This window comes from Mixophyes fleayi, chromosome 3 (assembly GCF_038048845.1).
Source record: "Mixophyes fleayi isolate aMixFle1 chromosome 3, aMixFle1.hap1, whole genome shotgun sequence".
Classification (NCBI taxonomy): Eukaryota; Metazoa; Chordata; class Amphibia; order Anura; family Limnodynastidae; genus Mixophyes; species Mixophyes fleayi.
Genome location: NC_134404.1, coordinates 105,880 through 177,968, shown reverse-complemented (window position 1 = coordinate 177,968; position 72,089 = coordinate 105,880). Strand labels below are relative to the sequence as shown.

Genomic DNA, 72,089 nt, shown 5'->3' with positions numbered 1-72,089 from the left:
ATTGGAAATGGTCACTGTTCGGTTCTTCGTTATTCACTCAGCTCTTAGCAAGTGGTAAATATGTGACTATTCTGGGGGTGTCTATGTCCACTCATCCCATCTCCTTGTGAGCTGACTCGGTGGGTTAAACGTGGAAAAGCTCTAAGCTGGGTGCCAGTATTGTGACAGCCGAAGTGTTGATATAGCGGCCTTGTTCTCCACTGCCATAGACAAAACCTGTGTTGAGAGAGTCTGATTGTAGGAGCCGTCATGCTAGTCTGGTGTCTTTGCCATTTATTTTGGCACATATCTGCAGTTGGGTGTGTTGGGATCAGCCTACTCTGCCACCCTATTTTACCAAACTTAATTGGGTTTCTGCGCCTTGGCAACTTGGCCCTGGTTGGTTGGCCAAACCAGCCGCTCAGATTGTGTACTAATTGGTGCCTCCAGGTATAGAAGGGTAATTGCTGCCAGCACTTGGAGCCATCTAGTGTGTGTAATTCTGGGTTCAAGTAGGTTATTATATGGAAGTGAGGGGCAGTTCTGTCACCTCCATGCGGCCAGGTGGTGTAAGCTGGGACATAGCTGAGTGATATTCCTGAGCGCCTCCATCCCTGTCCCTCATTACCGCCTGGCTACTATGACACATGACCGGTTTACTCTGACATTACTGCTTCAAAGACTGTAATTGTGCAGAGTATAATATTTTCCTCAAAGTAATATGTATTGTTTGTAAAAATCCACTTGTACAGTATGTGGACTTCATCTGAAAAATTCTTATTTCTCTAAGCTTATTAATATGTGCTGGTGTAGAATGATCCTGGAACATTGTCATGTTCTCTCCAGGTGATCACTTCTATAAGAGGAACCGTAATCTACCTCCAGAGGAACAAATGATCTCTGCGCTCCCCGACATCAAAGTGTTGACTCTGAATGAGGAACATGAGTTTATGGTCATCGCCTGTGATGGAATCTGGTAATTGTCCATGTTCAATGTTTCTGAATTTCGTTCTAGAACCATCAGCACATGTGTTTCTAATGTGTTTCTTGTTGTAGGAATGTGATGAGCAGCCAGGAAGTGGTGGACTTTATCCAAGAGAAGATAAAACAGGAGCCGTCTGGGGAGCCCGTGTCCCTGTCTTCTATAGTGGAGGAGGTGAGTGCTGTAGAGCCATGGGCTTGTATTGTATGTTCTTGTTGGTTCATCTGTGCACTCACTGTCCTGTTGTCCCATCAGCTCCTGGACCAGTGCCTGGCTCCTGACACTTCTGGGGATGGTACGGGTTGTGACAACATGACCTGCATCATTGTCCGCTTCCAGCCCTTCTCACACAGTGGCCTTGAGGCCAGCAAGCGGAAACTGGATGATGTGGACACAGCCAGTGAAAACGGCAGCAAGAAAGCCAAGAGGGATTAGCGGGTGGACACGTTGCCCTTATTGAACTTTGACCTACGGTCTGCAGACTTTTATGAGTATTGTTGTCTTTTGTTTTCATTTGGTTTTGAAAACCGCTGTACAAACATGTTTTTCAGTTCTATGGGTAGCTGGCAGACGGTGCTCGTGTCAGGAGGTCGCTGGGAGGGGAACTGGGTCGCTATCGATTTGTGTATAATTTTGTAATCATTCCATGAACCCAGTTATCTTTGCCCCTGCAACCTGTGGAAGAATTTTAACAAGCCTTTTTTTTTTTTTTATAAATCCGTGTGTGGCCTGGCTCACTGTACAACCTAGGGGGGCGGGGGGGTGCTGGGTGGTCACTGGACTCTGTTTATCACATCTACGGTCCTCACCAAGCTATGAATGTGTCCTTCAGAGGTGACCAGTGCTGTAGGAGTGGGACATGTGTAATAAGGCACCTGTGTGATTACAAGCTACTGCTGTTCAGGGTGTAGGGGGCTGGGACAGGTTATAGCAGAAGGTTTCGGGTGCAAGTTGGTGGTGTAGTTTATTGAGGGTGTTACACCAAGGGATTGTTGGAGGAGCTGTGGGCAGGGAAGAGAGGGTTGGAGCTGCCTTGTAGGTGTTAAACATAATTATCTCTGGAATGGTTTATATATCATTATGGAACAAAGTGGTTCCTTTTAGTTTTCTAGTTCAATGTAACCTGATCGTTTTTACGTGTCATTAGGGTTAGACAAAATCTTCACTCTGGGGTCTGTATATTACCCGTTCATCACAACGCCTATTCCTGCACCTTCCATGTGTACATGCTTTGATGTCGGCCAAGAACTGAATGAAGAAAGCTGTCGGAGGCTCCGCTCTGCTGCGTGCATGGAGCCTGCATTGTGCTCATACTATGTACTAAATTAATAGGTTCTCTGTACGGGTGTTTCAGCCTTCAGGTCCTCTGTGTATTGGTTTGTTCTTGGAGCCTGGGTATCTGGGATTAGAGGTGATGCTGTTATTCTGCCCTCTACGTCCTGCAGCTATTGATGGGAACTTGGCTGCTTCCTGTGCAGAGGTGACAGAATGGGATCATGGTTTGATGGATCTCTCTGTGGAGTAAGTGGAGAGACCGTACAGGAAACGGCTGAAACCTCCACTGGTCCAGACGATGGGTGAGGTAAGATTCAGCCTCCAGTTGCTGAGGACATCTCTGTTGCTGATCTGGCTTCCTGGAGTGGAGCTGCTACTGTAGGAAGGGTTAGGCTGTTTGTCACCTACAACGATTGGGCAACGCAGTGATTTGTGGGCTGTTTGTCACCTACAACGATTGGGCAACGCAGTGATTTGTGGGCTGTTTTTTTTGTTGTTTGTTTTCTACCCATAGAGTTAGCAACAGTGCTTAATTGCCACATTTGTATGTATTTGAGAATGTCTTTAAAAGTTGGTGCAAGATAAAGGTTGTGTAACTTCGAGTGGTTTCAGAAGACCCCAGGAACATGAGAAGACCTTCTCTCATACACCTGTCTTTATACTTGTTCATTATCATGTTTGTATGTAGTTCCAGAAAACTTACCTGCCTAACGGTCCTCTGTATACAGTATGGCCTATAACTAGATCCACAGGTCCAAGCTCCGACCATCTTAGCCTTCCGTACGGGGAGGACATCGCCCAGCATTGAGTCACCAGATGGCCATACAACTCCGATCAGAGGGCTTTTATACCAGCTGTATGACCATAGAGCCGCTTCTTTTATCATCACTCAAACACCGTCTGCCTGGAATCAGGTGACCTTAGTCTCGGGCACGTAAAGTGGATGGCCGTTCCGGCTTGTTCTAATGAGTGGTCATAATGTAATGGCGCATGTCCAGCCCCATCCGGTAGTAGAGTATTACTGATGCCTAGGAAGGGTCATCTATCGCCCAAACTCTAGGGGTGTGGGATATTCTGTCTTGTGTAGGAGAGTTCTTTTTATTAGGTTATATATTAAATATATTTAATGAGCTTTTAAGTTGTGATGATTTTGAGGGTGTTTGAGACCTTCGTTCCTGGCTGTAACTCGATGGAGGAATAATAGTTTGCACTATGGTGATGGAAGATGTTCCCCCTCACCGTGTCAGGGTATGGAATCTCTTGTGTTTGTACCACTCTACGTATGGCAGGGGCATTTCTTTCTCGGATTTAGTGGCCTTTTAAGAATAAGGCTGAAGGGGGTGACCGTATGATATCGTGACCAAGGACCATACTGCAATAATGCCTCTCAAAACACATAAATAATTGTTGGAGATAAATTGTAGTTTGTCAGTGAATGTTTGTTCTATAGGTTTGTGACTAAATTGTTACCATCGCTGTAATGAGATTTTGACATCAGGTTTTGGGTTAAGTTGTTTGACTGAAATCCTTCACAGGGAACAGAAGAACCTCCATCTGCACCATTCTCCTAGCCCTATGATTGACATAGAGGAGACTCTGCCATCCCTCACTCCTGTGGATAAAGATGCCCAGCCCCTTCCTTGCAGCCAGGGTGAGGTCCACATGTCCTCGCTGTAAGCTTGTGTGGTTTGGAGGCTGGATGGACCTCTCACCCATCTCCAATCTACCACTGGAGCATGTGATGTTTGGCTTCGGTTTAGACATCCAATGTCCCCAGCCTATTGTCAATGAAGTCTACTGCCGTTATCTCCACTACTGAACTTCAGCCTTTTATGGGTGTGGGTCCTGGCTATAAAGCTGCACATATCTATATATTTATTACAGGGCTAATAGTGATCCAAGAAGGACTTTAATCTCCTCTTAAATCAGGCCTGTCCAACCTGCGGCCCTCCATCTGTTGTAAAACTACAAGCCCCTGCATGCTTTGCTAGTAGACAACCTGTTGATAGCTGGAAGGGCATGCTGGGACTTGTAGTTTCACAACACCTGGAGGGCTGCAGGTTGGACAGGCCTGCTCTACACCAAAGGGCTCAGCTAGGACGTCTTTTACCAGACGTACACACCACCTGAACTGGCTTCATAACATTGCCATAGGCCCGCTTCCTCGGATAAAGAGAAATTGCTTCTGTTTCCATTCTCTGATTACACAAGGAGTAAAAAGCGAATGTAAGAAGAGCTACAATAAAAGAATAGTAATTACTAAACTAAGCACCAGCGAAATACTGTCACAAAGGCCTAACTTCATCGTTTCTAACTACATTGTCTAATTTAACAAGGTCCATCCTTCTAAAGCATAATGTGCTGTTGTCCCTGATCCATCCTTATCCTATAGAAAAGGACATTAATAGCTTCCATCAGCCATGACTGCCACCGTGACAAACACATAGCACTAAAGAAATAGTCAAGATAAAAAAAATACATGAAAGTGTTAGGAACCCCTCCAGCCGGCACAACACAACCCGGAGTCTACTCTGCCAGTCAGGTGTTCACTGGAGCCCCTGATGGTGGGGACAGACTGGGCCGCAGACTGACAGAGGGTCGTGAGGTGTGTACCGACTGGGGAGAACCCAGGCAAGCGGAGTGGAGTCCAAGCAGAGGTCAAGGGCCGGCAGCAGATAGCAGATCCGATAAATAAGCCGGGGTCAGGGGTCACGAGCAGACAGGATGGTCGGTATACAAGCCAGAGGTCAAGGTCACGAGAAACACAGGCAGGGTCCAAATCCAGGCAAGGGGTCATACACGGGTAGTCAATAGGATTTCCAAGAGACCGGAACAAGACACAGAGCAGGTCAGCAGACTGGTACAGAAACTATAACCGGCAGTGAGGCTGCAGACCTCACTGCCTTAAATACTAGTGGCAACCAATCGGAGCCTGGCTCTGAATCACACACAGCCCCCTGCCTGATTAATGTATCAGGCATTAATCAGGCCACAGGCTTGTTAAAGCAAGCCACAGGAAGTTTTACCTTCTGCGCATGCGCGCCCGGCTTCCTCCGTTGCCAGGACGCAGCGCAGGGCACAGAGCTTCCGACCGCTGCGGCCAAGATCCGGAAGTGACGCCCCAGTCGTCATGGCGACGGCCGGGACGTCGGAAGAAGGTAATGAGTGTCGCGGCGGTGCCCGTGGCCGCCGCGACTGTCTAACTGTCTAACAGTACCCCCCCCCCCCAATGAACCCCGACACCCAGGTTTCTTAGGGAATTTTTTTAAAAATTCCTTTAAATGTTTAGCAGCATGAAGCCGTCTTTGTGGAATCCACGACCGCTCTTCCAACCCACGATTCCTCCATTAAACTAGAAAGTGCACCTGCCCCTGCACTCTCTTAGAATCGAAGATCTTATGAATGATGTATTTGTTCGTGTTCCGTACAGAAAAATTCGAAGACTGGAACTGATTCGGATATAACACAGGTTTAAGCAGAGAACAATGGAAGGTGTTGGGGATCCTCAAGGAACCAGGGATTTTCAATCTGAATGCTACAGCATTAATCTTCTTGATAATGAGGAAAGGGCCGATGAATTTAGGCCCTAGTTTTTTGCAAGGCTGTCTGAGCCTGATATTGCGTGTAGACAGCCACACTTTCTGCCCCACTTTGAGAGAGCAGGTGGTACGGTGGCGGTCCGAAAAATTTTTTGCAAAAAATGAGGCTTGTCCCAATGATGACTGTACTTTTCTCAGATAACTTTGAGATCCCTGGCTGTGGAACGAATTTCCAGAATACCAGCGGACTTGAGAGAGTATAAGGAATTAGATCTGGGGTGAAAACCAAAATTGCAGTAAAATGGAGAGGTTTTGGTAGATGAGTGACATGAATTATTATACGCAAATTCTGCCCAGGGTAACAGAGAAGACCAGTTATCATGAAATTCCGAGGTGTAACATCGTAGGAACTGTTCTAAGGACTGGTTAACCCTTTCGGTTTGCCCATTCGACTGAGGGTGGTAAGCAGACGAGAGGCTTATCTTGATCCCAAGAACTGTACAAAAAGATTTCCAGAATTGTGCCACGAATTGGGAACCGCGGTCGGAAACGATGTCAGTAGGAAGTCCATGAAGCCGGAATATATGCTGGATGAACAGAATGGCCAGATCTCGAGCACCAGGGAGCCTGGGTAGTGGTATGAAATGTGACATCTTGCTGAAGCGGTCAACTACCACCCAGATGGTGTTGTGACCTGCAGAGAGTGGCAGGTCAACTATAAAGTCCATAGACAAGTGTGTCCAAGGTTTTGCAGGGATAGACAATGGAAGCAACTGACCTACAGGATGACTCCTGGGAACCTTACTCCTGGCACAACCCTCACAAGAGAGGACATAACTCTTGACATCAGCGGGCAACGATGGCCACCAGACAGTACAGGAGAGGATCTCCAAAGTCTTCTGTATTCCAGGATGTCCAGCAGTCTTACTATCATGTGCCTCAGCCAGGACTGCTTTCCTTAAATGAACAGGAACGAATAAGCATCCTACCGGAGTGTTATCAGGAGCTAACCTTTGAAATCTTTGCAGGGTGCAGCTCAGGTCTTGGGTTAACCCAGCATGGATCATGGAAGTGGGAATGATGGGTTCAGGACTAGTAACCGGAACATGATGTGTCAGGAAGCTTTTAGACAGAGCATCTGCTCGGACATTCTTAGAACCTGGACGGTAGGTGATCAAAAAGTTAAAACGGGTGAAAAACAGTGACCAACGAGCCTGTCTGGAGTTCAGGCGTTTGGCCGACTGTATGTATTGTAGATTCTTGTGATCAGTTATAACAGAGATCTGATGTGTAGCGCCTTCTAGCCAATGTCGCCACTCCTCAAAGGCCCATTTGATTGCCAATAGCTCCCGGTTACCCACATCACAGTTGGCTTCTGCTGAGGAAAACTGACGGGAGAAGTAGGCACACGGATGTAGGCGGTGAGTATGGGAATCTTTTTGAGACAAGATGGCACCAGCACCGACGTTGGAGGCATCAACTTCAAGAACAAACGGTAATTCAGAATCTGGATGTCTAAGGACCTGAGCTGATACAAACGCTTTCTTTAAAGTCTCAAACGCGGTTATTGCCTGGGGTGGCCAGTTCGTTGGATCCATTCCTTTGCGAGTCAAGGTGACAATAGGAGCCACAATCTCAGCAAAATCGCAAATGAATCTTCTATAGTAATTGGCGAAGCCCAGGAACCTCTGCACCGCCTTGAGATTATTCGGTTGTACCCAATTCTCCATGGACCTTGGTTGGGTCCATGGAGAATCCCTCAGAGGAGATTACATAACCTAAGAAGGATACTTTCTGCACCTCGAATTCACATTTTTCTATTTTAGCGTAGAGGTGGTGTTCTCGCAATTTCTGTAGAACTTGTCTGACATGGCCCTGATGTACAGTTAAGGATTTGGAGTATATGAGGATGTCGTCCAAATAGACGACCACAAAATGACCCAGGAACTCCCGTAGCACCTCATTAATCAGATCTTGGAACACCGCAGGCGCGTTACTAAGACCAAACGGCATGACCAGATATTCATAGTGGCCCGAAAGTGTATTGAATGCCGTCTTCCACTCATCTCCTTCTCTGATCCGGATGAGGTTATATGCACCCCGAAGATCGATTTTGGTGAAAACAGTTGCACCTCTTAATTGGTCGAATAATACGGAGATGAGAGGAAGTGGGTAGGTGTTATGTGACTGTGATGAGGTTCAATCCTCTGTAGTCAATACAGGGTCTTAGTCCTCCGTCTTTTTTAGACACAAAAAAACGTCCAGCTCCTACCGGAGATTTGGATGGCCTGATGAAGCCTTTCTCCAAATTCTCCTCAATATAATCCTGCATGGACTTGGTCTCGGGGCCCGAGAGAGAATACAAGCGTCCCTTGGGTAACTTGGAGCCAGGTATGAGCTCGATGGCACAGTCGAAGTCATGGTGAGGTGGCAAAGTATCCACAGCTCTCTTGGAAAACACGTCCCAGAAGTCGTGGTATCGTGAGGGAAGTTGCTCCGGAATAGACTGGATGATTCGCAGAGGCAGGGTCAAGCAAGACTGTGAAATTTACGAGCTTCACTGAACGATTTCTCCTTTCTCCCAATCCACAACAGGGTTGTGACGAGAAAGCCAGGGATGGCCCAGGACCAACGGAATCGATGAGCAATCAATAAGGAGAAACGTTATGGACTCCGAATGAATTGTTCCAATGTTCAAGTATAAAAGGCGGAGTCTCCCATTCAACCTTACCTCCAGGCAATGGATTCCCATCTAAGCCACAGACTGTAATAGCGGATTTGAGTCTTACAGGCGGAATCCCAGCGGTGCGGGCGAACCCGATATCAAGGAAATTGCCTGCAGCTCCACTATCAATGAAGGCCGATAAGGCCACGGAACTGGCACCAAAAGTGACTTGGGCGGGAATTAGGACAGCATTCTTTTGGGGAAACAACTTGCAGGCCTAAGTGTATCTTTCCCAGAGATGCTCCTTTCTCAGGTTTGTAAGGGCAAGAGCAGGAGAAGTGGCCTTTCTTCCCACAATAAAGGCATAGTCCTTGTGACCGTCTCCTGTTTCTTTCATCAGGAGATAGGTGAAGCGGCCCTGAGGGCATAGGCTTCTCAACATCCGTAAGAGCGGGAACAATTGCAGATGAGCACGAAGATGCCTCCTTCTCTGTTCTCCTCTCCTTGATTCTTCTGTCAATTTTAATAGCAAGTTGCATAAGGCTCTCCAACGAGGCAGGGGAAGGATACTGTACAAGTGAATCCTTAACCTCCTCTGATAGTCCTAGGCGAAACTGACTGCGTAATGCTGGGTCGTTCCACTCACAGTCAGGCGACCATCTGCGGAATTCAGCGCAGTATTCTTCTGCAGAACGTTGAGCTTGCTTTAAGATCCATGGATGAGCCTCAGCAGAGGCAACTCGATCTGGGTCATTATAAAGGAGGCCTAGTGCATTAAAGAAGGCTTCCAACGATTGCATGATAGGGCTCGACTGTGGTAGGGTGAAGGCCCAGGACTGGGGGTCACCCTGCAGGAGGGAGATGACAATTCCCACTCTCTGCTGTTCTGAACCATAAGACCGAGGTTTCAGCTGAAAGTAGAGTTTGCAGCTTTCTTTAAAATTCCGGAACAGTGCTCTATTTCCGGAGAACCGGTCCGGCAAATTTAACTTGGGTTCATCAACTGAACCAGAACTGAGCAGTGTAGTCTGGGGGACCCCGTCTGGGGAGGACAAACGCTGGGACAGTTCCCGGATCATCTGGTAGAGAGTCTCAATATGACCCGCCAGGGCTTGAAGAGGAGACGATTTGGTTCCACTTTCTTCCATACCAACTTTGTCTCCGAAACGTTAGGCCGGTTATAATGTTGGGAACCCCTCCAGCCGGCACAACACAACCCGGAATCTACTCTGCCAATCAGGTGTTCACTGGAGCCCCTGATGGTGGGGACAGACTGGGCCGCAGACTGACAGAGGGTCGTGAGGTGTGTACCTGCTGGGGAGAACCCAGGCAAGCGGAGTGGAGTCCAAGCAGAGGTCAAGGGCCGGCAGCAGATAGCAGATCCGATAAATAAGCCGGGGTCAGGGGTCACGAGCAGACAGGATGGTCGGTATACAAGCCAGAGGTCAAGGTCACGAGAAACACAGGCAGGGTCCAAATCCAGGCAAGGGGTCATACACGGGTAGTCAATAGGATTTCCAAGAGACCGGAACAAGACACAGAGCAGGTCAGCAGACTGGTACAGAAACTATAACCGGCAGTGAGGCTGCAGACCTCACTGCCTTAAATACTAGTGGCAACCAATCGGAGCCTGGCTCTGAATCACACACAGCCCCCTGCCTGATTAATGTATCAGGCATTAATCAGGCCACAGGCTTGTTAAAGCAAGCCACAGGAAGTTTTACCTTCTGCGCATGCGCGCCCGGCTTCCTCCGTTGCCAGGACGCAGCGCAGGGCACAGAGCTTCCGACCGCTGCGGCCAAGATCCGGAAGTGACGCCCCAGTCGTCATGGCGACGGCCGGGACGTCGGAAGAAGGTAATGAGTGTCGCGGCGGTGCCCGTGGCCGCCGCGACTGTCTAACTGTCTAACAGTACCCCCCCCCCCCCAATGAACCCCGACACCCAGGTTTCTTAGGGAATTTTTTTAAAAATTCCTTTAAATGTTTAGCAGCATGAAGCCGTCTTTGTGGAATCCACGACCGCTCTTCCAACCCACGATTCCTCCATTAAACTAGAAAGTGCACCTGCCCCTGCACTCTCTTAGAATCGAAGATCTTATGAATGATGTATTTGTTCGTGTTCCGTACAGAAAAATTCGAAGACTGGAACTGATTCGGATATAACACAGGTTTAAGCAGAGAACAATGGAAGGTGTTGGGGATCCTCAAGGAACCAGGGATTTTCAATCTGAATGCTACAGCATTAATCTTCTTGATAATGAGGAAAGGGCCGATGAATTTAGGCCCTAGTTTTTTGCAAGGCTGTCTGAGCCTGATATTGCGTGTAGACAGCCACACTTTCTGCCCCACTTTGAGAGAGCAGGTGGTACGGTGGCGGTCCGAAAAATTTTTTGCAAAAAATGAGGCTTGTCCCAATGATGACTGTACTTTTCTCAGATAACTTTGAGATCCCTGGCTGTGGAACGAATTTCCAGAATACCAGCGGACTTGAGAGAGTATAAGGAATTAGATCTGGGGTGAAAACCAAAATTGCAGTAAAATGGAGAGGTTTTGGTAGATGAGTGACATGAATTATTATACGCAAATTCTGCCCAGGGTAACAGAGAAGACCAGTTATCATGAAATTCCGAGGTGTAACATCGTAGGAACTGTTCTAAGGACTGGTTAACCCTTTCGGTTTGCCCATTCGACTGAGGGTGGTAAGCAGACGAGAGGCTTATCTTGATCCCAAGAACTGTACAAAAAGATTTCCAGAATTGTGCCACGAATTGGGAACCGCGGTCGGAAACGATGTCAGTAGGAAGTCCATGAAGCCGGAATATATGCTGGATGAACAGAATGGCCAGATCTCGAGCACCAGGGAGCCTGGGTAGTGGTATGAAATGTGACATCTTGCTGAAGCGGTCAACTACCACCCAGATGGTGTTGTGACCTGCAGAGAGTGGCAGGTCAACTATAAAGTCCATAGACAAGTGTGTCCAAGGTTTTGCAGGGATAGACAATGGAAGCAACTGACCTACAGGATGACTCCTGGGAACCTTACTCCTGGCACAACCCTCACAAGAGAGGACATAACTCTTGACATCAGCGGGCAACGATGGCCACCAGACAGTACAGGAGAGGATCTCCAAAGTCTTCTGTATTCCAGGATGTCCAGCAGTCTTACTATCATGTGCCTCAGCCAGGACTGCTTTCCTTAAATGAACAGGAACGAATAAGCATCCTACCGGAGTGTTATCAGGAGCTAACCTTTGAAATCTTTGCAGGGTGCAGCTCAGGTCTTGGGTTAACCCAGCATGGATCATGGAAGTGGGAATGATGGGTTCAGGACTAGTAACCGGAACATGATGTGTCAGGAAGCTTTTAGACAGAGCATCTGCTCGGACATTCTTAGAACCTGGACGGTAGGTGATCAAAAAGTTAAAACGGGTGAAAAACAGTGACCAACGAGCCTGTCTGGAGTTCAGGCGTTTGGCCGACTGTATGTATTGTAGATTCTTGTGATCAGTTATAACAGAGATCTGATGTGTAGCGCCTTCTAGCCAATGTCGCCACTCCTCAAAGGCCCATTTGATTGCCAATAGCTCCCGGTTACCCACATCACAGTTGGCTTCTGCTGAGGAAAACTGACGGGAGAAGTAGGCACACGGATGTAGGCGGTGAGTATGGGAATCTTTTTGAGACAAGATGGCACCAGCACCGACGTTGGAGGCATCAACTTCAAGAACAAACGGTAATTCAGAATCTGGATGTCTAAGGACCTGAGCTGATACAAACGCTTTCTTTAAAGTCTCAAACGCGGTTATTGCCTGGGGTGGCCAGTTCGTTGGATCCATTCCTTTGCGAGTCAAGGTGACAATAGGAGCCACAATCTCAGCAAAATCGCAAATGAATCTTCTATAGTAATTGGCGAAGCCCAGGAACCTCTGCACCGCCTTGAGATTATTCGGTTGTACCCAATTCTCCATGGACCTTGGTTGGGTCCATGGAGAATCCCTCAGAGGAGATTACATAACCTAAGAAGGATACTTTCTGCACCTCGAATTCACATTTTTCTATTTTAGCGTAGAGGTGGTGTTCTCGCAATTTCTGTAGAACTTGTCTGACATGGCCCTGATGTACAGTTAAGGATTTGGAGTATATGAGGATGTCGTCCAAATAGACGACCACAAAATGACCCAGGAACTCCCGTAGCACCTCATTAATCAGATCTTGGAACACCGCAGGCGCGTTACTAAGACCAAACGGCATGACCAGATATTCATAGTGGCCCGAAAGTGTATTGAATGCCGTCTTCCACTCATCTCCTTCTCTGATCCGGATGAGGTTATATGCACCCCGAAGATCGATTTTGGTGAAAACAGTTGCACCTCTTAATTGGTCGAATAATACGGAGATGAGAGGAAGTGGGTAGGTGTTATGTGACTGTGATGAGGTTCAATCCTCTGTAGTCAATACAGGGTCTTAGTCCTCCGTCTTTTTTAGACACAAAAAAACGTCCAGCTCCTACCGGAGATTTGGATGGCCTGATGAAGCCTTTCTCCAAATTCTCCTCAATATAATCCTGCATGGACTTGGTCTCGGGGCCCGAGAGAGAATACAAGCGTCCCTTGGGTAACTTGGAGCCAGGTATGAGCTCGATGGCACAGTCGAAGTCATGGTGAGCTGGCAAAGTATCCACAGCTCTCTTGGAAAACACGTCCCAGAAGTCGTGGTATCGTGAGGGAAGTTGCTCCGGAATAGACTGGATGATTCGCAGAGGCAGGGTCAAGCAAGACTGTGAAATTTACGAGCTTCACTGAACGATTTCTCCTTTCTCCCAATCCACAACAGGGTTGTGACGAGAAAGCCAGGGATGGCCCAGGACCAACGGAATCGATGAGCAATCAATAAGGAGAAACGTTATGGACTCCGAATGAATTGTTCCAATGTTCAAGTATAAAAGGCGGAGTCTCCCATTCAACCTTACCTCCAGGCAATGGATTCCCATCTAAGCCACAGACTGTAATAGCGGATTTGAGTCTTACAGGCGGAATCCCAGCGGTGCGGGCGAACCCGATATCAAGGAAATTGCCTGCAGCTCCACTATCAATGAAGGCCGATAAGGCCACGGAACTGGCACCAAAAGTGACTTGGGCGGGAATTAGGACAGCATTCTTTTGGGGAAACAACTTGCAGGCCTAAGTGTATCTTTCCCAGAGATGCTCCTTTCTCAGGTTTGTAAGGGCAAGAGCAGGAGAAGTGGCCTTTCTTCCCACAATAAAGGCATAGTCCTTGTGACCGTCTCCTGTTTCTTTCATCAGGAGATAGGTGAAGCGGCCCTGAGGGCATAGGCTTCTCAACATCCGTAAGAGCGGGAACAATTGCAGATGAGCACGAAGATGCCTCCTTCTCTGTTCTCCTCTCCTTGATTCTTCTGTCAATTTTAATAGCAAGTTGCATAAGGCTCTCCAACGAGGCAGGGGAAGGATACTGTACAAGTGAATCCTTAACCTCCTCTGATAGTCCTAGGCGAAACTGACTGCGTAATGCTGGGTCGTTCCACTCACAGTCAGGCGACCATCTGCGGAATTCAGCGCAGTATTCTTCTGCAGAACGTTGAGCTTGCTTTAAGACCCATGGATGAGCCTCAGCAGAGGCAACTCGATCTGGGTCATTATAAAGGAGGCCTAGTGCATTAAAGAAGGCTTCCAACGATTGCATGATAGGGCTCGACTGTGGTAGGGTGAAGGCCCAGGACTGGGGGTCACCCTGCAGGAGGGAGATGACAATTCCCACTCTCTGCTGTTCTGAACCATAAGACCGAGGTTTCAGCTGAAAGTAGAGTTTGCAGCTTTCTTTAAAATTCCGGAACAGTGCTCTATTTCCGGAGAACCGGTCCGGCAAATTTAACTTGGGTTCATCAACTGAACCAGAACTGAGCAGTGTAGTCTGGGGGACCCCGTCTGGGGAGGACAAACGCTGGGACAGTTCCCGGATCATCTGGTAGAGAGTCTCAATATGACCCGCCAGGGCTTGAAGAGGAGACGATTTGGTTCCACTTTCTTCCATACCAACTTTGTCTCCGAAACGTTAGGCCGGTTATAATGTTGGGAACCCCTCCAGCCGGCACAACACAACCCGGAATCTACTCTGCCAATCAGGTGTTCACTGGAGCCCCTGATGGTGGGGACAGACTGGGCCGCAGACTGACAGAGGGTCGTGAGGTGTGTACCTGCTGGGGAGAACCCAGTCAAGCGGAGTGGAGTCCAAGCAGAGGTCAAGGGCCGGCAGCAGATAGCAGATCCGATAAACAAGCCGGAGTCAGGGGTCACAAGCAGACAGGATGGTCTGTATACAAGCCAGAGGTCAAGGTCACGAGAAACACAGGCAGGGTCCAAATCCAGGCAAAGGGTCATACACGGGTAGTCAATAGGATTTCCAAGAGACAGGAACAAGACACAGAGCAGGTCAGCAGACTGGAACAGAAACTATAACCGGCAGTGAGGCTGCAGACCTCACTGCCTTAAATACTAGTGGCCACCAATCAGAGCCTAGCTCTGAATCACACACAGTCCCCTGCCTGATTAATGTATCAGGCATTAATCAGCCCACAGGCTTGTTAAATCAAGCCACAGGAAGTTTTACCTTCTGCACATGTGCGCCCGGTTTCCTCCGTTGCCGGGACGCAGCGCAGGGCACAGAGCTTCCGACCGTTGCGGCCAGGATCCGGAAGTGACGCCCCGGTCGTCATGGCGACGGCCGGGACGTCGGAAGAAGGTAATGAGTGTCGCGGCGGTGCATAAGCTAAAAAGACAAATCCTGGGAGATATTAAGAAATGGTATTTCTAGGCATACAATTGGGATCCTTGGCACCGAGTGGACTTAACGTAGACTTAGATCTTCGCTTATTGCTAGGTGAACAGTCATTACAATTTACAAGACATTGTGAGGTTTTTTGTTTGGACCATGATTGATTAAACCCTGTCTATCTTCAGCTAAGTTATTGCCCCACCTGTGTATTAGGATACAATAAGCCCATGTTCTCCGTAGTATAAGCCAGGTTACAGTCTGACACTCGTACACTTTTAACATTCTTTTTTATCCTCTCCTTTAGGTGTAGCCCAACTTCATGGGAGGGGGGTTATATATAAATATGTTATGATCTTTGTACACTAATTCAATCCACTTCATTTTCAACATTTACCACAAATTTATAATATGCAGTTGAAATGTATCATATGCTGTCAGGACAGCATCCATATCACCCATATTCCTTTCATGATCCCTATAAATCCCGAGGGGTACCTAGAAACCCCCATTGTTGTCCATCAGAAGCCCTGTGCTACCCACAGCCTTCTGTAGGCTGATACGAGTGGAAGAGGATAGTGACCATGGGTCCTCTCCATTCTCTGCCCTTCTCCACAGTCTAGGCAGCAGCTCTAGCTCAATACATCACATCTATATTCTGAGACTTATACAGCTGATATGAGTGGAAGAGGATAGTGATCATGGGTCCTCTCCATTCTCTGCCCTTGTTCTCCACAGCATGGGCAGCAGCTCTAGCCAGGGCCATCTTTTCCATTGGGCACGATGGGCAGGTGCCCGGGGGGCCCCACTGACAAGGGCGCCCCATAGGCAGGGCTCTTAATTAGAATAAATAATCCTGCAAAACAACCTTCAAGGATCACTGAGCAAGTACACCTATCTATCGTGTGTGTGTGTGTGTGTGTGGCCCCGGTGTACTGCTCTGCCCAGGGGCCCATCATATTGTTAAGATGGCCCTGGCTCAATACATCACATCTATATTCTGAGACTTATACAGCTGATATTGGATTCTTAAGAAACTCATTTCACCAGCGAGGGACTGATATGAGTTCTCTGTCCAGCGCTACGGAATAAGTGGTGCTATATAAATAAATGATATCACTCCCTTTACTTGGATTGCTGGGACCAGAAGTGAGTAAGCCACCATTGAACGTTGTCATCCTAAAAATGTCCTGACAAATATTACTATCTTTACGATTTCCATTATGTTAATACCTTTATTTCCATTATCATTCATGTTTATTCACATTGCATATTTAATCTTAAATTAATCTATGATTTAAGCAATCAGATGTGTTCCATTGTGTGACATAACCCTATTCACTCATCTTGTATTTTACCATTTAAACAGTCATTTTACTCTGCTGTGAGATTCCATGGCTGGACACCTGGGTTAGTATCGCTGGCTGCTGGTCTATATTTACATCTATCGTCCACACAAATGCTGATATTGTTATCTTTCTTGGGGCACATGGACTCCAGGAACAGTGAATGCCTCCTAACCAATTGTTCTCTAGTTGTTCCTGCATTCTAAACCAAAAAGCCTTAGGCACCTGCTCATAAGTTTTTTCAATTGAGTTTAGGTTGATAGTCTCTATGTGCTAGGTGGCCAGGTGGGTTCTACTGGGGTTTAGGTTGCTAGTCTCCTCATGTTAGGTGGCCAGGTAGGTTTAGGTGGCTAATCTTCACCTGCTGGATAGCCAGGAAGGTTTTATGGGGGTTAAGGTTGCTAGTCTTCTCATGCTAGGTAGCCCTTTGGGTTCTATTGGGGTTTAGGTTGCTAGTCACCACATGGTAGGTAGTGTCACACCGGCCCGGTGGACGAGTACTGGCGTTGTTACCGCTGTCTCATAAACGGTGACCACGCTGTATTGGATCCAGTGTTTTAGTCTCAGTCTCCATCTGGTTCTATTCTACACATGTGTCAATCATTATTCTCTTATTACCTCCCACGCGCTCCTATTGGCCTTGATGCTTTTGGAGCACTATTTAAACCTCCCAGTTCCTGCTCTCTGGATCCTGTTCTTCAAGTTACTTACTCCTGTCAGGATTGGGCTCTCCTCGTGTGACTTACCCGTGGTTGCTGTGCATCATTGCTTTAAGATCTGCTGTGTTTAATCTCTGGTGCCTTCGTTGGAACTCTCGCCTTATCAGGTCTCCAATGCTGCATTCAGTGTCTCATCTACAGCTTCATTCATTGGACTTCTCCATTTTACTATTGCTAACTTCACTAGGAACCTCCTTCACCTGCTGCACTGAACTACCAGCTAAACGGATCAGCTAAGTCTTCATTATTGCTGTTTCTACTGAACTGTGTTGAATCAGTATATCAACTACTGTTACCTGATTTACTCTTTAAACGGATTAGCTAAGTCTTCATTATTGCTGTTTCACTGAACTGTGGCTGTATCAGTACCTGTGTTACCACTTAAATGGATCAACCAAGCCTTTCATTATTGCTGTTTCTACTGAACTATTGCTGCAATCCAACTGTGGTTGTTTGAGTTATCATTTATACAGATGATCTAACTAACTGTTATTATTTCCGTTTCTACTGAACCGTTGCCGTACCAGTTATTCTTCTACCGTAGTCCTGAGTTACCACTTAAAGGGATCAACTAGCTCTTCAACATATTTGTGTCTATTGAACTGCTGCTGTACCAGTAACTCACCTGTGGTTGCTCTGGGTTACCACCTAAACGAATCAGCTTGTTCTTCATCTCATTTGTTTCTATTGAATTGTCGTTGTATCAGTGGTTTCACTGTTGTTGCTCTGAGTTACCATCTGAACGGATCTACTGCTTCTTCATCTATACCGTTTCCATTGGACTGCTCTTCTCAACGTATCAACTAACTTCCTCATTGTTATTGTCTTCAGTGAATTTTACCAGTTATTGTCATATGCCGTCCATATCTGTCTCCACCTATATGCCTGCATCACTCGTTCTGGGAACCGCGACCTGCAGTAATAGGTGGGTCTAAGCACATGCCCTCTCCTAGGGTCATGGTGAAAAACACCTCCTGTTAGACTCCGCACCCCAGTTCGAGCATCTGTCATCTGCAGGTATACAGGACTCACTAAATTCTCCAGCTTTCGTGACAGGTAGCCATTTGCGTTCTATGGGGGTTTAGGTTGCTAGATACCACATGGTAGGTAGCAAGGTTGGGTCTACTGGGTTGCGAAACAACTGCTCCTTGTTTCCTGAAGTCCGCTTTCTGTTGGAGCCCTAGATGGATACCACATTGAGTCCACTCTAGAGTGCTCTTGCAGAGGTCTGCTCAGGTATTGTCTCATCCTCCTCTTGATTGTGGATGATGTGCTATCATGACACAGACTTGTTAACTGACTGTTTTCTGCTACCTACTGCTAATGCAATCAGGGGTAGGGACCTTCCCAGGCAGCCTCTTCCATTTGGGGGAAGTAACAATCATCAGAGCCTGTTAGACCTCTATGATTTCTTGGCCCCTTCCCTGCTTGTATCTTGTCTTATGGGCGTTTGGTCAGTGGAAATGGTCTTTGGCCATGGTGGTCAGGTAGATCACTCCTTTCCTGTACTACAGAATAAAGACAACAAAGTCCTTTCTGCAATGTCAGGATCCACATAACTTTCCTATGAGATGGAATCTCAAAAAGGAGAAAACTCAATTGTAGGAACCTTCTACAGAGTTAGGGTGGGTATCATTCCCACACTCTACTTTTAAGGATTCTCACAATCCATCATTTTTGGACTGATGTACCAACAACACCCACCTGGACCTATGAGTTTGAAGTGGTTTAATCAACACAAAACTACCTGGTCTGTCTAAAGCTGACAAGACCTCCAAAATATGATCACACTCACTGTTAGACACAAAATTACTACTAATTTTTAGCTCCAGAACGGACACTCTTAGGAAGTCCCCATTAATTTCTTGACTGATCCAAAAATGCAATCACAACCTAATTTAATCAGTTACTCTAAACCAACCAATTCTATGCATAAATCCAGCATTATAACAACTAAGCTTATTTAACATGTGCATTCTTTAAGAACACAAAGACAGAAGGTTATTAAATGGGACTAAATATGACAATGTCACAATGCTTATTGAACAAATATGGTGATAGCAAATTGGTATGCAGAATATCAATGCAAAACAAGTCCTGTGGACACCAAACGGCAACAAGAGACAGAACAGGTGGGAGTTTGGGGGGGGGGGGGGGGGACAACCGGCTTCCCCTTTGTAAGATATCCCAGAGAGGCTTTATGCACTGTTGTTGATCTGACCCGTGTCTGCTTGTGACAGGATGGACCGCCTATGCCACCCTGTCTGTTGTTGCTGGGAACCGGCTGGACTTACTGTGCCACCGTTCCCTTTATCTCAAATGTGCCCTCTAACCGCAGTAGGAGGGGCTTAAGCTGCTGCCACCACTAGACTCCTTATCGGCATCCAGAACAGAGTTTCTTCTGGCCAACTGTCGCTACTAGTTCACCCCCTTACTGGTGCACCTGGGCTGGTGCCCCTGACCTCTTCCTATAGAACAGGGTTGCTGTGGATGGATCCCTCCTGGCAGGAGCTGCTGGGTAGTGGGCAGAGCAGTGGTACCAAAAAGCTGGGTCCAAACCTTAGGAAAGCTGGGAATGGATTAGAGTTGGGTCTAATCTGTAGGTCACAGGAATTTCAGCGTGGAAGAAGTTGTCAAGCAGGTCTTTGAAGTAAGTGATGTTTATTAGCTCAAGTGCTCTGATAAGGACAGTTCACATCGGTTTAAGGTACCAGTAATCAAGAGATCAGAAGAAACAAGAATGATACATTTCAGTACAAACCAGTGCTGTTTTATACAGTTTTGGACATAGCCTCACAGGGAGTAAGCCAGCCCCCTGAAGTCTGATTAATTTTTTGTATCAGGATGCAATTTGTTTCCCCAAACATAGATTTAAATGCAATTTATACTTATCTGTGATATCCTAAAACTTGCTGTGATTTCCTGCATCCTGTTTTAGAGACAGAGGAAATCCAACAGCGAGTCTAATTAAACCTTCCTGTGCCTTCAGGTGTGTTGGTTTCACACATCAAAAGGTCTAATTAACATGAGTTTAACATGGGGTCCTTTCTTCAGAGAGTTGCAGAATACACATTTCCTCCCCTGGCATATGCCTCAGAAATAAATATATTTCATCCACTCAATTGCTAACTTGGGAATTCCCGAAGAAAAGTTACAACCCCAAACAAGACATTCCCATACAAAACACATCCCAATGTAACACGATAAGTTAATTTGCAATTATATACATTGGTGCCTGCACCACTAATTGAAATAGATTTCTACAATAAATTATCTCTACATGATCCAGCCACACTCCTGATCACTGTACATAGCCCTGCCCTCAGCACTAGAGCTTGCATCAAGGTCTACTAAGAATGCAAAATTCTTATTTAGATCATGGGCCATGGTCAGTCTCGGATTGCCTCTACCTTCGCTGGATCTGATCTAACCTTTCCTTTCCCCACACAATGCCCCAGGTACTGCACCTCTGACATACCAATCTGGCAGTTGTTGCCCTACTTCTCAGACCTACTCACTAAATCTGCTCTAGTCTAGATGATCTTCACATGTCCTACTGAAAATGGGAATGTCATCCAGGTAAGCCTGAGTAAAGCTTTCAACCCTTTCATTAGATCATAGACCATTTGTTGGAAGTCTGCTGGTGCGATTTTCATCCCAAATGACATTACCAAGAACTCGAACAGGCTGAATGGGTGATGAGCACCAAAAGTTCTTGACCTTCTATGGTCAGTGGTATCTGCTAAACCTCAAGTCAAGAGTGGAAACACGCTTTGCTTCATCCAACTCATCTAACATCAACACAGGGCAAAGGATAGCCATCAGACATGGATGTTTCATTCAAATGGTGGGTCTTTCAATGCACTGGGTGGACAAGGCTACCTCTACACCCTGGCACCACCAAGTCTGGGTTGGGAGATTTAATCTTAAAACACTCCCAGGAAACCTAGCTCCCCCCTCCAAGCCGAAATTGGCTTCAGAGGATGGGTGACCAGATCCTGAGCAGTAGTCTTCTTCCCTCTGGGCTTCTTTTACGACTCCCTGGAGGCACTACACCTTCTGGATTAATATGAATTTAGGAGGTGCCATTGAAAGCCCCTCCAGTGCCGTTGTAGTATGGTTGCTGGTGGTGCTACAGTTAATCGGCTATATCTCCTCAGGCCCCTCCGCTGGACAACAAGGGATTGGGGACCCTTCCCCCTGCCCTGGTTCCCATATAGGTAACCAGAGCGTTGGGCAAACACTGATAGAGGAGGCTCAATCTCCATCGGAGCAACAGGACAAGGTAAACTAAATTCCCCAATGATATACACATTATAAAACTATATTCTATATGGCACATTAACACACAGCGCCGGTACTTAAATGATTTCAGCTGAGCATTAGCTCTCCCTGTGCCTCAGTACAACACATTACATTTAGACTGAAGTGTGTACATTAGTTGTATAGCAACGGAAATTAACCCCTTCGGTGTCACAGTGCTGGATATTATCCACTCTGGCAGCACAGTGCCGACCATTTGACAAACATGCAGGCAGCACGTCGGGACTCGGCCACAATACCCGAAACAAAATGACCTTAGCACTCTGGGCTACAGATGGGTTGTAGATGGTGTGACAGGATGGACCGCCTATACCACCATGTCTGTTGGTGGGAACCAGCTGGTCTTACTTTGCCACCGTTCCCTTTTGTTATCCCAAATGCACCCTCTTGCCGCAGTAGGAGGTGCTTACAAATGCTGCCACCACTGGACTCCTTACCGGCATCCAGTACCGGGTTTCTTCTGGGTAACTGACGCTGCGAGTGTACCCCGTTACTGGTGCACCTGGGCTGGTACCCCTGACCTCTTCCTATAGATCAGGGTTGCTGTGGATGGGTCCCTCTGGCCTATCACACTGACCAGAGGTGCTGGGTAGCGGCAGAGCGTTGCTACTGGGTGCTGGGTCCAAACAACAGAACAGCTGGGAACGGATTAGAGTTGGGTCTAATCTTTTAGTCACAGGAGTCGGCATAGAGAACCGGAAGTATACTCCCCCCTGCCACTAGCAGCGATGTTAAAGGTGTTAAACTCTCTGGGCTGATTCATGTGCAGGCTGCATGAATGAGCCCAGATTGGTTAAAGGGACAGGAGGACGGATTAACTCCTAAGACAAGTCTCCAAATGTGTATAAAAAAGGCTCTGTTTTGTATTAAAAGTTGTTCTCCTTGTCTCATCTGACCTGCTCCCTGGTACCTTCAACCAGGGTGAGCAAATAAACATCACTTGCTTCAAGGAAGAAAGGGTAGTATGATGGAGGGGTGGTCAGAGGAGAGGTAGTGGGGAAGCCAGGCTGCAAAGTTGTCAAGAAAAAGGGAAGTGGAGCCAGGGGGCGGTAAATGATGGCGACACAGAGGTGGATTGGGAAGAAGAAGAAGAGAAGGATAGAGTGGAGTTCCAAGGAGGAGAAAGAGAGGGAAGGCACATGAGAATGACCCAAAAAGTACAGGCAGGCAATAGAATTAGGTGACGCTATAGCGAGTACAATACCAGGCAGATAGAAAAATACATGAAATACAATGCACAAAATTCAAATGGGGCGTGACCAGGTTCTGGCGGATCCGGAAAGAGAGTGACCACAGGAGCAGGTGTACACAGGCGGTAGTGGAGAGTGATGAGCAGGAGCAGATAAGTTGAGGTGAGTCCAGGAGTTAGGATAACAGGGAGTGAGCAGGCACCAGAGGAAGATGAGAGTGGCAGGGAGGGTAGTAACGTGTGAGGGCCTATAGGTGGACATTGAATGTAGTGGGTCAGACGATGGCCATAGTGGTGGGTGGTGGGCCAGAACAGGGACCCGGTGGACACGTGGACGCTGTGTGTGTGCCAGGGGTGATGATGTCTCGTCTTTACCCACTTTGTGTGATGACTTGAGTCGGCACACACAGTGGGATTCCTTGGTGTGACTGCGCAGTTGAACATTGTACATGTGCGCACACCGCGGCCTCCCCCCCTTCATAGAAAGTTCCAAACAAGTCATTTCCCTACATCACGACACACATAAAAGACTTCCTCCACAAAGGCTTATTGTATCAGATATATACCTCAGAAATCATGCATTTCCTCTAGCAAGGTTAAAACAAACAAATTCCCTCCCTTGGTCTCATAAATAAAGATATCTATCATAAGTTACTTTATAAGTGATCCAGTCACAAGGAGGTATAGGTGAGGCACAGAGGAGGTACAGCTGGGGTATAGATGAGGTACAGAGGAGGTACAGCTGGGGTATAGGTGAGGTATAGAGGAGGTACAGCTGGGGTATAGGTGAGGTATAGAGGAGGTACAGCTGGGGTAAAGAGGAGGTACAGCTGGGGTATAGGTGAGGTATAGAGGAGGTACAGCGGGGGTATAGGTGAGGCACAGAGGAGGTACAGCTGGGGTATAGATGAGGTACAGAGGAGGTACAGCTGGGGTATAGATGAGGCATAGAGGAGGTACAGCTGGGGTATAGGTGAGGTATAGATGAGGTACAGCTGGGTTATATGTGAGGCACAGAGGAGGTACAGCTGGGGTATAGATGAGGTATAGAGGAGGTACAGCTGGGGTATAGGTGAGGTATAGAGGAGGTACAGCTGGGGTATAGGTGAGGTATAGAGGAGGTACAGCTGGGTTATATGTGAGGCACAGAGGAGGTACAGCTGGGGTATAGATGAGGTATAGAGGAGGTACAGCTGGGGTATAGGTGAGGTATAGAGGAGGTACAGCTGGGGTATAGGTGAGGTATAGAGGAGGTACAGCTGGGGTATAGGTGAGGTACAGCTGGGGTATAGAGAAGGTACAGCTGGGGTATAGGTGAGGTATAGAGGAGGTACAGCTGGGGTATAGAGGAGGTACAGAGGAGGTACAGCTGGGGTATAGAGAAGGTACAGCTGGGGTGTAGGTGAGGTACAGCTGGGGTATAGAGAAGGTACAGCTGGGGTGTAGGTGAGGTATAGAGGAGGTACAGCTGGGGTATAGAGGAGGTACAGAGGAGGTACAGCTGGGGTATAGAGAAGGTACAGCTGGGGTATAGGTGAGGTATAGATGAGGTACAGCTGGGGTATAGGTGAGGTATAGAGGAGGTACAGCTGGGGTATAGGTGAGGTATAGAGGAGGTACAGCTGGGGTAGAGGTGAGGTACAGCTGGGGTATAGGTGAGGTATAGAGGAGGTACAGCTGGGGTATAGGTGAGGTATAGAGGAGGTACAGCTGGGGTATAGGTGAGGTACAGCTGGGGTATAGGTGAGGTATAGAGGAGGTACAGCTGGGGTATAGGTGAGGTATAGATGAGGTACAGAGGAGGTACAGCTGGGGTATAGGGGAGGTACAGCTGGGGTATAGGTGAGGTACAGCTGGGGTATAGGTGAGGCACAGAGGAGGTACAGCGGGGGTATAGGTGAGGTATAGGTGAGGTACAGCTAGGGTATAGATGAGGTACAGAGGAGGTACAGCTGGGGTATAGATGAGGTACAGAGGAGGTACAGCTGGGGTATAGGTGAGGTATAGATGAGGTACAGCTGGGGTATAGGTGAGGTATAGGTGAGGTACAGCTGGGGTATAGGTGAGGTACAGAGGAGGTACAGCTGGGGTATAGATGAGGTACAGAGGAGGTACAGCTGGGGTATAGATGAGGCACAGAGGAGGTACAGCTGGGGTATAGGTGAGGCACAGAGGAGGTACAGCTGGGGTAGAGGTGAGGCACAGAGAAGGTACAGCTGGGGTATAGGTGAGGCACAGAGGAGGTACAGCTGGGGTAGAGGTGAGGTACAGAACAGGTACAGCTGGGGTATAGGTGAGGTATAGAGGAGGTACAGCTGGGGTATAGGTGAGGTACAGAGGAGGTACAGCTGGGGTATAGATGAGGTACAGAGGAGGTACAGCTGGGGTATAGGTGAGGTATAGAGGAGGTACAGCTGGGGTATAGGTGAGGCACAGAGGAGGTACAGCTGGAGTATAGGTGAGGCACAGAGGAGGTACAGCTGGGGTAGAGGTGAAGCACAGAGGAGGTACAGCTGGGGTATAGGTGAGGTACAGAGGAGGTACAGCTGGGGTAGAGGTGAGGCACAGAGGAGGTACAGCTGGAGTATAGGTGAGGCACAGAGGAGGTACAGCTGGGGTAGAGGTGAGGTACAGAGGAGGTACAGCTGGGGTATAGGTGAGGTATAGAGGAGGTACAGCTGGGGTATAGGTGAGGTACAGAGGAGGTACAGCTGGGGTATAGGTGAGGTACAGCTGGGGTATAGGTGAGGCACAGAGGAGGTACAGCTGGGGTAGAGGTGAGGCACAGAGGAGGTACAGCTGGGGTATAGGTGAGGTACAGAGGAGGTACAGCTGGGGTAGAGGTGAGGCACAGAGGAGGTACAGCTGGAGTATAGGTGAGGCACAGAGGAGGTACAGCTGGGGTAGAGGTGAGGTACAGAACAGGTACAGCTGGGGTATAGGTGAGGTATAGAGGAGGTACAGCTGGGGTATAGGTGAGGCACAGAGGAGGTACAGCTGGAGTATAGGTGAGGCACAGAGGAGGTACAGCTGGGGTATAGGTGAGGCACAGAGGAGGTACAGCTGGGGTATAGGTGAGGCACAGAGGAGGTACAGCTGGGGTATAGGGGAGGTACAGCTGGGGTATAGGTGAGGTACAGCTGGGGTATAGGTGAGGCACAGAGGAGGTACAGCTGGGGTATAGGGAAGGTACAGCTGGGGTACAGTTGGGGTATAGGGAAGGTACAGCTGGGGTATAGGTGAGGCACAGAGGAGGTACAGCTGGGGTATAGATGAGGTACAGCTGGAGTATAGGTGAGGCACAGAGGAGGTACAGCTGGAGTATAGGTGAGGCACAGAGGAGGTACAGCTGGGGTATAGATGAGGTATAGAGGAGGTACAGCTGGGGTATAGGTGAGGCACAGAGGAGGTACAGCTGGGGTATAGATGAGGCATAGAGGAGGTACAGCTGGGGTATAGATGAGGCATAGAGGAGGTACAGCTGGGGTATAGGGGAGGCATAGAGGAGGTACAGCTGGGGTATAGAGGAGGTACAGCTGGGGTATAGAGGAGGTACAGCTGGGGAACATAAGGAGAACACGACACATCCCTGTCTGCCTGCAGTTCCTCACCTGACCAGCAGGGGGCTGTAGGGGGTAGAGGACAAAACACAGAGATCCGGAACTACAGTTCCCATCATGCATTCTGCGAGCCGGAAGTGTTGCTCCAATAATCGGAAGTGATGAGTGTTGTCTCTCCGGCCGGAAACACATGAACCGCCGTATCTGTTGGGGGCTCTGACACCGGAAATACCGAGGCCGGGACCGGAAGTACCGGGGACGGAACCGCCATGCCCAGGAGGAAACAGTCCAACCCCCAGCCGGTGAAATGTGAGCGACCCCCCCCCCGTCCCCAATATATCCCCAATATATACCCTGTGTACCCCTAATATATACCCCTTGCCTCCTGTGTACCCCAAATATATACCCCCTGCCTCCTGTGTACCCCCAATATATACCCCCTGCCCCCTGTGTACCCCCAATATATATCCCCTGCCTCCTGTGTACCCCCAACATATACCCCCTGCCTCCTGTGTACCCCCAATATATACCCCCTGCCCCCTGTGTACCCCCAACATATACCCCCTGCCTCCTGTGTACCCTCAATATATACCCCCTGCCTTCTGTGTACCCCCAACATATACCCCCTGCCCCCTGTGTACCCCTAATATATACCCCTTGCCTCCTGTGTACCCCAAATATATACCCCCTGCCCCCTGTGTACCCCCAATATATACCCCCTGCCCCTGTGTACCCCCAATATATACCCCCTGCCCCCTGTGTACCCCTAATATATACCCCCTGCCTCCTGTGTACCCCCAATATATACCCCCTGCCCCCTGTGTACCCCCAATATATACCCCCTGCCCCCTGTGTACCCCCAACATAAACCCCCTGCCTCCTGTGTACCCCCAATATATACCCCCTGCCTCCTGTGTACCCCCAACATATACCCCCTGCCTCCTGTGTACCCCCAACATATACCCTCTGTGTCCTGTGTACCCCAAATATATACCCCCTGCCTCCTGTGTACCCCCAACATATACCCCCTGCCTCCTGTGTACCCCCAATATATACCCCCTGCCTCCTGTGTACCCCAAATATATACCCCCTGCCTCCTGTGTACCCCCAATATATACCCCCTGCCCCCTGTGTACCCCCAACATATACCCCCTGCCTCCTGTGTACCCCCAACATATACCCCCTGCCTCCTGTGTACCCCCAACATATACCCCCTGCCTCCTGTGTACCCCCAATATATACCCCCTGCCTCCTGTGTACCCCCAACATATACCCCCTGCCTCCTGTGTACCCCCAACATATACCCCCTGCCTACTGTGTACCCCCAATATATACCCCCTGCATATTGTGTACCACTTATATATACCCCCTGCCTCCTGTGTACCACTTATATATACCCCCTGCCTCCTGTGTACCCCCAACATATACCCCCTGCCTCTTGTGTACCCCAATGTATACCCCCTGCCTCCTGTGTACCCCCAACGTATACCCCCTGCCTCCTGTGTACCCCCAACGTATACCCCCTGCCTCCTGTGTACCCCCAACGTATACTCCCTGCCGCCTGTGTATCCCTAATATATACCCCCTGCCTCCTGTGTACCCCTAATATATACCCCCTGCCTTCTGTGTACCCCAATATATACCCTCTGTGTCCTGTGTACCCCCAATATATACTCCCCCTGCTTCCAGTGTACCCCCAATATATACTCCCTGCCTCCTGTGTACCCCAATATATACCCCCTGTGTACCCCTAATATATACTCCCTGCCTCCTGTGTACCCCAATATATACCCCCTGCCTCCTGTGTACCCCCAACATATACCCCCTGCCTCCTGTGTACCCCCAATATATACCCCCTGCCTTCTGTGTACCCCAATATATACCCTCTGCGTCCTGTGTACCCCCAATATATACACCCCCTGCTTCCAGTGTACCCCCAATATATACCCCCTGCATTCTGTGTACCCTTAATGTGTCCTCTGCACGTGGGCCCTGGGCGTCCCCTGCACGCGGACCCTGTACATTCTCTGTTTCTGTGTTTCAGGGGGAAGCCAGGACCTGCTCGATTCTAATCCCAGCGGCCTAGTCCTGGAATCGGATCTTCTCCTGGGTCATGAGTTGGACCTGTCGGCCAGCAGTGACCGTCTCCTCTCCTTTTCCAAGGACTCTGAGGGTTAGTATACGAGACCCATAACTGCGCTTGTGTCCAGTATGAGGCGCCATCACATTCTATGTGTGAAAGTGATTGTTTAAAATGTATTTAATGAATGGGAATTGTGTTTACAACGCTCTGCCCGCTACCTGCAGCTCTGGCAATTGTGAGAGGCCAGCGGGAACCATCCTGATCTGAAGGAAGAGGTCAGGGCTACCAGCCCAAACACCCAGCAAAGGGGTACACTAGCAGCAAGTGTTATTCAGAAGGAAGCGGTCCAGATGCTGGTGAAGGAGCCTGATGGTGGCAGCAGAGCGCACCCTACAGCATTTGGGATAAGGAAAGGGGACACTGGCAAGGCGGGCCCAGCCAAACCCCAGCAACACGACACAGTGACATAGGAGGTTACAGATTTCTGGTGGCAGCGGTGGGATAACCCCGGACGGGTTTTAGTACACCAGTCAGGAGAACCAAGTTATTTAGGAGAAGAAGAACTGTAGCCAGGAGAGTGCACTGGGTATCTACATATACCAACATGTCCAAGGAGAACCTTGAGACACTGCAGTGCCAAGGGCATTGATATCAGGGATTCTCCAGCCAAGGGGGAGGTGAGTGGCGCTGTAGGACTGGCACCTACAGCATGGTCCTCTGAAAGAGGACATTGATGGCAGGAGTGGACAAGGCAGCCGCCCAGTTCAGTGTTCTCCCCAGAACATTTTGCCAGCTGGGTGGCATTAAGAAGTAGCCGGGTGGAGCCCCCAGGAAATAGGTGCTGGGGATAACTCTGCAGTTAGCAACCGGGAACAAAGTGCAAGAGACCTCCAGAGAGCAGCGTCCTTGTCTCAACAGACGTTACAGCGGAATCAGCCCCTCTGCCCTATGATGAGCGCAGGGCTGCCGGGCTAAGGATTCAGCTGGAGGCCTTATGGGACAATGCAATTAAAGCTGTGCGGGCACAGGTTCATCCAGGCATGGAGCCAAGCGAGAATGGCACCAGCTCTGCGGCCCTGGGAGGAGATGCCCCCTAGATGATTAGGATTATCATAGCTACCTTGCCCTAAATTTGAGGACAGTGTTGGAAATATTTTTGAGCATCTGCAGGTATTTGAAAGGACCTGCAGGATATACGCTGTAACCAGAGTGGAATGGGTAAAGTATTTGTTGCTCACACTGCAAGGATCTGCAGTGGAGGGTTACTGCGGAGTGCCCTCAGAGGACCGTGCGAACTATTATATAGTATAAAGAGCCCTCCTTAAATGTTACACCGTTACCCCAGAGACCTACAGACAAAAGTTCCTGGGACCTATGAGGAGTTTGCCAAGTTGCTGCAGAAGTCCAGAAATTGGTGTGTGGAGCTGGTGCCCACACTGTTGAGGAGGTAAAAGATTTAATGTGCAAAGAGTATTTTCATCACCAGTGCGCACCAGAGGTGAAATAATGGGTCACCTTAGAAGAAGCCCTAACACTATTCCGAGTCCTGTGACACTGCTGACTTGTTTAACTTTTTCCACCCTTGCCAGCACTGTGTCGGGATTGACGGTGACTTGGCGGGTTGAGTTACTTGTTTAGCCAGAAGACCCCTCAACAACACGTTGAAGAAGCTTGCAGTCTGTCCAGGTGGGACCCTTGCAGGGTGAAGGACTTGGAGACTCGGGGGCCTCAATCACTATAGTGAGTCCCCATCTTATTGATCCTGCCACATTAGTGCAGGGTTGCACTGTCAAAGTTACTGTGGCAAATGGACTGGAAAGGGAAGTGCCTGTAGCAATGGTCTATCTGGACTGGGGAGATGGCCAGGAGTTGTCAGATGTTGTTGTTATGGATGACGTCCCAACCAATGTAATCTTGAGCAACACTGGGGGTGAAATTGTGACCATGTTTCTCAACTTCATTAACTGGAGCCAAGCTCCCAGACTACAGTCTTCAGGATCCCCACCTACACATCCCAGCCCAGAGGATAAGACCAAAGCTGCTAGATCTTCAGGAACCAGCCAGCTCCTTGCTTCTGAAAAGATTACGTCCCCTAGCAGCGCAGAAGATGTTTTCTCTGGCCAATCTGGTATTGTGGGGCTGCCCGGCAATGCTCCTGTCCCTAGCAGTATGCCAGCTCAGGCGATGAGTCTAGCTGACCGCAGTGACCTCTCTTTGACTGACCCAACGTTGACTGACCGTAGTAACCCCGACATAGACTCCTCTGCAGAGTGTCATGGCTTAGACGTTAATGAAGGCCGCAGAAAAGAGTTCAGGGCAGCTCAGTTCTCTGATCCCTCGCTGGAAGGCATGAGGCGCCAGGCTGGGGGCAGCCTTCCAGCGATGGAGGTGGGGAGTGTGACTTGGTGTAAAGGGTTGTTGTACCATGTATCTAGGAAGGTAGATGAGGATAGACCAATCCGGGAACAATTTCAACTTGTGGTCTCATGGAGCACTCGACCGCAACTGATGTCAGTGGCCCACAAAATCCCTATGGCGGGACACCAGGGAAGAGACAGAACACTGAAGCATCTAAAACAGATCTTCTACTAGCCTGGAATGTCAGATGATGTCTGAGCCTTCTGTAAGTCCTGTGATGTGTGTCCGCGACTTGTGTGCCCTAGTGCTCGTCCTCCCCACATGGCCATGCCAGTGATCAGTGAACCTTTCCAGCATGTGGCTGTGGACATAGTAGGTCCACTACCTGTGCCCAGTAGATCGGGGAAGAGATACATCCTCACTGTGGTGGACTACGCTACCCGTTATCCAGAGGCTGTAGCTCTGTCCTCCATAACTGCAGAAAAGGTAGTGGACACGCTGCTAGGCGTATTTAGGAGAGTAGGGTTCCCTAGTGAGATCCTAACTGATCAAGGGACACAGTTCTTGAGTGACCTGGTCCAGTGACTCTGGGCAAAGTGCTGGGTAAGGCAGCTCCGTATCGCCCCTACCACCCCTGACTGGAGTCGGTAGCAGCTGTTTGTTGCTTTCCAACTGAGGAACCAGGGAGTGATCCACTACCTGACCTCCTTGTGGATGCCAGAGGTGAAGGTGGTGTTGAGGAAGTGGTCGTAAGTGGCAAGCAGCTTGAAACAGTGCTGAGACCCTTTGCGACTCAGTTTAGTAGAATGCCCGGCCGGCCGTGATGCACCATGTGGACACTGGTGAGCATAGGCCAATTAGGCAACCCGCTTATCGGGTCTCGCCAGAGGCCAAGGAGTGTATATACAGGGAGGTGCACGAGATGCTTAAGCTAGGTGTGATCCAGCCATCGCAAAGTTCTTCAGATTCCTCCTTTGTATTGGTTCCTAAGAAGGACAACATAATGCTGTTTTGCGTAGACTAACGCTGGTTGAACGAGGTGACCGTGTCTGATGCATATCCCCTACCCCGCATTGACGCTCTGTTAGGCTGAGTAAGCTGTAGCAAAGTATATTTCAACACTTGATTTGAGCAAGGGGTTTTGCAAGATAACTTTGACCTTAGACTCTCAGGAGTGGTCGGCCTTTTTCACCCCATTTGGCCTGTTCGAGTTTAAGTCCATGTCATTTAGGATGAAGAATGTGCCAGCCACCTTCCAGCATGTGGTTGACTACCTGCTGGAAGGGTGTAAGTGTTTTGCCCAGGCTTACTTGGATGACATTGCCATTTTCAGTAAATCCTGGGAGGACCATCTGAGACATGTAGGGCAAGTGTTGGAGAAAATTCAGTGGTCCGGTCTGACCATCAGAGCAGACAAGTGTCAAATTGGGATGTCAGAGGTGCGGTACCTGGGTCATTGTGTAGGGTGAGGTAGGGTTAAGCCAGAACCAGCTAAGGTAGAGGCAATCCGAGACTGGCCCCGGCCCACAACCCAAAGACAAGTACTGGCCTTCTTGGGGACTTCAGGGTGCTACAGACGTTTCGTCCCAGATTTCAGTACTGTAGAGAAGCCCCTGACAGATCTCACTCAAGAAGATGGGCAGGAGCACCCTATGGCAGAAAACTGCTAAACCGGGAGGTGGGGTATGCCACAATTGAGAAGGAATGTTTGGCCATTGTATGGGCATTGAAAAACTTCAGCCTTATTTGTATGGACGACATTTTAGCATTGTGACTGATCATAACCCATTAAAGTGGCTGCAACACTCCTCCGGGGAAAATGGGCGACTTTGTAGGTGGAGCCTTGCCCTTCAAATTTATGACTTTCACATAATTCACAAGCAAGGAAAGGCTCACAGCAATGCGGATGGACTGTCTGGGCAGGAAAAGCTGGACCCCCCGGCTCACCTCCGGTAACCACAAGAGACTGCAGGACCAGGAGCCAAATTGTGGAAACGTGGCCCGTGTAGATTGGGGGGGGGGGGGTCATTTTTGCTGCTGCAGCGTCGAATGGGTTAATAATGATACTGATGTGCTAAATGGGTTGAAGCCGAGGATTAGAGGATATAAAATGTATTAAAGGGAATGGTTAATTTAAATGTATATATTTAATGTATGGGCGCTGTTGCACTGGATTTTAACTGATGCTCGGTGTCGAAAGTATTAGGTCCTGGTGCTGGGAGTGTAAATGTATTTATTTTCATATTCGTGTATTGTAGTGTTGGCTAACCTGTGGCATTCCAGGTGTTGTGAAACTACAAGTCCCAGCATACCCTTCCAGCAATAAGCTGCTATATATTGGCAAAGCATGCTGGGACTTGTAGTTTTACAACACCTGGAATGTCACAGGTTAGCCAACACTGATGTATTGATTTATTATGAGATTTTGGAGGAAACATTTTTCTGTAACTTTTCTGAAGACAGGAAATCCCCGGCTAATTAGGCCTTTTCATCAGAAAGTGACCAATACCTCTTTTTAGTCTCAATACACAGCAGGAGGTCGTTACCTTTTTATCCTGTCCTGTCAAAGAAATGGGGGAACTATTTAAATAATTAAACAACAAGTAATTTAGAAATCACAGGTTGATGTAAATTTTGTTAAGTTTGATTGTCATTAGAGCCAAGTTTAGAGAATGTGTAGCATCCTGATGGTAAACATTGAATGTGCTATTGCTGAAGGTGTTGTCTACCCCCTGCCAACATATGTGTTAGAAATTGTATTTAAAGAGCTGTATGTTGTATTTCAACTGATATTTACCATCTGTACTTCTGGATGATCACTAGAACCTTATAAGGATCCTTGGGCAATAAACATCACTGCTTCAATATTCTGCCTGATGCTTATGGCCTGCTGTATCCTGTGACCAACAGATAAGAGCTTACACTCTAATCCACAGTCTCTGTATCAATGCTCTGCCCTCTACCCAGCAGTCCTGATGCATAGTAAGCAGTCAGAATGTACTATCCCCATCAAAGAGGCGCTGCAGCAGCTATACCAGCTACCCAGAAGTAAGCGGTCCTAGGTGCCGGTGAAAGAGCCTAATGATGGTAGTGAGATTCTCCTACAACTATGGTGCAGATGGCATTCACATGTCTGCGAGTGGCTGGTGGGAGGTGGCACCAGTAGAGGTGTCAGTAACAGTCAGTTACTGACAGTGAGAAAGAGACCCAGATATACTGTGTAAGATTCCCTCTGACCAGGTAGCAAAGTAACCCCATCCGGTCACACTGGCAAACAAGATACAAGACCATTTGGGGCAAGATATCCAGACAAACGTTTCACTCTAGAGGCAAAGAAGTGTTATGTGCGTATTGTCGCTAACCAATAACGATTGTCGAACCTCGATTTGTGTTTTCAACGCACAAAGATTTATTCGCAATAAGTAGAATAATATGCTCAAGCGAAGTAATAGTAAATACAGCCGTTACTTATCGCAGGCGCTCTGGATCCAGTGCAGTCATTCAATCCTGAAGTCTGGGGACAAGATGTCTGCACTCTGGATCACAAGCTGCTGCTTATATACACAATGAAATACAATAATACAATGAAGATGGTATAGCTTGCATCTATTAATCCAGGTCTCAGGAAGGTCCAAGGGGTTGTCAATCATTGGCTAGTTCATCCTAAGGAATCCAAAGGAGGAGGTCATCTCTCCAGGGGGTATGCTCTGCTCTTCCCGTCAAGATTCCTTAGTCTTAAGTAGTTCATAAATCCCTATCATTCATAACTTGTGTATGCACTCTGCGATTCCCTCGCAGTGTGAACCAAACAGTAGGATATGTAAAGAGGTTTATTATGATTCCTTCAACCTGTTCCGTGTATTTCACTAATATGCATGTAACTCTAATATAACATATAAATACTACTATATTTCGACATAACTGACAATGTGTTGCAGCTACCATTAATGTGTACTATTTTATAAGTATGCGTGTTTGTGCGAATATATGGTAAAAGACCAATTACTGTTGCTGCCACGTGTAGTGGATGCGTAAGCCCTTTTACGCCGTAGCGTGCCCTTGTACGCCGTAGCGTACCGTACGCATCTTTTCAGACAAAGACAACCAAGTTTGCTCGACTTTAATTGAAATGACTTTATCCAATTAGCTGACTTCGACAGAAGGGACTCTTGGATGTAAAAATACACAATGACTCAGATAAAGCACATCTTCCAGAAGTTACAGTAAGGGGCTGAATTTTATTGTATTTGGAAACCTGGACACTCACAATGCAAGATCGGTGGGTGTTGGATGTTCTGACGAGGTTACAGCAGAGATGCCCAAAACCAGTCCTCAAGATCTACCATCAGGTCCATGTGTTCAGGATTTCTGTCTGTAGAGACAGTTGGAATAATTACTGATCCAGCCAAATAGATGAACTTCTGTGCATGATTAAAGAATCCTGAAAACACGACCTGTTGGTAGCTCTTGAGGACTGGGTTTGGGCACCTCTGGGTTACAGAATAGATTTTCGAGAGGCTCCCAAGAGGGACATTTTTGTGGAATTCGAATACCCAAACTCCCCTTTGCACAACAGTCTACAGACAGTACTGAAGTACATGTAAAGTCACCTGTCCTTCCCAACCAACCCTGCAAGAAATTTTATTACAAACTTTTTCTGGTGGAAAAACAATCAGGAGATTTCATGAGAATCTAAAAAGACTCAACGGACATGTAGAAAGATGGCACTTTGGTATGGAGTCTGTAAATTCAGTCCTCAAGGCTATGGAGACATGAGATGACTTACCATCCGGTGGTTGTCATTTACTCGGCACTGAGAATGCCAACACACTTTACAACTATTTACTGACCGGCACCTGTAGAATACGACTTGTAGAAATAATGGACAGTTAGAAATGACGTCCATTTCCTCTTTAAATGCGCTGTTTTCAATCTGACCATTACAAGTAACGTCCTTTCTAACTGTCCATATTTCTACAAGTCACATTTTACAGGTGATGGAAATGGGGTCTGTCTGTTTTATGGTAAGTGGAGATTTTCACATTGTCACTCTTATACTCCTGATATTGTATCGTTGTTCTAAAGTGTGTTGGGATTCTCAGTGCCGAAAAATCATACCACCCCCCCTTAACATCAATAGATCTGCAGGACACTTACCTACATGTTCCTATACCAGAACTGCATCATCCGTTCATACGATTCTGCAGTCTAGGTTACCATTTCAGTTCCTTTACCTTCTGTGATGATACCAGGCTTAGTGTAGTGCTCTGTGCTGCACAGCAAACAACATGCAGGGTATAATGAAAACACATCACCTGCTTCCTACTCACTCTCAGGGGGTGCTGTCCATCCAAGCTTCTCCTGGGACGCAGACCCTCTCCCCTTTAAGGATACCAGCAAGGCAGCGGTCCTGAGTTACTGTCACTCCGCTTCTGAGAGACGGCTCCCCAAGACCTAGAGAGAGTAGATCAGGACAACGGCAGTACTCCAGGGACAGATTGTCCCTTCCCTGTCTCCTGGCAGAGACCTAGATCTCTACGCCAGCCTGACTTCAGCTATCACTGGGTAGTGAATGACAATTTGCTGTTCTCTGGAGATTGTTTTTAAAGCCACAAAGAGCGTTCTCAGGTGTTCCAGGACCTGCCTGATTAGTCCTTTTCTGTGTTTACCTTTTCACAGATAGCAGATGATTTGCTCTTTATACAATTAGGGACAGATATTGTTGTATAGCTACACAGCAGAGATTGTTTAAACAGGAGAGATCACAGCCCAGACACATTACTTTTAAATACACAATGCAGTCCTGTAATTAAACATAGAGCTCTATCTGTGGACCTTTTCCCTATCTTAACTGACGAGACCCCCTTGGTGTGATGTACATTCATACAGGACTGGTGGACATTAATCCTAGGCTGAAACAATGTCTGCATGTATATACAAGATAAGAAAACCAGGCTGCCAGACATTAACTACTTACAAATTGTCACGGGCACTAGGAGTTTTACCCAGAATTCACCAGGTGTAGCTTTACTCATCAGAGGCGCGGAGTCTAACACAGTGGCTGGTCTTCTCCAGGAACTCCCGCACTGTGCAGGTCGCGGCCCTCTGGGGAGTGTGGTGAATATACGGAACTATACAAATTGGATGGAAGAAGGAATGTCAATGACATATCTGCATAGTCTCTGAGCAGTGAAAACAGTGGTAGCACGGCAGAATGATGAGTAGTGATAAAAGGAGAAGAGAGTTCCAAAGTGCTTAGCACGCAGGTAGCATACAGCAGGCAAATACTTGACAACTGGAGAAAGTCTATGCAAACAGTCAATCAACAATGTAATAATGTAATAGGAGAGTCAGCGACTCGCAGCTATACTCTCGAGAATCTATAGACTTTAGTCCCGAAAATAGGTAACATGCAAAGTAGTAGAGTAAGCTGCTCCTGACAGGTGTTACCGCTGGCATGAAGTAAAGACTTGTCCAGAGATAGGTAGAGTACAAGGTAGCCTGAAGCGGTCTGCGGCTGGCAGGTATTACCACTGATGTGGAGAGAAGACTTGTCCAGGAGCAGGTAAGATACAATGTAGCATGGAGCGGTCTGCGGCTGGCAGGTATTACCACTGATGTGGAGAGAAGAATTGTCCAGGTGCAGGTAAGATACAATGTAGCATGGAGCGATCTGAGGCTGGCAGGTATTACCACTGATGTGGAGAGAAGACTTGTCCAGGAGCAGGTAAGATACAATGTAGCCTGAAGCGGTCTGAGGCTGGCAGGTATTACCACTGATAGGGAGAGAAGACTTGTCAAGGAGCAGGTAAGATACAATGTAGCATGGAGCGGTCTGCGGCTGGCAGGTATTACCACTGATGTGTAGAGAAGACTTGTCCAGGAGCAGGTAAGATACAATGTAGCATGGAGCGGTCTGCGGCTGGCAGGTATTACCACTGATGTGTAGAGAAGACTTGTCCAGGAGCAGGTAAGATACAATGTAGCATGGAGCGGTCTGTGGCTGGCAGGTATTACCACTGATGTGTAGAGAAGACTTGTCCAGGAGCAGGTAAGATACAATGTAGATAAACAAAACAGAGATCTCCCAGCGCATAGAGAAAGGGATAGAGTGTGCTACGAATAAAGGGGTCACAGAGCAGGGAATAGATGCAAAACGTTTATGTATTAGATGCATAAAAAATAAATAATGAACATATTAACAACATGGCATGCAGCTAACAAACAAACAATATTGCCTGCAAAAAGTAACTGTTGCTTACCTATGCTCTTGGGCAAGAGTTCATGGAGTACCATAAACAAGTTAAAAACAACAACGGGTAGAATCCACAGATCCGGAGAGTCCGTCCCAGATGGAACTGGGTAGATATCTGACCACTTATAGTGGGTTGTTTATTGTGCCAAAACGAGCCACTAAACTGAGCAACAATAGGCGGCAAAACTAGGACAAACAAAAAGTCCAAAACAAAGTCCGCTCACAAATCTGGGAAGGGTAGGTAGTGCACTTACCTTCCTCCCCAGGTCGGCTGGTCTGGATGCCTCAGTCTGAATGTCTAATCCGCAAATCCTGCTCCTCTGGACCTGTTGGGACAGTCTAGTCAGTCCGCATGTCCGCCTGGGATAGCATCGGCAGTCCTGTCTCCAAACAGGGCTGATGACCGCAGGAAAAATGTATGGTGTGAAAGTCCTGTGAGCTGCACGGCCGTGCAGGAATCACTCACAGACGGAGATGGTAAGCAGGACCCGCTGGAGCGATGACGTCGTGTCGCGCATGCGCCTATGGGCTGGTAAGCGCTGCAGTCTCCGATAGTATTGTATATGTGCAGGCAGTGTCCACTGCTGGAATGTGATGAACGGAATCAAACCTACGCGTTTCACCCCAATCGGGGCTTCCTCAGGGATGATGTATAACAATGAGTCCATATAGAACAAGTGGGTCCTAATATACTAGTCTCCTAGCATGGAAACAATCCTGATTGGTCAGTCATTCTGACAGACAGGCGACTTGTCCCTCCCATGGCCTCTTCCCGGGTAAATTGTTGATTAAAAAACCAACCAGGGATAAATAAAATGGAAAAATGTATGAAAGGGGGTGATCAAATCATCCCCATAAAACAAAACAGAATGATAAAGTCTTAGATGTTATATATATATAAAAAACACCTAAAGATGAGAGTGAGTTTGTAATGAATGAGACGTAAAGACCACTTGGTGGGGGGTATTAAAGAGAACTCTATATAGGGAATGTACAGATAACTGGGTTTGGTAGAGAAGGCTAAGCAGAGTGTTCTAAGAAATGGTTCAGATCGAAATCAATATTAAGACCCTGTGGTGTTAGGGTTTTAAGTGTATAAATAAACCGGGATTCCTGCTGGGAAATGGATCTGATGAAAGTCCCCTCCAGGATTTTTTTACCTTAAAAATCCCCATAAAGCTCAATAATGAGGGCTCATGTCTATGGCATAGTGAAAGTGCTCCGACACGCTATGTGTCTTGACCTCATTGAGAATATTGCGTTGGTGCTCTGCTATTCTGACGGAGAGTTTCCTGATCGTACCTCCAATGTATTGCTTTCCACATGGACAGGATAAAAGGTAGATGACACCCATTGTGTCGCATGTCCGTTTCTCTTTGATTGGGAAAACCTCTCCTGTTACCCGGGAGGCATAGGACATAACCGCTTTGGGGTTTTTAATCCCACATCTCTTACAGGCCACACAGCGATTACAATAGTAAAAGCCTGCAGAAGTTTCTTTTAGCCAAGTACCCCTTTACTGGTCTCTGGGGCATTGCTACTTTTTTAACCAATATTGATTTTAAATTGTCCGATTTTCTGTAGACAAAGGCTGGTTTGGATGGTAGAATATTTTAAAGATCTTTATCTCCTAGAAGTATGTGCCAATGTCTCTTGAAAATCTTTTCGACTTTTTTATAGTCCTTATTAAATTTCGTAATAAATGGAAGGACCGGTTTCTTTATCTGATCTTGGTCCATGGGTATCTCTTTTTCTCTGAAGCGGGACACTCCTGTCCATTGCCTTTAGTTGGTTGTGAGCAGCTCCTATATTTTCTGGATTATAACTCTTTTCCAGAAATCTCTCCTCCAGGATTAGAGCTTGCTCTTCATATGTTTCTAGATGCGTACAGTTGCGTCTGACCCTAGTAAATTGCCCCTTGGGGATGTTATTAAGCCAGTTCGGATGATGGCTGCTAGACGTGTGTATGAACGAATTACAATCCACCTTCTTAAAGAAATTCTTTGTGGAAAGCATTTCATTCTCCACATAAACTTCTAGATCCAGAAATTCTACTTTTTGCTCGCTGATGGTATGGGTAAACGACAGATTAAGCTGATTTTGATTGATGTGTGTCAGAAAGAGGTCCAATTGGGTACGTCCACCTTTCCATATACAGAACACATCGTCTATATATCTTCGCCAGACCACAATGTGGTCTAAGAAGGGGTTGTTTTTCCAAACGTGCTGCTCTTCCCAGTGGGCCACAAACAGGTTCGCGTAACTGGGCGCGAACTTCGTGCCCATAGCAGTCCCGCGAACCTGCCTGTAGTACTTCCCACTGGAACAGAAATAGTTGTGGTTCAAAACAAATGATATACCATCAACTATAAATTCAATCTGTTCAGAGGAGAGATCTGATGAACCATACAAAACATGTTTGATATGTTCGCAACCAGCCTGGTGGTCAATCACTGTGTATAGTGAGACTACGTCACATGTGAAGAGAAGATAGTTTGGTTCCCAGCTAACTTTTTCAAGTAGCTCTAGAAGCTGACCAGTATCTCTCAGGTAGCTCTTCTGGAGTACGACCAACGGCTGAAGGAAGTAATCTATATAGCTCGAGAGATTTGTCGTCAGGGATCCAATGCCTGAAACTATCGGTCAGCCCGGTGGATTATGTAGGGTCTTATGAATTTTGGGCATGTAGTAGATCACAGGGATCCTGGGGTGCTGTACGGAGAGGAAATGATACTCTTCCTTGTTGATGATACCCCGAATAGCAGCTCTACTCAAAAATGAATTCAGATCTTTAAGAAAACCAGCTGTAGGGTCTCCATTAAGGGGCTCATATGTGGTCTCATCCGATAGTTGCCTAGTAAGCTCTTTCTGGTAGTCAATGGTGTCAAGGATAGTCACTCCTCCCCCCTTATCCGCGGGTTTAATAGTAATATCTTGATTGCTTGCTAGTTGTTTTATGGCCATCCTTTCTATTGACGTGATATTAGAATATTTCCCAATCTTTTGGACTTTTAGGTCTCCAAGATCTTTCTCGACCAAATTTTTCGAATGTATTAATAAATGGTCCCTTCACGTATCTAGGATAGAATGTAGATTTGTTTTTTTGAAATCGGTATGCACAAATTTGTCAGTCCCTATATTCGTGGTGACACTAGCCATAGATCTAGAAGGATCTGCAAAAAACTTTTTTAGAGTGATCCTTGGAATATATTTATGCACATCGATATAGGCATCAAACTTATTCAATCCCTTATCGGGAGCATATTTGAGGCCTTTGCTTAAAATGCTAGACTGTGGTGCTGTAAATTGGGTGTTGCTCAGATTAAAAATGCCATTATGGGTTAGAACTGCTTCCTTGTCTTGGGTCTTGCCCCCATGTCTTTTCCCTCCCCTGGATCTTCTTGATCTCTGGACTTTCTCCTTTTCTTTAGGCATGATGGGGTGGTGGTGATTTGTGTGTTGGGTACGGTTAGGGGTGAGATCCTTTTGGCTAGGTCTAAAAAAATATCTAGATTCTGTTCCACCTCCAAGTCAGTAGAGTAGTAATTAAACATAGAGCTCTTAGTGTAGTAACCTACACTAAGATACAATGTAGCATGGAGCGGTCTGCGGCTGGCAGGTATTACCACTGATGTGGAGAGAAGACTTGTCCAGGCGCAGGTAAGATACAATGTAGCATGGAGCGGTCTGCGGCTGGCAGGTATTACCACTGATGTGGAGAGAAGACTTGTCCAGGTGCAGGTACGATACAATGTAGCATGGAGCGATCTGTGGTTGGTAGGTATTACCACTGATGTGGAGAGAAGAACTTGTCCAGGTGCAGGTAGCGTCCACAGCAAACAGATAGGACAAGCAGGAACAGGAAACTCCTCTGTGTCTCAATGGAATGAGAACCAAGAACAGGCAAAGGTAATAGGGCAACAGGTGCCTTAAATAGTGAGAGGTGATTAATTATCCAATGAGACTAGGAACAAGGTTTTAACCGTCCGTGGGTTTTGCACATGTGCAATCCTTTGGTCAAGATGGCGGACGGCCGCGGCGCAAGACAGGCGCCGGCAAGAGAGAGAGAGACCCATGTCTAAAACTAGAGGCACTCATAGTCCGTTGAGTGACATAAATACAATATATACAAGCCAGTCAAGTTCTTCCACACCAAACTCATCAAACCTTGTCTTTGTAGTCCTTGCTTTGTGCACTGGGGCACAGTCATGTTGGAATAGAAAAGGGCCTTCCCCAATCTGTTGCCACAAAGTTGGATGCATAGCATTGCCCAAAATGACATGGTATACTGTAGCATTAAGATTGCCCTTCACTGGAGATAAAGGAAGTTCATCATCATCATCAACATTTATTTATATAGCGCCAGCAAATTCCGTAGCGCTTTACAATTGGGAACAAACACTGATAAGACAATACTGGGTAATACATACAGACAGAGAGGTAAGAGAACCCTGCTCGCAAACTTACAATCTATAGGACAATGGGAGTTAGAAACACAAGGGCATGTGCTACATCGTATTGCACAATGGACCAGCTAGAACGCAAAGGTAAAAGTACTGAGTGGGCTGTGTGTGTTGCAATGTTGGTCAGAGGGTTGTTGTCTTGCGTTAGCTGTGTAGAGGATGGTAATAGGGTAATCTAGGGAAATTAAGATGGTGGTTGAGGAATATCATTACCTTGTCTGAAGAGGTGGGTTTTTCAGTGAACGTTTGAAGACTAGAGGAAAGTCTTATTGTGCGTGGAAATGAATTGGGTGCAGCCCGGAAAAAAGCCTGTAACCGAGAATGGGAGGATGTGACCAGAGTGGAGGAGAGATGTAGATCTTGTGCAGAACGGAGGTGTCGAGTAGGGAGATATTTTGAGATAAGTGAGGAGATGTATGTCGGTGCAATTTTGTTGATGGCCTTGTATGTTAGTAGAAGCATTTTATATTGGATTCGTTGATATACAGGCAGCCAATGTAGAGACTGACAGAGTGGCTCAGCAGAGGAAGTTCGGAATTCTTCAGCTATGGAATCAGTAGAGAGTTAGCGACTCTTACGGACCATGAGTCTTGGCAGTCCTTGATCCCACTCTGTGATGTTACGTGGTCTTCTGCTTCGTGGCTGAGTTGCTGTTATTCCTAAACTCTTTCATTTTCTGATAATATCACTTACAGTTGACTGTGAAATATCCAGCAGGGATGAAATTTCACAAACTTATTGTAAAGGTGGCATCCTATCACAGTACCACACATCCTATCACAGTACCGCACATCCTATCACAGTACCACGCATCCTATCACAGTGTCACACATCCTATCACAGTACCACGCATCCTATCACAGTGTCACACATCCTATCACAGTACCACGCATCCTATCACAGTACCACGCATCCTATCACAGTACCACGCATCCTATCACAGTACCACGCATCCTATCACAGTACCACGCTAGAAGTCACTGAGCTCTTCAGAATGACACATTTTGTATCACAAATGTTTGCAAATGCAGACTGCATGGCTGGTGCTGGATGTTTTACACCTCTGGCACCGGGTCTGATTGAAACACCTCAATTCAATAATTAACGTGTGTGGCCGAATACTTATGTCCATATAGTGTACGTCACTCAGTAAAACACAATGAAAGTTATCACTGGTTTCCAAGATCATAAATGTGATGAAGGGTCAACTGGCCACAAGCCAGTGTCCATTTCTGGAAGTGTATATAGATGCATGAAAGGACAAGGGCACCGTATCCAGAAAAGGTTACTCAATATACAGCATGATCTATAAGCGCTTGTCTCAAGCTTTTAGGAATATTTTCTTCCATGATGGGAATTATATCCTGGGAAATGCAGCACATGTGTGATCTCCAGCTAGAATTATTCACAAAGTCAACTCACAGTCAAGAACTGTTAGATCAGAAGAAAATGGTCACCAAGGAGAAAGAAAATCACCCGAATGGTAGAAAAATCCAAGACTGAGAGATCAGGGAGTGACTCTCACAGACCCAGAATGAGAAGTATTGACTACAGATTCCAGTTCTATGGGCTGGGGTGCACACAAATGATATAAAGTTTGTGGCAACAAGATGAAAGGAATAGACATGCTTACAGAGAGGTTTGGCTACCCACAGATAGATCATAATACCAAGCTAAAGCCGTTCTGCTTTGGGGTCGTTGTGACGAGAAAAGAAGTAAAAGCCTTAACGAAACTTTGGGTCTTCAATCTGGGGTATGTGTCCCTCTTTTTCCCATACTCGCCACGTGCTGAGGAAAATCAAGAAAGAGGATTAATAGTTCTCCCTTTGTGGCCTAGTAGACCTTTGTTCTTTATAGTTCTAGAACTAGTATGTACACAGAGATTGTCTAGGATTTACAAGATGATCCCATGTCTTGTTATAGTAGAACAGATATAGATAGTCATCCTGCGCTATAAGAGGGATATTGTATAATATTCTATGTTGTTGGATTTCAACTAATCTGTTTGAAAGATTGTAGGATAGTTATTCATTCAAGGTACAATAGTGTGTATCAATTATAATGCAATAGTTAACCAATGGTAACTATTTAATAAATAAAATAAAACAAAAGAACAGCAATATACAATTAAATAGATTATATCTCCACCCCTGATGGGAGCAGGGAAACTAATCATGCATACAAAATAATATTGTGCGTTGATCCTCAAAAACGTCCCAAAGAACTCACGATCGTCCAACAAAGAAATGTAGGTGAAAGTTAAGAATATTAATGATCATCGGTATTCTTCAATGAGAGTCATATTGAGAAAGGACCTTTAGCAATCCAGGTAATAACAATGAGCTGTTGCTCTTCTGGTATCCTGATGTCCTTATGCAAAGATTAGTCCAGAAGAAGACCTGTGTGTAATGAAGTGCCGATAGGTAGTAAGTTCCACAGTGGAACGCCACCGTCACATGACGTGACGAGTGTAGTGGGCGTTGCCTGACACGGTGGTTAGTGTCTCATTGTATCGGGTTTATAGTAAGTGATTCGCTAATTCAAGGTTATGCTCCTCTCCGATTGAAACATTCTTCAGGTGACAATATCATCCTAAAATTACCTCATTGGTCGATATATTCAACGCAAGTGTTGATACAGATTGTTGTTCAATATTTTGACATATAAAATAAAAACGGATGTATTTCATCATTAGTAAAGTATTTGTATATCTCACATGGTAAATGTAAATTGTACCTAAATAGGCACAATACATATGAGGCATTATTATAAAAGAAAACATTATGCAATATAGAATATAATACAATGTTAATGATTTAACTTATAATGACAAATGGATAGATTAAACTCCTTTTGTGAAAAGTAATTGTGGCTGGATCACTTATAAATAGCTTATTGTTGATATTTATTAGTTTATTTTTTAACTTATTATTTATTAATAGTGCAGTGCACCTCTGTAAATCATTGCAAATGTACTTATCTTTTTATTTTGGTATGTATGGAAATGTATTGACTTCTGAGACAGTATGTCATGTTTGGGTTTTGCAACTCTCTGGATCTCATGTTAATTAGACCTTTTTATCGCTGAGTGACCAAAACATCTGTTGAACCTGAAAGACAGGAGGGGGTAATTATACGTGCTGGTAGACTCCCTATGCAAATGATCACAGATGAATGTGAATTTTGCAAGTTAAATTACGTTCAAATCACGATTATAGAAATGTTATATCCTAATGGTAAACATTCAAAAGAAAACCTCAGACGTAATGGTGCCGTTAGTAGCAATATTAAAAGGTGTTAAAACCCTCCAGGCTGAGTTATGTGCAGGTTGCATGAAGCACTTGGATTGGTAAATCTGTATATAGAGTGCACTGTTTGACCATGTAATGTGGTATTATTCCATCTGTACCTTCTGACATCACTAGTACCACAAGCTAGTGTGTAACTGTCCCATGTATTATCATCATACCATCTGTACCTTCTGAGATCACTAGTACCACAAGCTAGTGTGTAACTGTCCCATGTATTATCATCATACCATCTGTACCTTCTGACATCACTAGTACCACAAGCTAGTGTGTGACTGTCCCATGTATTATCATCATACCTTCTGTACCTTCTGAGATCACTAGTACCACAAGCTAGTGTGTAACTGTCCCATGTATTATCATCATACCATCTGTACCTTCTGAGATCACTAGTACCACAAGCTAGTGTATAACTGTCCCATGTATTATCATCATACCATCTGTACCTTCTGAGATCACTAGTACCACAAGCTAGTGTGTAACTGTCCCATGTATTATCATCATACCTTCTGTACCTTCTGAGATCACTAGTACCACAAGCTAGTGTGTAACTGTCCCATGTATTATCATCATACCATATGTAACGTCTGAGATCACTAGTACCACAAGCTAGTGTGTAACTGTCCCATGTATTATCATCATACCATCTGTAACATCACTAGTACCACAAGCTAGTGTGTAACTATCCCATGTATTATCATCATACCATCTGTACCTTCTGAGATCACTAGTACCACAAGCTAGTGTGTAACTGTCCCATGTATTATCATCATACCTTCTGTACCTTCTGAGATCACTAGTACCACAAGCTAGTGTGTAACTGTCCCATGTATTATCATCATACCATCTGTAACGTCTGACATCACTAGTACCACAAGCTAGTGTGTAACTGTCCCATGTATTATCATCATACCATCTGTAACGTCTGACATCACTAGTACCACAAGCTAGTGTGTAACTGTCCCATGTATTATCATCATACCATCTGTACATTCTGAGATCACTAGTACCACAAGCTAGTGTATAACTGTCCCATGTATTATCATCATACCATCTGTAACGTCTGACATCACTAGTACCACAAGCTAGTGTGTAACTGTCCCATGTATTATCATCATACCATCTGTAACGTCTGAGATCACTAGTACCACAAGCTAGTGTGTAACTGTCCCATGTATTATCATCATACCTTCTGTACCTTCTGAGATCACTAGTACCACAAGCTAGTGTGTAACTGTCCCATGTATTATCATCATACCATCTGTAACGTCTGAGATCACTAATACCACAAGCTAGTGTGTAACTGTCCCATGTATTATCATCATACCATCTGTAACTTCTGAGATCACTAGTACCACAAGCTAGTGTGTAACTGTCCCATGTATTATCATCATACCATCTGTAACGTCTGAGATCACTAGTACCACAAGCTAGTGTGTAACTGTCCCATGTATTATCATCATACCATCTGTAACTTCTGAGATCACTAGTACCACAAGCTAGTGTGTAACTGTCCCATGTATGATCATCATACCATCTGTACCTTCTGAGATCACTAGTACCACAAGCTAGTGTGTAACTGTCCCATGTATTATCATCATACCTTCTGTAACTTCTGAGATCACTAGTACCACAAGCTAGTGGGTAACTGTTCCATGTATTATCATCATACCATCTGTACCTTCTGGAAAGATCGTTAGTACCACAGACTGGTGTGTAACTGTCCCATGTATTATCATCATACCATCTGTACCTTCTGGAAAGATCCTTAGTACCACAGACTGGTGTGTAACTGTCCTTCTTATGACTTCCTGAGCTAAACAACATCACTGCTTAAGGATCCTGCTTTTATGCTGTGACAGGATGGACCGCCTATGGCACCCTGTCTGTTGTTGCTGGGAACCGGCTGGGCTTACTTTGCCACCTTTCCCTTTCATTATCCCAAATGTGCCCTCTTTTCGCAGTAGGAGGGGCTTATAAATGCTGCCACCACAGGACTCCTTACCGGCATACAGTACCGGGTTTCTTCTGGGTAACTGGCACTGCGAATGTACCCCATTACTGGTGTGCCTGGGCTGGTACTCTTGACCTCGTCCTATGGATCAGGGTTGCTGTGGATGGATCCCCCTGGCCTATCACACTGACCAGGGTAGCAGGCAGATTGGTGGTACTGGAAAAGCTTTGTCCAAACCTCAGCAACAGCCGGGAATGGATTAGATTTAGGGTCTAATCTGTAGGTCACAGGATTTTCAGCATGGAAGATATTTTCAGGCAGGTCTTTGAAGCAAATGATGTTTATTTGCTCTTACACTGGTTAAAAGTACCAGTGATCAGGTCAGATGAAATCAGAAGAACAATTTTTTTAATACAAGCCAGTGCTTTTTATACAGTTTGGACACAGCCTCAAAGGGTAAGCCAACCCACAGAGGTCTGAGCTATTTACACTTTTCTATGAAATTCTAGAGATAATGTGATGTCCTGTATCTGGTTTTCAGATGCAGAAAATCTAGGAGCCAGTCTTAAACTTTCCTGCCTTCAATGTTGGACCTTCACACATCAAAAGATCTAATTAGCATGGGTCCCTCTTCAGACAGTTCAGAATACACAATCCCACACAGTCACAAACCCCAAACAAGACATTTCCACACATCACAATACACTAAAGACTTCCATCCACAAAGGCTTATTGTATCAGATATATACCTTAAGAAATAATACATTTCTTCTAGAAAGGTTAAAACCGAAAAAAACAAATTTTCTCCCCCTGGTCTCAGAAATTAGGATTTCCTATATCAAAATATACAGAATATCAAAAATAAGTGCATTGGCAATTATATAAATAAGTGCCCTGCAGTATTTCCTTTACATAAATTTATACCAGAAGTTATTTATCAGTGATCCAGTCACAGATGCCTATTTATTTGTGCTGTAATTCCTGTGACCTACAGATTAGACCAATCTAATTCGTTATCCGACTGTTCTGAGGTTGGGACCCAGTATCCAGTACCACCGCTCTGGTCGCTACCTTGCAGTTCTGGCCAGTGTGACAGAGAAGGGGGAACCATCCACAGCAACCCTGATCCATAGGAAGAGGTCAGGGGTACTAGCCCATGTGCCCAGTAAGTGGGTACCCCATCAGCGAAAGTTACCCAAAAGGAAGCGGTTCTAGGCACCAGTGTAGGAGCATTGTGGTGGCAGCAGGCTCCTTCTACTGTGACAGGAGGGACGCAATTCTGGATAAAGAAAGAGGACAGTGACCATGCAAGCCCAGCCGATCCACATCAACAACGGACAGGGTGGCATAGGAGGTCCATACTGTCACAGTAATCTATTGTGTTTATTTGTATTCTGTACTCTATGGATTCATTAATCAAATAAAAGGTAATTGGTAGTGCAATTGTGTGAACCAATTTTATAATTTCTTAGTTGTGGATATGATCATCGTTTGAACATGAATGTAAATAATATTGTAGTCGATAAGGTCCAAAATAGAGAAGACACTGATATTGGCTTGGGTAAAAACATCACCCTCTCAGTACCAGCTGTTTTCATGGTAATGTGAAAAAATGTGTTAGGGAGGGTTGATCTCTTTAAAGGAAAAAAGTGTAGTGAACTGTGATTTGTGGTGACTCACTACCCGTTAGATGATAACATGGGATAGTAACTCTTCACAGTGTTTCTAATGTCCAAAACTGTATAAAAAGAGCACTGTTTTACCCTGAAATGTATTATTCGATCTGTAACCTCTGGAAAGATCACTAGTACCACAAACTGGCGTGTAACTGTCCTTATTAGGACACTTGACCTAATAAAACATCACTGCTTCAAGATCCTGCTTTGATACCTACTTATCTGCTGTAAATTCCTGTGATCTACAGATTAAACCAAATATAATTTGTTATCCGCTGTTCTGAGATTGGAACCCAGCATCCAATACCGACACTCTGCCTGCTAACTGCAGCTCTGGGCATTGTGAGAGGCCAGTGGGAACCATCCACAGCGACCCTGATCTATAGGAAGAGGTCAGGGGTACCAGCCCAGTGAGGGAGTACACTAGCAGCGAGAGTTACCCAGAAGGAAGCAGAGTCCCCTATAGCGTTAAGAGGAGGGTGCAAATGGGATAAAGAAGGGATTGTGGCAAGGCAAGCCCAGCCCGTCCCCAGCAACACAGACAGAGGTCTTTTCCTGTCTGTCAGCTGGGCAAGGAGTTTAACCCATGCATAATGGTTGCCATAGAGTCCTTTTCAGGAAAAGAGATTAATAGTAATTTGTTTTTTTCTAGAATAATAGCCTCTACCTTTTACAATAAGTGCCTGTGAGGCAGAGTACACAATGCTTTATACAAATACTTTATATTGCATCCTCTGTACAATTCCTACCTTTCTTCTCTATCAACGGCAATGAGAGTAATTTGTCACAATCTATCGGGAGGTGCTTGCTGGCTGTTGTGGATGATGTTATTTTCTAGAACATATTCTCGTTAGTGGTCCCTTTGTAATTCCTCCAATAACTGTCACAGTATAGATGTTACATTTAATGGTCTTTGTTGATATAATATAGGTACCACATTTGCTTTTCCCAGTCTATTAGTTCGATACCAGTTTGTAGAGAATCTTTACATACAAGAATAAATGGTTCTGCAATAAATGTGCTTAGTTCTCTAAGGGTGCATGGGTGTAAGCCATCTGGTCTAGTGCGTTATTCACATTCCTGGTCATTTTTTTTTGGGACCAAGGCTTTTGTCAGGCCCTGTAGTATATTTGGTTAGTAGCATTATTATACAATATATCCCCAGCAGCTTGTGAAATGTGCAATTCATGCAGCACACACAGCCTCTCCTGTTGTAATGATATTTGGTTCAGCAAGTGATTAAAGCTTAACTACCTTTATCTCGTAATACATTGACAGGAGTGAGACCTAAACCATTTTGTACCCAAAAGAACAAATTGTCCAGTTGGAAAATAAATGTTCCTTACGCTCTCTGGTGTCACTTTGTGTCGTCTCTGCAGATTCTGTGGTATGTAAGATGGAGATTCCCTGTTACTCTCTGAGTGAGGATGAATATTCGGGATATCGGCCTCTTAGTGCTGACAGTGATCCTGAGGAGGTGGGAAACCTGCCTTCTCCATGTGAAGAGTGTGAGAGCGGCCACTGTCTGTACCTTCCTCACCGATGTCCAATATCTGAGGATCCTCTCCACCTGTCTCCACCATCCCTCACCGCGGAGGTACAGAAGGAGAGGCTGCTCTATCCCTGCCGGCTGTGTCCGTTCTCTACCTACTACTCCAGCCACCTCAAGCGTCACATGAAGACCCACAATGGGGAGAAGCCGTTCTGCTGCCCCCATTGCCTCTATGCATCCGCGCAGTTAGTGAACCTCAAGCGTCATCTGCGCACTCACACTGGGGAGAAGCCATTCCGCTGTGACCACTGCAGCTTCTCCTGCAGCAGTCCTGGAAATCTGAAAAGACATCAACGGGTCCACACCCAGGAGAAACCGTATGCGTGTAACCTGTGCTCGTACCGCTGCAATCAGAGCCGGAACCTGAAACGCCATCTTCTGGCTCATTGTCAGAGGAGGCGAGAGGTGAAAGAAGAAGAAGATGGAGAAGAGGAGAGAGAGGAAGGCAGCAGCCTGTCCAAAGGTCAGTTGTCAAACTTCCATTCCACTCCTGTTTTATCTAGCATACCTTCATCATACATGGGTGACATAGACAGTGGGGAGCTAAGGAGACTTCCCCGCCCATTGCAGGGTGAGACAGACAGTATTGAGGTATGGAGACACTCCCACAGCAGGACAACATAGAGGCTGAGACGTGGACACTGTCACTCCCACTGCAGGGTGATATAGACAGTATGGAGACATGGAGTATATTCCTCCCACTGCAGGGCGATATAGACAGTATGGAGATATGAAATATATCCCTCCCACTGCAGGGCGATATAGACAGTATGGAGATATGGAGTATATTCCTCCCACTGCAGGGTGATATAGACAGTATGGAGACATGGAGTATATTCCTCCCACTGCAGGGTGATATAGACAGTATGGAGACATGGAGTATATTCCTCCCACTGCAGGGTGATATAGACAGTATGGAGACATGGAGTATATTCCTCCCACTGCAGGGCGATATAGACAGTATGGAGACATGGAGTATATTCCTCCCACTGCAGGGCGATATAGACAGTATGGAGACATGGAGTATATTCCTCCCACTGCAGGGCGATATAGACAGTATGGAGACATGGAGTATATTCCTCCCACTGCAGGGCGATATAGACAGTATGGAGACATGGCGTATATTCCTCCCACTGCAGGGCGATATAGACAGTATGGAGACATGGAGTATATTCCTCCCACTGCAGGGCGATATAGACAGTATGGAGATATGGAGTATATTCCTCCCACTGCATGGCGATATAGACAGTATGGAGATATGGAGTATATTCCTCCCACTGCAGGGCGATATAGACAGTATGGAGATATGGAGTATATTCCTCCCACTGCAGGGCGATATAGACAGTATGGAGACATGGAGTATATTCCTCCCACTGCAGGGTGATATAGACAGTATGGAGACATGGAGTATATTCCTCCCACTGCAGGGTGATATAGACAGTATGGAGACATGGAGTATATTCCTCCCACTGCAGGGTGATATAGACAGTATGGAGACATGGAGTATATTCCTCCCACTGCAGGGCGATATAGACAGTATGGAGACATGGAGTATATTCCTCCCACTGCAGGGCGATATAGACAGTATGGAGACATGGAGTATATTCCTCCCACTGCAGGGCGATATAGACAGTATGGAGACATGGCGTATATTCCTCCCACTGCAGGGCGATATAGACAGTATGGAGACATGGAGTATATTCCTCCCACTGCAGGGCGATATAGACAGTATGGAGACATGGAGTATATTCCTCCCACTGCATGGCGATATAGACAGTATGGAGATATGGAGTATATTCCTCCCACTGCAGGGCGATATAGACAGTATGGAGATATGGAGTATATTCCTCCCACTGCAGGGTGATATAGACAGTATGGAGACATGGAGTATATTCCTCCCACTGCAGGGTGATATAGACAGTATGGAGACATGGAGTATATTCCTCCCACTGCAGGGTGATATAGACAGTATGGAGACATGGAGTATATTCCTCCCACTGCAGGGTGATATAGACAGTATGGAGACATGGAGTATATTCCTCCCACTGCAGGGCGATATAGACAGTATGGAGACATGGAGTATATTCCTCCCACTGCAGGGCGATATAGACAGTATGGAGACATGGAGTATATTCCTCCCACTGCAGGGCGATATAGACAGTATGGAGACATGGAGTATATTCCTCCCACTGCAGGGCGATATAGACAGTATGGAGACATGGAGTATATTCCTCCCACTGCAGGGCGATATAGACAGTATGGAGACATGGCGTATATTCCTCCCACTGCAGGGTGATATAGACAGTATGGAGACATGGAGTATATTCCTCCCACTGCAGGGCGATATAGACAGTATGGAGATATGGAGTATATTCCTCCCACTGCATGGTGATATAGACAGTATGGAGACATGGAGTCTGTACCTCCCACTGCAGGGTGATCTAGACCCATAGCCCAACGTACTGCAGGGTGACGTAGAGGCTATCAGACATGGACACTGTTCCACTGCTAGTTTGGAGAGATGGTGAGTGAGCAGTGATAAAGTGGAAAGCTAGCTGGGGGAGACATTGATGTGTCATTTGTCCAGCATTAGCCAGGAGAAATGACCTGGCTAATGTTAAAGTCATGGCCGTAAAAAGATGAATTTATAAAGTTAGGGACTGCTGTAACTCTCAGCAGTGTTACCAGTACACAGAGGTGAGGACAGAACTCACTGCATCAAAAACGTCAATGTGAGGCTAAAGAAGTGGTGTTATGAGGAGAGATTTGGATTAAAAGACCACAGTCATGTCATCTGGCAAGATAGGGGACTATACAAAAGTGATGGCTTTCACTCATCTTCAAGGGAAACCAGAATATTAAGGGAGCAGTTTGGACGCTTCATCAGGAACTAGTTAAACTACAGAGGGGGGCAGTGAACTAAACAGAAATTAAACAATCTATTGCCCCCAACCAAGTGGTATTGTTTCTGCAGGTTAAATCGTACAGGGAACATATCCACAGCAACAGAAGACAATGCAGATCAAAATAAACATGGGCAGAGAGATGAACATAGCTAGGAGTAGGAGATGCTAGTTCTGCTAGTTCCCCTAGAAGTAGGGACATTCAGAATTCCTTGCAAGGAGCATCCCTCAAGCACATGGTGAGAGAGTCGATTCATAAAGACGCAATATTAGACTTATTTCTTCCAAATGGTGACAGAATATCTGATGTAAATGTGGGTGAGAGCCTAGGATCCAGCGACCATCAAGCAGTATGGTTTAGTATAAAGACAGAGACCGACTCATACCACACAAATACAAAGGTGTTAGATTTTAGGAAGGCTGACTTTGTAGAGATGGAAAAATGTACAAGGAAAAGGAAGCCAGTGTGGTTTACTAAATTGTTGCTGGAGAAAAGGTAAAAGCAGATCATCTTAATAATTACTTTTGCTCAGTATTTGAAAAAGATCCCACAGTTCCGCCATAATTGCGCACGCTATCTTCAAATTCTGTTCCTAAATACACTTGTTATTCACTCACACTTTTATAGACTTTTCTTTAACGTCGCCTTATTCGATACCTTCACCACGCTAAGTATAACTAAAGCCTCACAGAATTACTCATACAATAACTACTGTATCTCAGCGATATATCTTAGCGTATGCATATAACCGTTATTAATAACCAATACTCACAATGTAGAAATATTCAAATTAAAGTGTTTTACTGTTAACACAGAAAACCTTGCACTTACAGTGCATACATTTATTTCACAGTATAGTATAACAATATCAATGTGAAATTAACCCCATGTTCACCACCTTATATTCCCTATGCTAACTATCGTTCTATTATCCTTACACTATTATCTCTATATATGTATCTTAATAAGATTTAGTATAGTTCAAATAATATATTCTGTACATCAAGCAATCGAGAATGAGAACTTGGGGAAACGGTAAGTTTGAGGAGTTACCAAGCAGATTGCTAGCCTGGGGAGAGAGTGTACGGGGCCTGAATAAGCGTAAAGTTAGTCAGGGAAGACAGCGAGCGTGATGCCGGGCGCAAGGGCCGGCGAGCGTGAGGCCGAGCGCGATGGATGGAGAGCATGAGGCCGGGAGTGAGGGACGGCGAGCGTCAGGCCGGGTGCGAGGGCCGGCGAGAGTGAGGCCGGGAGTGAGGGGCGGTGGAGATAACTGTATCCTCTATTTATACATACTGTATTTTTTAAATGAAAATGATGTGTAATGATTTCTGCCTCCCCAGAAACCGAGATCGCATTATCTGCTTATTTAATGCTTTATTTGCTTTTTAATACAGATGCTTCTGTTGCAGTCCTGGCACTTCCAGTGACCTCCAATGACCTTGAAGCCTTCTTGCCATCTTGTACTCGTATGAGTTGTGCTCCCTCACCTCCTGCACTTCCAGCCCCCTCACCACCTGCACTTCCAGCCCCCTCACCACCTGCACTTCCAGCTCCCTCACCACCTGCACTTCCAGCTCCCTCACCACCTGCACTTCCAGCTCCCACTGACGATGGTCTACCAGAGCTGCTCTTCCCGTTCACTTGTCGCTCCTGTGGCATGGTCTTAGATGAAGGGTACCCCCAGGATGAGGATGTGGACGATGGTGTGATTGAAGGACAATACTGCTCTCGATGTAATGCTCCTCCACTTTCTGGAAGTCCCGGCAAAGGCTTTTCTTGTGTCCTTTGCTCATTTGTAACCCACTACCCAAACCACTTGTCTCGTCACATGAAGACCCACAGTGGTGAGAAGCCCTATAAGTGCCAGCTGTGTTCCTACGCTTCTGCTCACTACGACAACCTAAAGCGACACCAAAGGGTGCATACCGGTGAGAAACCCTATAAGTGCCAACTGTGTGACTATGCTTGTGGTAACCTTGCCAACTTGAAGAGGCACGGTCGAATTCACTCTGGTGACAAACCCTTTCATTGTGGTTTATGCAACTATAGTTGCAACCAGAGTATGAACCTTAAGCGCCACATGCTGCGACACACCGGAGAAAAACCTTTCCGCTGTGCGCGGTGCCACTACACTACAGGACACTGGGACAACTACAAGCGTCACCAGAAGACCCACGGCCACTCTGGAGGACAGAGTGAAACCCAAGGCCAGCTAATAGACAGCATGATTAAAAACACTCTACCATGTCTGCTGGCTCAGAGACAGCAGTCTAATGCACTGTGACAGATTCACGTACATCTGATTTACAATATAACCCTTTCCTGTTTGTTTGCACATTGTGAATATGGAGTATTGCATGGCCGGTTCATGTGCCCGTTCTGAATTGTGATAAACATTCTAAATTGTGGTATCAGTGGGTGGTCTGCAAAATGATTACAAGTGGAATTACGCACTGAAATGTCCTGTTGTATGACTCTTCATGTACCACACTCTAGCAGCAATCTTCTCTACCTCCTTCAGGTGAATGTAAATATGATTGATCTTGGCTATCCCTGTGTACAAGCTACGAGCAAGATTAGCAGGTTGTCTTCTCCCCATTGTTCGCTAATTTTTTTGTGGTCCTTCAGCCTTAGCTTCAATTATTACAAAAAATAAGAATTTTATGAAAGTGGTTGTCCAGTTTTGGAGTCTCCCACCTCTCTGGTGTGATCTAGTTCCTTCAGAGAAGACCGGGGTTGTTAGAACCTAACCTCACGGGTCGTACCCCTGGACTTCTGGGTGAAGTCATGCAGACAGGAGACAGAGAAAGATACAACAATATCTTGATTAGAGATTTGCCCAGTACAAGTTTTCTAAATCAGCAAGAGGATAAGAACATTTGAATATAAACCAAACCAACAGGTCCCAATAAACACCACCTTACCCCTAGATCCCACAGAACTTTCACACACTGTGATTAATACCCAACTGATTGGGATGCGATATGATTGAGTAGGACCACGGTAGTCTGATGAAGTTACTGTTCAGCACACACAGCAAGTCTGCAAGTCCACGATTATAGAATAAGCCAAGGAGAGCAATCAAGTCTGCAATCCCAAGAAAAGCTTATAACCCAGTAGTCACGATACTCCCTGGCACAATCCTCAACACTTGCAGAAGTCGAGACTCCAACATCAGTAGCTTTAAGAAGCAATGCCACACACATACCTGGAGCTCCTCTGCATCCTGTAAAGGGTGGACTTAGAGAAAGGTTCCCCCTGATTGGTAGAGTTCAGTGAGGGGCTGTACATGAGAGTAGTCACGTCTCACGGCCAGGATGAGTCCCCCCTAACCCCTGCTGTTGTCTACAGGAAGTGACTGGCCCACAATAAAACATCAGACCTGGCCCTGTAAAAGAACAATAGCTGACTGCTGAATCCTATACTCCAGGTGACTGCTGGGAAATAACAAGTCTGACTATGACCATTCCTTGGGAGTCCCAGTGGTCATCTGAATACACAGGCAGAACGGGCCTGGGCCAGTCTGTTACAAACCTGACCGATGACTAATCGTGAGCTGCAGTACGATACATTTCATGCCCCCCATTTGTTTCATGGAGAGATCAGGTCAGAAATTGGGGAATTGTGATTGTCTGAATCTGGATAACTACTTTTATAAAATGTTCTCATATCTCCAATGTCCCTCCCATCCCTTGACTACAGATTTAGTAAGTCTAAAATGAACCATGTTCTTTGCACTACCATTCATGACTTAACGTCTCCCAGGTGTCCAGTGCTTCAAGTCTTCATTTTGTTGTTACATAAGTTGCTGTTTTCTACCTTCAGATGTCGTCCCACTGGATTTCCCACTATATGAAACTCCATTAAAAATAAAAGGGACATTGCGGCCACTGCTTAAATGAGGAACCAGCTCCAGTGATGTGGACTGTGCTGGTTACTGACAGTGAGCGGAACTTGTACATACCCAATACAAATAGAACAGGCACATTTTTACAAACTGTTTTATTAAAATAAAATACACCAAACCCTTGTTTCACTTTTTATTAAACGTCTAAATCCAAAGGGAATCCTCTGCTTGAAGTAATCTGTGTACTTTTCATCCATGATGTAATCTAAAGAAAACCACATAAAGGGATGAACACTTCTGCACTCACCGCTCTTCTCTGCTACATGACTTAGAACTGGATGGAGCCGGAGAAGCTGGTGTCGTCTAACAAAGTGTAGCGTTATCATCATCATCAGTTAGCGCCAGTACATTACGTAGTGCTTTACAATTGGGAACAAACAGCAAGAAAACAATACTGAGTAATACAGACAGAGAGGTACGAGGGTTACGCATATCAGACATCCATTCACCAGTATCTAAATGTAGCACAAGATTGGAGTTGTACATGACGCATTTTCCAGACCTGTATCTGACAGCTAAGTCTTATACATCTACCTGTGTAGTGTTATGTTTTGTGTATGAGGCATCTTTGCTCAGGATGCATAGTATAATGTAGTACTATATCACAGTGTGTTAAGTTCCATTTATGATTCATTCACAAACCAGCGTCTACAATACAGAGCAGTACAATATGACACTGTTTTCTACCTGCGTGCAGTGTTATGTTAATAGTATGATACAATTTCCATGCCTTCTGCGTTGACAGTGTACAAATGTTATCTACCAGAAAACCCATATTACTGTGTTATACAAATATTTTATTGTTAAATAAAAACAACTCTATGATTATCCATGTAATACGAAATTAGGGTTGTAAAGTTTACAACTCGAAACACTGAGGTGAGATGTGTGGCAGTTTTGTGCATTTAGCATAAAGATAGGTCCAACTTTAAAATAGCGTGTAGAGTTGATTGTGTCTTTTTTTTATCCAGACAACTGTCAAGTAATGAATTGGGGCAATGTATTGGAGATATCTAAGGCGTAGCGTACTCATTGTGAAAAGTTAATTGGTCTAGTTTTCCAGAGTGGATTAGAAGTCTCTGACCTAATGATATCCCCAGTTACTTGGTCGGACCACCACCTCATTTAGTTCACAGTCATAACCCCTCAAAGTAGAAACTTGCCCATGAAGATGACCAGATAACACCCAATGACGGATGTTACTTCAGAGGCTCTTACAGCAAATCTGGATGGTGTAATGGGTTCCTGTGAGGATCCATGTTCTCTTGTCTGCTACTATAGGAATATGATGGCTACAATGGACACTATCATGATCCCACGTACCACACTACCAAGCACCTAAGTTTGACAACAGTATTGGAGTGCTGAAGAAGTGGGATCGCAGGCTTGAAAGATGATGGAAGACTGACATCAAGCACACTGAAGAATAACAGTCCACTCGCCTGTAAGAAGTCAGAGTTCAGATTATTGGAGCGAACAGACCAGCTCAGCTTTTCCGTACAGTGAAGAAGCTTTAGAGAGCAGGATGTGTGCAGCCTCATGCAACCCTCTCCCAGCCAAGGTGCATGTCACTCACCGGACTGTGAGTGCTTCTTCCCGGACATTTAGGAACCGTGGCCGTCCTCCATCCTGAGGGACTGCGCATGCGCAGCCCTTTCTATACCTCCAGTGTATGTTCCTTTAACTTAATTGGCAGATCAGGCAACCTCCCTATATTAAGCACCTGTGGTCAACACCACGTTGCCTGATCTTGGAGTCTCATTCCCCATGAGTCTCTGAAGGTGTTCCTGTGTTTCCTTGTTTATTCAGCCCTGCTGATTCCTGTGGTTTCCAAACCACTTCTACCTCTGTGGTTTCCAAACCACTTCTGCTACTGTGGTTCCCATACCACTTCTACCATCTACTGTATCATCGTGACTGTGAGCTGATTCCTATCCGCTGCCTCCGTGCACTACAGTCTTCTAATCACTTCAACTCTACCATGTATCATTTGGACTGTTAGCTGATGCCTATCCGCTGCCTCCGTGCATTACAGGCTTCAACCACATCCACTCACCTGTTCATGATTGTGACTGCCAGCTGATTCCTATCCGCTGCCTCCGTGCACTACAGGCTTCAACCTGCAACTCGTCTGTGTTTCATCATCGTGACTGTTTGGCTGATTCCTATCCGCTGCCTCCGTGCACTACAGTCTTCAACCTGCAACCCGTCTGTGTTTCATCGTGACTGTTTAGCTGATTCCTATCCGCTGCCTCTGTGCGCTTCAGTCTTCAGTCCTTGTCTACTCTACCGTGTTTCCTTGAGTCTGCTGCCACTATTGCTACCCGCTACTCTCCGTGATCATCTGTTCCAGTTCAACTCTGCTCCGGTGTTCCATCGTTACTGCACCTGCTGGTTGCTATTGGTTACCTCCGTGTTCCCGCAGAGACCCGCTGCTGTTACTTCTCAGCGCTACTCATCCATCTACTGCTGATCCGCTCTCCACGCCTTCCTGTGTTCCCTGCTGGTCTACCTACCTGTGCGCTGCACCTGCTAGACCCCTGCTTCACCCATCCAGGGACTTGTATCCTGCTGGCCTCCTGCCCTTCAGGTATCTCTGCACTCCTGTCCGACTGCCTTCTCCTGAACCACGGTATGCATACTTCCCATTGACTGTGCTGTGTATTGCATACCTTGCTGGACTGTGTTGGTTCTCCTCTGGAGTGTACTATCCGCTGAGTCTATTGCCATCATTGACTGTGTTGGTTCTCCTCTGGAGTGTACTATCTGCTGACTCTACTGCCATCATTGACTGTGTTATCTCATGCCGGATTACTTCAAGAGACTTTCTATATTGGCAGTGTTGTTCAGTCATTTATACATTTATATTGTGCATATTACTGTGGATCAAAGTCAAGGTGCCCGTGTATATATTGTGTTGCAGTCTCTCCCCGTGCACCTCCTCACATATATATTCAGTAGTACAACTTGCTAGTGGCAGACCACTGACTCCTGTTTACAGTTTCACCTGTTCCAGTATCCTCTCTCATAGCAGTGGTACAACTTGCTAACGCAGACCACTGACTCCCCGGATACCTCCACTTGGATTCCATTCCTTCACTCAGACAGCGGTACAACTTGCTATCCGCAGCCCGCTGACTCTCATCACCTCCTCGTTTCTGTTGGACATTCCTCCTCACTATAGCAGTGGTACAACTTGCTACCGCAGACCACTGACTACCTTCACGTGTCCTTTGTCCATACAGTTCCTCGTGTATTACTACCTCCATATTGCCAGTGCTGCTAGTCATAGACTTTCCTGAGCATCTCATCATCTGCTATTTCCTGTTCCGTGATCACCCTGCTACCAGAGTACCATATTACCACCTATACTGCTCTGGTAAGCCTATCACCTGGTGATCCCTGGGTAAAGACTCCTAGTGCCCGTGACAGTAAGATCAGGCCATGACAGACCCAGATACGGAACCTACTGCTAAAGAGATGCTGCAGCATCTGGTCAGCCGTGTGGAGCAACAGGATGCTCGCCAACAGCTGTTACTTCAATGTTACCAATCGTTAACCTCCCAAGGAACATCTGGACAGACTGTTACAGCTAGTATTGAAGCTCCTGTGCTTTCCTCCGTTTCCCCAGTGCCATCCCAGGTGTCTACAGCTCCTACGCTTCACCTGCCTACTCCGTCAAAATATGACGGGGACCCCAAAACTTGTAGAGGTTTCCTTAACCAATGTTCAGTCCATTTTGAACTCCAACCTCAAAATTTTTCTACCCATCGTTCCAGAGTGGCCTATCTTATCTCATTGTTTTCTGGACAAGCCCTGGCTTGGGCCTCCCCTCTGTGGGAAAGAAACGATCCAATTCTACAAGATAGTGCCAAATTCATTTCCACGTTTCGAAGTGTGTTCGATGAACCAGGTCGTGTGACCTCCGCTGCTTCCAGCATTCTTCGTTTGCGACAAGGCTCCCATACAGTAGGACAGTATGTCATTCAATTTAGGATCTTAGCCTCTGAACTTCAGTGGAACACTGAAGCATTAGTTGCCGCCTTCTGGCAGGGGCTCTCCGATAAAATTAAAGATGCACTGACTACCCAAGAGCTTCCTTCGTCACTAGAAGATTTGATCTCTCTTTGCCATCGTGTAGACATGAGATTTCGTGAAAGAGAATCTGAGAAAACAACTTCTGCTAAAGCACCTCTTCGTTTAAACCCTCAATTTCGTCCAGTTTCACCTTCTGTGATTCCCATGGAGATAGGACGTTCCAAATTATCTTTAGAAGAGAGGAAACGAAGAGTAAAGAATAGACTCTGTATCTATTGTGCTGATTCCACACATATGCTCAGTTCTTGCCCTAAGAAATCGGGAAATGCCAGGCCCTAACTAGTTCTGGAGAGGTGAAGTTAGGGTCCCTGGAGTCCTCTCCATTGTCTATGAAATCTAAAGTCTGCGCTTTCGATGTTACGATTTCCTTTGCTACCAAATCCTTTGAGTCACAGGCATTGATTGATTCCGGAGCAGCAGGAAATTTCATTTCTAAATCACTAGTGAATCAATGGTCCCTACCAGTGATCACTTTAAAAACACCCATTACTGTGACGGCTATAGATGGATCACGTCTCATCAATGGTCTCATCACCCAGAGTACGTCTCCAGTAACCCTTCAGATTGGTGTACTACACCATGAAGAAATTTCGTTTTTAATTCTTCCTGTTACGACAAGTCCGATTGTCTTAGGCCTTCCATGGCTTCAATGTCACTCTCCCCAGATTGACTGGCGCACCCCTCAAGTTACGTCTTGGGGGCCTGAATGTCACCATCGTTGTCTCTCTCAAGTTATTCCTCTTAAAGTACAGCAATCTTCCATCTCATCTTCCTCCCCGGGACTCCCTCCTCAGTATGCTTCATTTGCCGATGTGTTTGATAAAGCTCAGTCTGAACGTCTTCCTCCTCATCGTTCTTGGGATTGTCCGATCGACCTTCTACCTGGCAAGACTCCTCCCAGGGGTCGGGTCTATCCTCTCTCGTTACCTGAAACTCAAGCCACATCTGAGTACATACAGGAGAATCTCCAGCGTGGGTTCATTCGACCTTCCACCTCTCCCGCTGGAGCTGGGTTCTTCTTCGTCAAAAAGAAGGATGGATCATTACGCCCTTGTATAGATTTTCGTGGACTCAACGCCATTACTATCAAGAATCGGTATCCCATTCCGCTGATCACTGAGCTATTTGATCGCATCAAGGGAGCTCGGATATTTACTAAGTTGGATCTTCGTGGTGCCTACAATTTAATTAGAATCCGTTCCGGTGACGAATGGAAGACCGCGTTTAACACCAGAGATGGGCATTACGAATATTTAGTAATGCCCTTCGGGCTGTGTAATGCCCCCGCGGTTTTCCAGGGTTTCATCAATGAGATCTTTCGGGACTTATTATATGTATGTGTCGTTGTCTACCTGGACGACATATTGATCTTCTCACAGGACCTGCCTTCTCATCACCAACATGTGGCAGAGGTCCTCTCCAGACTACGGAAAAACTCATTGTTCTGTAAATTGGAAAAATGTTCATTCGAGTTACCCCAGATTCCATTCTTGGGGTATATAGTTTCCGGAGTTGGCCTGAAGATGGATCCAGACAAAGTAAATGCTGTACTACATTGGCCTCAGCCAACTACTCTTCGTGCCATCCAGCGTTTTTTAGGTTTTGCCAATTACTATAGACGCTTCATTCAAGACTTCTCATCCATTGCATCTCCCATTGTGGCCTTAACTCGGAAAGGGGCTAATACTAAGCAATGGTCATCTGAGGCTCTCCAAGCCTTTCAAATCCTCAAAGAGTCCTTCTCGTCTGCTCCCATTCTGCGACAACCTGATGTGACACTCCCCTTCTTCCTAGAAGTAGATGCCTCTAATGTGGGCTTAGGAGCTATTCTCTCCCAACGCTCGGAGCAACAAAAATTACATCCTTGTGCCTTCTACTCTCGGGGTCTTCTGCCCGCAGAGAAAAACTATACTATCGGGGACAAGGAGTTGCTGGCCATCAAAGCTGCATTAGAGGAATGGAGATACTTGTTGGAAGGAGCTCGCCATCCGGTGACGATCTTCACGGATCATAAGAACTTGTCATATTTGCAATCTGCTCAATGCTTGAACCCTCGTCAAGCAAGATGGTCTCTTTTCTTTTCCCGTTTTGAATTAATTATAACCTTCAAACCAGCTGCTAAGAACAAGAAAGCTGACGCTCTATCTCGAGCTTTTGTGACGTCCTCTGATGTAGAAGAGGTTCCCAACCATGCTATTCTAGACCCCAAATGTATTTCTCTGGCTGCTTCATCCACCAAAATGCTACCATTTGGGAAGACCCTCGTGCCTCCTACTCTGAGGAGGAAAATCCTTTCGTGGTTCCATGCCTCTCGTTTTTCTGGACACGCCGGTGAACATAAGACCTTTGAGATTCTCTCTCGTAGTTACTGGTGGCCTTCAATGAGGAGAGACGTCAAAGAGTTTATTGCTTCCTGTGATTTATGTTCTCAGTTCAAATCCTCCCGCAGAACTCCAGCAGGGTTGCTGCGACCACTACCCATTCCGTCCAAGCCTTGGACCCATATTAGTATGGATTTCGTTACTGATTTGCCACCAAGTAAGAATCACAATACTATTTGGGTAGTGGTAGACAGATTTTCGAAGATGGCTCATTTCGTCCCTCTGTCCGGTTTACCTTCCTCGTCTACTCTGGCTGAACATTTCATTAAAGAAATCTTCCGCATCCATGGATGTCCGTCTGAGATTGTGTCAGATAGAGGAGTACAATTCGTTTCCAGATTCTGGCGGGCCCTTTGTAAAACCTTGGGCATACGATTAGCACTCTCATCGTCTTACCATCCGCAATCTAACGGACAAACGGAACGAGTCAATCAAGATCTTGAGACTTTTATTAGGATGTTCTCTTCAGCCAACCAAGACAACTGGGTAGAATTGCTCCCTTGGGCTGAATTCGCCCATAACAACATGTACCATGAGTCATCATCCAAAACTCCATTCTTTGTGGTCTACGGTCACCATCCGTCTTTTCCGGAATTTCCTGCCCTCCCGCCCACCCAAGTTCCTGCTGTGGAAACTGCTTGTCAGACCTTCAAAAATATCTGGTCTCAGGTCAAAACCTGTTTAAAGAAGACATCTAACAAATATAAGTCTTTCGCAGATAAGAAGAGGCGGGCTATTCCACCACTAAAAATTGGAGATCGTGTCTGGTTATCTACCAAAAATATTCGTTTGAAGGTTCCATCTATGAAATTCGCCCCTCGTTTTATTGGTCCATATAGGATCATTCAAGTTATCAATCCAGTATGTGTTAAACTTCTTCTTCCTAAGAATCTTCGGATCTCCAATGCCTTCCATGTGTCCTTGCTCAAACCTCTCATCATCAACCGTTTCTCGACTCCTTCCTCAGCACCGCAGCCAGTTCAAGTTCATCAGGAGGAGGATTTCGAGATTACTGAGGTATTGGATGCAAAAATTTCGCGAGGAGTCCTCCGTTTCCTCGTTCATTGGAAGGGCTTTGGTCCTGAAGAGCGTTCATGGATCAAAGCTGAAGATCTTAATGCTCCTGCCCTTCTGAAGAAGTTTTATTCCAAAAATCCGGACAAGCCCGGTTCCAGGCGTTCTGTGCCCACCTTTAAAAGGGGGGGTACTGTCACTCACCGGACTGTGAGTGCTTCTTCCCGGACATTTAGGAACCGTGGCCGTCCTCCATCCTGAGGGACTGCGCATGCGCAGCCCTTTCTATACCTCCAGTGTATGTTCCTTTAACTTAATTGGCAGATCAGGCAACCTCCCTATATTAAGCACCTGTGGTCAACACCACGTTGCCTGATCTTGGAGTCTCATTCCCCATGAGTCTCTGAAGGTGTTCCTGTGTTTCCTTGTTTATTCAGCCCTGCTGATTCCTGTGGTTTCCAAACCACTTCTACCTCTGTGGTTTCCAAACCACTTCTGCTACTGTGGTTCCCATACCACTTCTACCATCTACTGTATCATCGTGACTGTGAGCTGATTCCTATCCGCTGCCTCCGTGCACTACAGTCTTCTAATCACTTCAACTCTACCATGTATCATTTGGACTGTTAGCTGATGCCTATCCGCTGCCTCCGTGCATTACAGGCTTCAACCACATCCACTCACCTGTTCATGATTGTGACTGCCAGCTGATTCCTATCCGCTGCCTCCGTGCACTACAGGCTTCAACCTGCAACTCGTCTGTGTTTCATCATCGTGACTGTTTGGCTGATTCCTATCCGCTGCCTCCGTGCACTACAGTCTTCAACCTGCAACCCGTCTGTGTTTCATCGTGACTGTTTAGCTGATTCCTATCCGCTGCCTCTGTGCGCTTCAGTCTTCAGTCCTTGTCTACTCTACCGTGTTTCCTTGAGTCTGCTGCCACTATTGCTACCCGCTACTCTCCGTGATCATCTGTTCCAGTTCAACTCTGCTCCGGTGTTCCATCGTTACTGCACCTGCTGGTTGCTATTGGTTACCTCCGTGTTCCCGCAGAGACCCGCTGCTGTTACTTCTCAGCGCTACTCATCCATCTACTGCTGATCCGCTCTCCACGCCTTCCTGTGTTCCCTGCTGGTCTACCTACCTGTGCGCTGCACCTGCTAGACCCCTGCTTCACCCATCCAGGGACTTGTATCCTGCTGGCCTCCTGCCCTTCAGGTATCTCTGCACTCCTGTCCGACTGCCTTCTCCTGAACCACGGTATGCATACTTCCCATTGACTGTGCTGTGTATTGCATACCTTGCTGGACTGTGTTGGTTCTCCTCTGGAGTGTACTATCCGCTGAGTCTATTGCCATCATTGACTGTGTTGGTTCTCCTCTGGAGTGTACTATCTGCTGACTCTACTGCCATCATTGACTGTGTTATCTCATGCCGGATTACTTCAAGAGACTTTCTATATTGGCAGTGTTGTTCAGTCATTTATACATTTATATTGTGCATATTACTGTGGATCAAAGTCAAGGTGCCCGTGTATATATTGTGTTGCAGTCTCTCCCCGTGCACCTCCTCACATATATATTCAGTAGTACAACTTGCTAGTGGCAGACCACTGACTCCTGTTTACAGTTTCACCTGTTCCAGTATCCTCTCTCATAGCAGTGGTACAACTTGCTAACGCAGACCACTGACTCCCCGGATACCTCCACTTGGATTCCATTCCTTCACTCAGACAGCGGTACAACTTGCTATCCGCAGCCCGCTGACTCTCATCACCTCCTCGTTTCTGTTGGACATTCCTCCTCACTATAGCAGTGGTACAACTTGCTACCGCAGACCACTGACTACCTTCACGTGTCCTTTGTCCATACAGTTCCTCGTGTATTACTACCTCCATATTGCCAGTGCTGCTAGTCATAGACTTTCCTGAGCATCTCATCATCTGCTATTTCCTGTTCCGTGATCACCCTGCTACCAGAGTACCATATTACCACCTATACTGCTCTGGTAAGCCTATCACCTGGTGATCCCTGGGTAAAGACTCCTAGTGCCCGTGACAGTGCAATGACTTTGTAATCTTTGCTGAAGGTGTCCTACATCTGGGCTGGGATCTCAACAGTGCTATCTAATGAGTACCAGAATTCCAAGTTTGTGATTATGGGCCATCTAGTCCCTTTGACTCCCTAGATGCAGGACACCACCTGAAAGTAGCCTAAGTTTGCATCCTACCACTTGTGATCAGCACCCAACAAACCTAATAAGGTGTATTGATATAATTGGTCCAGTATTTGCCAAAATATTATAACACTCTCCAAACAGGCATTTTACCTGAACAACTAAAGGAAGCAATTGTCAGACCTCTAAATAAAAAAACTTCATTACACCCAAACTGAATGAATTAATGAAGATCGGTATCAAACCTTCCATTTCTAAGGAAGGTTATTCAGAAAGTAGTGACAAGCCAACTGGAAACCTGTGTGTCAAGCCATAATATTTATGATGTCAGGATTCATGAGATGATGGCACTGAAACAGCCATGGTATCTTAATCCTCCTGGACCTCTCTGCAGTATCTGATGCCATGGACCCTGGGATTTTAGTAAAGTGCCTGAAGAATTTCATTTGAAAGTTACCCACACATCTTTTTAGCCTGAATACACAGCAGGATCGTTATCCTGAGAGAGATAGGGGACTAACTGAATAATGAAACTGCAAGTATACGCATCAATACAAGAGCCGCACATGTGCAATAAGTCGTGCGCATGCGCAAAATAGCTGCGCCTGCCGCTATAATTAAAAGAACAGCTAGACAGGATATACATCCTCCTGATGAAGCCCTGTTAAGATGAAACGCGTCGAGGTAAGGTAGTACAGACCAGTACCCTCTTCTTGGCATCTATTTCTAGTTTACCATCATTAGAATCCTATGACATCTGAGCCCACTGAAGTGGAGATTGTAGGATAGAAGGATTGTACTTGGAATACAGATAAGCTCTGTTTTATATTTTTATTTCCTGAACCTGTTGATGGAGTGAACTGAGCAAAGGAGAGATTCAGCTGCATAAAGCAAACTTTACAGATAAGCGCTTTTTATCATATTTCTGGTCCGCACAGTTCCAGGTGGCCTGGTTCATACTGTTTCTACTCGTTTGTCATTACTGCTCTACTTGGTTTCTCTCCTTTTTATATGAGCATACAAGACTGGAGTGTATCTACATAATAGCAGTGGAGTAACCCAGCTTCTTGTATTGATGAGCACGCTTTCAAGTATATATTTGGTACACATATGCATACACCTTGGTTTTTGGGACCATACTCCCTGAAATACTACACCATAGTTACCTTTCCCCTGTTTTGTTTTGTAGATTTGAAGTTTACATACAATCTGCACTTCTGGCTAACCACTAGTGTCTCTAACTAGTGTCTAACTATCCTTATAAGGTCCCCTTGAGCAATAAAACATCTGCTTCAAGATCCTGCATTGATGCCTACTTACCTGCTGTAATTTCTGTGACCTACAGATTAGATCCCATCTAATCTGTTCTCTGGCTGTTCTGAGGTTGGAACCCAGCATCTAATAACGCTCTGCCCGCTACCTGCAGCTGTGGACATTGTGAAATGCCAGGGGGAACCATCCACAGCAACCCTGATCTGAAGGAAGAGGTCAGGTGTACCAGCCCAAATGTACCAGCAGGGGGTACACTAGCAGCGAGCGTTACTCAGAAGGAAGTGATTCCAAGTGTGGCAGCAGAGTGCCCCTTATAGTGTGTAGATGGACAGCTTTGGGATAAAGAAAGGGGACGGTTGTTAGACCCAGCTGGTCTCCAGCAATGTGACAGAGTGGCATAAGAAGTCCATCCTGTCACAACCTACCATTATGTTCTGGAATGTGGGAAGAATCTGGAGAACGCAGGGGAAACCCACACAAACATACGGAGAACATACAAACCCAACACATCCCTGAGGAAAGTTATGGATAGGTAACTGAAGCGGAGTTGATTAGAATAAACAGCTTATGTTGGACTGTGCTGTTTCCCTGAGTGCCATCTCGAATGGATCTGTTTACAGCTCTTCTGATGGTTGCATTGGAGTGTAAATGATGGCAACAGGGCAAAGTACATTTGTTATTATCAGAGTGCCCGGCTTCTGAAGCTACATATATACACAGTATTTGGCACCTGTTAATTATTGAATTGAGGTGTTTCAATCGGACCCATTGCTAGAGGCGTATAGAATCAAGCACCTAGCTATGCAGTCTCCATTTGCAAAATGGGTCGTTGTGAAGAGCTCAGCGTGGTACTGTGATAGGATGTGTGGTACTGTGATAGGATACGTGGTACTGTGATAGGATACGTGGTACTGTGATAGGATGTGCGGTACTGTGATAGGATGTGCGGTACTGTGATAGGATGTGCGATACTGTGATAGGATGTGTGGTACTGTGATAAGATGCTACCTTTGTAATAAGACAGTTCGTGAAATTTCATCTCTGCCGGATATTCCATGGTCAACTGTAAGTGATATTATTAGAAAGTGGAAGTGTTTAGGAACAACAACTCAGCCACGAAGCAGAAGACCACGTAAAATCACAGAGCGGGATCAACGACTGCTAAGGCACATGGTGTGTAGAAGTCACCAACACTCTGCTGATTCCATAGCTGAAGAGTTCTGAAATTCCACTGGCATTAATGTAAGCACAGAAACTGTGCGGTAGGAGTTTAATGGAATGGGTCTGTGGACTGAAGAATCACGATTCTCTGGCAGTCAGATGAGCGAGTCTGGGTTCGGCGGATGCTGGAAGAACGTTATCTGCCTGACTGCATTATGCCAACTGTGAAGTTTGGTGGAGGAGGGATAATAGTATTTGGCTGTTTTCAGGGTTTGGGCTAGGCCCCTTATCTCCAATGAAGGGCAATCTTAATGCTTCAGCATACCATTTTGGACAATGCTATGCTTTCCACTTTGTGGTTACAGTTTGGGGAAGGCACTTTTCTATTCCAACATGACTGTGTCCCAGTGCACAAACAAGGACTATAAAGACATGGTTTGATGATTTCAGTGTGGAAGAACTTGACTGGTCCACACAGAGCCCTGACCTCAACCCATTTGAACGCCTTTGGGATAAACTGGAATGGAGATTGTGAGCCAGGCCTTCTCGTCCAACATCAGTATCTGACCTCATAAATGCTCTACAGAATGAATGGGCACAAAATCCCACAAAAACACTCCAACATCTTGTGGAAAGTCTTCCAAGAAGAGTGGAAGCTGTTATCACTGCAAAAGGTGGACCAACTCCATATTAAAGTATATGTATTTGAACACAATGTTACAGTCCCTGTTGGTGTAATGGTCAAGCGTCCGAATATTTCTGTCCATATAGTGTGTGTGTGTTTGTGTGTATATATATTTAATATATATCTGTTGTGTCAGCATACAGGATTTAGGCAATGCTGGTAGGACATAGCTGAAATCTGCACCAATTAAGAACACCTATGAATAAATGGATGAGGGACTGACCCAAAGTGAGGACTACACAGTCCTCAAAGTGCTAAACAGAAAGTAGGGGGATTAGCCCTCTCACCCACATTTGTGACATAAATGAAAATATGCATCACCGCTGTGACTAGCTTTATATTAGTCTTCAATATATCAATACACATATCAATATACCAATATCAATATGCAATATAATATCTAAAATAAACACCCATAGTATACTTTATTTCCAGATATTTTAGATGAGTATCATGTATGAATATATCTTGAATGTCTAGTCATGTACAGATATTTTCATGCATAAATCATTTTTGGAGTATGAAAAAAATAATGTGAACCAAATATCAACATTAATTACATTTTCTATTGCACAGTACATATCCAGTATTGTTATATTACACTGAACAGTTGGTGGCATAGTGTCAGGATCTGCCTGCAAGCCCTTGCAGTGCATGCTGCTTTGCCTGGCAGCTCCTGCCTTCTGGACTATTAGACTTTATTAGTGTGTATTTGCAGCAGTACCTCTGATCACCAGAGGTGCTGCTATCGTGCCTTTCATGTTGCATTAGGGGTTAACCCGTTCTCCAATTATTCCATGCACCTGGGTGTGTTCTCATTTCCCTTATATATACCTGTCACTCCCAGCACACATGGCTGGTTATTGATATTATACTCTGTGGTCACTTCCTCCTGTTGTGCTCCTGGATTTATGCTGCTTGAGATCTATCTCAACATACATTCTGCTGACCTGTTTCATCTGTGAACCTGGGACTTACCTGTGCATTTCCCTGTGCTTGCTGCCTGGAATCTTTCCTCACCTCCCATTTACTTGCAACTGCTGTATATCTGGTAATTTCTGCAAGCTCATTATTTCATCATCTGTTCATACTCTCCAGCAATAAACATTGTTTGTTTTTTCACCTTATCTATGGCTCCTTAGCTGTATTCCTACATTGATTCGTGACACATAGGCAGCGGAGAACGTGACAGCATAGGAGGTGATGGCCCAGGGTCAGGCGGCCCTGGTACTTCAATATTTTATATGATCTGCAATACATAATCTTGTATGTTGCATGCATGACACTGTGTGCTGCTTGAGATCTATCTCAACATACATTCTGCTGACCTGTTTCATCTGTGAACCTGGGACTTACCTGTGCATTTCCCTGTATTTGCTGTCTGGAATCTTTCCTCACCTCCCATTTACCTGCAACTGCTGTATATCTGGTAATTTCTGCAAACTGTTACGATTCCTAGTAAACTTAGCAAGCA

General features: G+C 46.1%; 2 protein-coding genes across 2 annotated transcripts in view; both read left to right on the top strand.

The window, feature by feature from the left end:
* PPM1G (protein phosphatase, Mg2+/Mn2+ dependent 1G) overlaps window positions 1-3,654 on the top strand; it is a 9,060-nt gene extending 5,406 nt beyond the window's left edge. The window contains exons 7-9 of the mRNA XM_075200989.1: window positions 826-955; window positions 1,036-1,135; window positions 1,217-3,654. Coding sequence (XP_075057090.1) covers window positions 826-955; window positions 1,036-1,135; window positions 1,217-1,396 — 410 coding nt within the window. The 3' untranslated portion in view covers window positions 1,397-3,654. The remainder of the gene's footprint in view (window positions 1-825; window positions 956-1,035; window positions 1,136-1,216) is intronic.
* Window positions 3,655-26,425: 22,771 nt separating this feature from the next.
* On the top strand, window positions 26,426-57,952 carry LOC142143279 (zinc finger protein 513-like). Its single transcript, XM_075200988.1, has 4 exons — window positions 26,426-26,675; window positions 28,411-28,539; window positions 50,843-51,478; window positions 55,317-57,952. Exons 1-4 carry the CDS (start codon window positions 26,636-26,638, stop codon window positions 56,204-56,206), a joined length of 1,695 nt encoding a protein of 564 aa, XP_075057089.1. The 5' UTR covers window positions 26,426-26,635; the 3' UTR covers window positions 56,207-57,952.
* The last annotated feature ends 14,137 nt before the right edge of the window (window positions 57,953-72,089 follow it).

Excerpts from the sequence above, each read along its gene's own strand:
- LOC142143279 (XM_075200988.1), top strand. The coding sequence starts at position 26,636 with ATGCCCAGGAGGAAACAGTCCAACCCCCAGCCGGTGAAAT. Across the intron at positions 28,540-50,842 it reads CTTTTCCAAGGACTCTGAGG|ATTCTGTGGTATGTAAGATG; the intron begins GTTAGTATACGA and ends TCGTCTCTGCAG. Across the intron at positions 51,479-55,316 it reads AGGCAGCAGCCTGTCCAAAG|ATGCTTCTGTTGCAGTCCTG; the intron begins GTCAGTTGTCAA and ends TTTTTAATACAG.